The sequence below is a fragment of the Aquila chrysaetos genome, chromosome 5 (genome assembly GCF_900496995.4).
Source record: "Aquila chrysaetos chrysaetos chromosome 5, bAquChr1.4, whole genome shotgun sequence".
Taxonomy (NCBI): domain Eukaryota; kingdom Metazoa; phylum Chordata; class Aves; order Accipitriformes; family Accipitridae; genus Aquila; species Aquila chrysaetos.
In genome coordinates, this window is record NC_044008.1 from 12276901 (window position 1) to 12348989 (window position 72089).

Genomic DNA, 72089 nt, shown 5'->3' on the forward strand with positions numbered 1-72089 from the left:
CTAAGAACACAGAAGTCCCCTAAGGAGTTAAGTAGTCAAAGACCAATGGCTCCAGGACAGAATACTGCTTGACAGTGAGGCAAAGAAATGCTTTAGCAGCAGCCTTTAGTCAAAATCACATCAGGGAAGGAACAAATACCTTGCAAGGAAGCTGCATGCCTTCATTCAGAAATTTAAAGTGTTCTGCTGTCCAGTTAAACTCCTGCAGTCCTGTTTCATTGACGGCCTTTCCTCAGTATGCTACCTGAATTTTTCCACAATGAACACAGTATTCTGATTTTTATCTATCTTTCCCTGGTCTAATAACATCATGACTTAAAAGGAAGTCGTCCATTAATGATGGATGACCAGAAAAAGCATGGAGGCAGAAAGAGTTTTTGGTATTTCAGCCTATGATAATGTATTTTTCTGCCTTTCAATGTGAATTTTTTTTTTTTAAGTGTATTAAATTGTTTAGTAATCCGCAAACCTCTCAAGTAATAGTTAAGCTTTGGGAATGGAAAATTTTGAAGCTTGTTGAGATGATTCAAACATATTTTTCAGTAAAACACTCATTTTGTATTCTTTCCCCATCCATCCTACCAAGAGGAAAATTAAAAAAAAAAAAAAAAAAAAGCTTTCCACTTTTAAACCCTTTTCACTTATAAATAGCTTTGCAATTCAAGATACACAAGGAGAAATGGAAACTGATGCAGGGAAGAATTGTAAGAATGAATGGACTAAAACCCATGCATTGTACAGAAAGTCTCAGCAGGTTGAATCCATCCAGCTCCACAAAGAAACAGCTAAAGGACGACTAGATCAGTCTTAAGTGAGCTCTAAGTTTTTCCTGTTTGCTGGTCATTCAAAAAATAATTGATAAATTAATTTCAAACTGAATTAGACATTGTAAACTATTATAAATAGGATGGTATCTGGAAAAAAGGTCTACAACGATGATTTTGTTACCATTCAAAGGCAAAGAGGAGGGACATGGCTCACACAACATAATACAGCTGGCTAGGGTACTCCTTCAGGATCCAGGCAAACGAGTTCAGCATCTGCTTTGGTTCAGAGCAAGGATCTGAGTAAAGGTCTAACTCTGAGATCTTCTATTAAGCTTATTTATTTTGTACAAGATACACACATTTGTTGCAAAAGAATGAATTATTAGGATTGGTAACTGCGATACATACAGATTCTAGCCCTTGGAGAAATGAGAAGTCAGTATTATGTAAAGTGAAATCAATTTAACAGGACAATGTGAAAATAACCATTTCGGAGTACTTACTAGCCCATTCATCAGGGTACTTTTCTCAGATTTGAGCAGGGCAAATGTATTTCCAGAATCAGACTGAGTTCGAACCTTAGCATCCCAGTTGCCAGCTGAATAAATAGCCTTGCAACTGGAATATGGAAAATACTATTAGTGCCATCATCCTCTCAGTTCTGCATATAGTATGACAATGAGAAGTGCTGTCTCCAAAAATCTGGCATAGATCTACTTCATAAATAAGTTTCTGAAATGCTGACATAATGTGATTATGTGTCTAAGTGTTATTGGAAGAATGCGAGCCTTGGTTACCCAATATGCAATTTTAATTTTGCAAATTATTTCCTTAGTGATCATGTCTTCCCTACTTCTTAGATCCACAAGTTTCATTGTGTTTTAAATAAACTGAACTATGTTGCAGCTGATAGGCGATCACTTGACAAACTGTTTTAACTCATTTGAGATGCCGAACATTAAAGTGAGGCAAATTATCCCATTTCTAACAGAACTGCTCATCGCTTTCTTAAGTCCTTTTGAAAGTGATGAAACAGCTAACTCCTTTTAAAGCTTTCACTTAAAGTCAGTTTATGTAAATAACCCTCCTACAGCAGTCATCACAGTTTGGCCTCAAAGGACCTTAACACTTATATGACCCTAAACTACCACAGTACATCATTGATACTACTATAGTATTTCTTTCCTCATCGTCAAGGATGTAAACTGTCAATGTACTGGATTAAAACACTAGAGCTATCAGGAAGCGCTATCAGTTCTTTGCCGCAGTTCCATGGAAGATAAAAATGCTTCATTCTTTCTCTCTTACAGCCTATGGAAGCACTGTATTTCAGCACTGGTCTCAGGAAGGCTCACACAGAGTGCTTTAAGTGCTCTATTAATCTTCCTTTCACAGATTTACTGGGGAAAAAAAAATGAAGTGAAATGAATCTCTGCACTTTAATATTTAAAAGACTATAAAACTCATTTAACAGCCTTGGGATTTATCTTTTAGAAGATCTTTGAGACTCTACAACACTAAAAATTCTGGTTTCGAAGAAAAAACTCATTCAAGACTAGCAAACTTACTCTGCAGCTATATTAGCATTTTATTTTTTCTGGCACAGCTTTTAACTAGAGAGAGAGAGATCTTCAAGGGCTGAGAATCTGGATAGAACAAGATTTTTCAAGATTAAGTGTACAATATACTTTCTTCTAGCAGCACCCAAATACATCATCTCTTCTTGTAAAATTGTATTAAACCCTAAGAGCATACAAATACAAACTTAATAGACATTAGAAGAGCAGCCAGCTCCCTCCCCCTCCATCTCTATTCACTGCTCTGGTCTCTCCTCTCCAGGAGAGTCAGCGTGCCTATTTCTTTTTGACGAGTAGCTCACAACCCCTGTCCTCAATATTTGTAAGATCAGGCTGCCTGGGCCTTTAATATGCAAACATCTAACAGCCTCACCTGGGAAAGGGGTAAGGAGCTGAGCAACTGCACGTACCTCACTATCTCCTGAGAATTAGAGCTCCAGACAACAAAAACATACAAGAACATACCAAAAACCAGCTTTATGCCAAATCACTCTCCCAAAGTTGCTTTCTTCAAATGTTGGACACAGCTGTGAAGTTCATCATGGAGTATCTTCTTTAAAGCTTTCCAGAGCATCAGTGTCTCATATGCCTGACTGACTACAAACATCTTGAAAATGTTCTTTTTGACTCAGTAGATGATATACTTTATGACTTTCTTCCATGCCTTAAATAGAGTCAGAAGGCCAAAGACTGAGAATTTTATAAAGAATTAAGTTATAAGTAGAAAAAACAAGGCAAACTAATGACATTTAAGCCAAACCAACATAACTTGGCTGTGAAAGATACTATAAGCAACTTCAGAATTTGATCAAATGTATTCATCTCCATGTGCAGTATCTAACAAATTAGACCTTTTTTTATAATAACATTTCTAGAAGTATGAAGGATTAAAACCATATTTTCATTAAAGATTAAAAATAGTAGAAAGATTGTTATTAGAAACTGGATGTGAAGAACTATCCTTGCTGACTTACAGGTATCTTAAGACATAATACACAGGACCAAAATCACATCCTGAACACATGTTCAAGTATGTTTGGTACAATAAAGTCACTGAATATAATTTGGATATGCCTTTTCTGGTTGTTGTTGTTGTTCAGTTTTATATTCTAAATTATGCAGTTGGTAACTTCTGATTTTTATTTATTGTAATATATCCACCAATAATTGTTATTAAAGAAATAAAAGTTTTGGCAATTTACACCAGGTGAAAGTTAATACTATTCTCATTGGAAAATTATCTTTGTTTTAATGAGAAAGTTCTCAATGAAAGTTAGACAAAGTATTTTAAGTTTGTGATTAATGGAATCAAAACAAATAGCTGCATCTGTTTTAATCTACCAAAAAAATCCTGGCACACAGGATAAGTATTAGACTTTTTCCATCAAAACTATGTAACATTCTCAGGATGACTTAGTTTCATAGGATTTTTAGAATAGATTTAATGGGGGTTTTTTATCACTTCGTAAGAGTATCACTACATTGGAACAGAGGAAAAGTGAGAATTTGTGACTATACCTCAGCATATTTTTTTCAGAGTAAGACATTATGGTTCCTGAGGTAAATTATTACACCTTTGAGTTTACTTGCAAAACTGATGGATTATTCATTTGTTTTAGTTTAGATAACTGCTATTTTATACTGACAAATGGCCAAACCCTTCTGGAAGTATCTTGGTGTCTATTTGAAATGTGTCTCCCACAGCCATGTGCATTCTGCTTTTGTAGAAACAAGGACACTTACTTGTAAGAGGTATTTGAGATGTGCTCTGTGTCATACTGTAAGGACTTCCGATCAGACTGTGTATCACTCTGGAATTATAAGCTACATAACTGAAAAGCTTTACCTGCTCAAGTTCCTAGTTTCCCAGACTTTTCTTCATGCGTTTCAATATAAACACATGCAGTTTTAAGTACACTTATTTATTCTCTAATCAGTCTGCATATTCTTACATTACTGTAATAGTAATAATCTTACATTACATACAGACATCTGTATGTTCTTTATCTGCAAAAGAAATTAAAGATCAGCATATTCCACAGGATTCACGGTACCTGTTCCTTAGAGGTCTACACAATAGCACAACCTGTGAGTGGGAAAGCACAGTGACACCACCTCTTCCCAAACTTTTCTATTAGTGGAAGGACAGAAAAGGAGGGAGAATAAAGAAGTTAGCCAGAAACAGCTAGTTCTGTGAAGCAGCAGTGACTTCCACTGACAACATATTTGGTCTTAAACATCTTTTGTTCCATTGCAGTTAAAACCAGTCAAATTTCAGATAGCACATTCTGATCAGTACATTGTTGCATATATATATCTTTCTTCTGTAACAGCTGCTCTGAAATTCCTTTCAGAATTGAGGCATTACACTACAGAAATATAGTTCTACTATAGAACTGTATTTCTATACTGTGGGCTAAACTCCCTTCTTAAAATCCAGGAAGCAGCATGACCAAAAATGGTATAGGATTACACTATTCCATATGGATCTCAACCCATTGACTGCACTTTAAAAAATAATCTGAATTATGCCTTAGTTCAAGCAAGTTATTACTAAAATAAAACTGCTCAGCGACCCTGATCTCTGCTGTGTCAGGCAACAGTCATAAAGCCTTCCCACTACCACAAAAAAGAAAAACACATGCTCAGCAAACCAACCAGAAACACCTTGTCTGGAACCATAACCAACTGAAAAGCACTGCTCCTAAATATGCTATGGATAAAAAGCTTGATAAATGCATTTTAACTCAGCCATTTTTAAATACAGCATATTTTAATTACTTGGAAATATAACTGATTGAAATTCTGCTCCTAGCTTCCTCTATGTCAAGGCAGCAAAAACTCCAGGCACCGATATAGCTAATGAGTGGTAATTAAGTTACTCTTTCATCAGTCTCATCTTCCTCATTCAAATGCACTCTCTCACAGGCTATGAATTATTCGAAGATGAGCTGCTTTCAGCCTCTTGTTGCACCTTCTACACTTTTTTCAAAATGAAATAGTCAAGGATTTGAAGTTTACAACCTTGGCATTACTCTTTGACCCACAGCCTCTTAGTTATTAATATGAAGTACAACTTCAGGAGACATCCACATAGTAGGATAACCAGTATCTTGGTAGGGTTTCCTTTTTGCTTGATTTGGAACAGAAACTTATCCTTTCATTTTCCCCAATTCCAAATGCATACTAACCATCATGCTGTTCAACATGCTGCAGAAAGATCTCTTTTGCTCCCTAAGGTTTTATGTAGAATTTAAATCATGAAGCTGCTAATTGTGTACATAGAAACAGAAATTGCAATCCAGAAAATGCTATGCTGTTCCCATGCTATGATGCTGGGCCCTGTTTTAGTTACTAAGAAGTTACTACGTTTAACATCAAACTTCCTCCAAATTCAATAGGTAGCATCATGAAGCCAAATACCAAATTTGCCAAACCACACTTCCTCAGTTAAGCCCCTTAAAAATAACTACATGTTTAAAGATGGCTGCATTTTCCTGAGAGACTTCAACCACAGACAACATGCTCACAAGACCACAGGGGCTGGAGAAGCCTCCATAAGGTTATTATTCCCTATATATACTAAATATTCTATATTTTTAAAAATCTGAAGCAATATCTACGCTAGTAGAGGGAGCTTCCTTGCGTAAGGCTAGAAAAAGCAGTTTGCCTGGATACTTTGCATGAAGAAATTAGAGGAATGGAGAACTGGAAAAGAAACAGAGGCTCAGATTGCTGAGGGACAAGACCGTCTTTCTCAGACAGTGGCAGGCCTGCAGGATTTCCTCCATTTTCTGCAGCGCTCCGACTGAGAAGCAGCCTCCTGACAGAACAGAGATGGAGTGGAGCCTTATTACAACTGCAGTGAAAACTGTGTGGATCCCACCACTATTGCACATAAATCCTCTTGTAGCTTTTTCTAGAGCAGTGGCCTAGGCTGACAACTTTCATCTCAAAACAAAGATTGATCAACCAGTACAGAGCATCTATAAGGAAACACACCTGCTGTCCACTCATCAAGTCAGAAAAGACAAACTTATTTGCCTCGACTAGCAAGCAAAGTTATGTAAATACTTCAAAAAAACCCAGTGTTGAAATTCCAAAAATTCTCCAATTGAAGGTGTTGGGAACAATGGTAAAGGAAGAATATTTAGGAATTAATCAATAATCAATTTATGCTAATTTTCATTTTACTGTTTCTTGCATAAAGTTTTTTAATTTACTCTTGACTTCGTATCTTCTCATTTTTACTACCTAGTTATCTCCACAGGATGGATGCAAAAAGATTTCCATCAGCACATTTAATGAAAAACATGTCTTTCAAGCAAGGCACAAAATTTAGATTTATTTATGTAATTTGATTGATCCCAATTTTTGTTTTACATTAAGTACAAAACCCAACTTGAACATAGGTGTAAATACAATTTCCACAAGGTAGTTCAATGAGATTTAAAATCAGTTATGTATCCAGAACCGTAAAGCACAATTAAAAGCAGCCCAGGATATACAGATTGCTTACCATAACTGCTGAAAGAGCTCATAATGTATGAATATATTTAACAACCTCCAGTAATAAGTTATCTCCTTTCTAACTTTTCATTTGAAACACATTTAGCAATTCTGTACCTAACACAGGAAGCATTAAAGAATAAGAAGTACAGATAAGTTTTAGTCAAGCTATCTGAGGCCTAAATGAAACACATACACAATCAAAAAATTAAATAACAGAACAATGACTTAAATATTTTGGTTGAACTTTTCTAAGAACATAAATGCTAAGATAATATAGAAAAAAAGCAACAGGTTCAAAGACTTATTTACTTCTCAAAGAACTTATGGTGTACTGTAGCTGCCTGAAATATTTTAACAATTATAGAAAATCATATTTCCAAGTTTGGTACGTTTGTATTTTCTAGATGACGTACATTTAAGACAACCATCCATGAACTTATTTACAAATAGAAGCTTATTTATTTTAAAATCTGTATAAAAAAAATCAGTTTTGGCACTACCCATAAGGCAATGGATGATATGTACCTAAGATAGCAAATCACATAATGAAAGCATAACCAGAAGAAAATCATATTCTTTAACTTATTATTTAAAGAAACTGTGATACTTTAATTATAATTAGAGGAAATTAAAGAATCAGCATTTGCAAGTCACTAAAGCACCCTATCCAAAATACTGAAGATTCTTTTTATTTCTAACAGGAAATTACTTTAATCTGTGAAGCCACTGTGCCATGTCTTGTGGGAGAACCTGATATTTCTATGGTTATTAAATTATCAAACTAGTTTTATTATCAGAAAATAGCAAAAAGTTTAAGGAGAACATGATTTTACTTCTTAAGTAAGCAGAGAAAATACTACTCTGAAGTCCAGCCTTTCTTAACGAGCTACAAAAAAAACCCCAAAGGTGATTTTGCCATTCACTCCGAGTAAAGACCACAGTTTCAAACTTTTTTTTTATTGATATGAATGGTTTTAACAACTTCCTTTTTGCATTTCCATCAGCTTCAATAATAGTTGAACCTTAAAATTCGATTTCTCAGTGTTGCCACATTTGCACTGCAAAGACTGCAAGCCCAGATTTCATAAACTGTGGATTTCATTTAAATTTAAAAAATAATCTTTGCATTTATCTTAAATTTATAAAAAGATTGTTTTTCAAAACTTAAGGCAAAAAACAAGTTTTATTGGTTATGTTTCTTTTAAGTCTGAGCAGGTGTACGAGGCTGTTTAAATATCAAAAAAGCTAATGCCATATACAGTATTACCAACAAAAGAAAAAGGCAGCATGCACCCTTAAGATGAAAAGGAAATTTAATTTTACAGGATGTTTAAATAATCCAAAGGCAAAAAGTGTCTGTCTCCTCTAAGAGTATCTTCATAAAACATGGAAATTTTAGAGGACATTGAGTTACTAAAATATTCCGTTCAACGTTTATACAAATACATTACTACAATTATAAGTTTACATACAATCAACTGACATCTCAGTGTTAACTAATTACTTAAATTTACAAGACAAACATAAATAAAGCTGTTAAAACAGGCAAGTACAGTACTGATCTATCATTCAGCACAATGTATTTTGTATTTCTTTCACCTTGAAAAGAACCAGATTAGAATTGTGCGAAGTCGTTCTCCAAACCTAGAAATAAAATAAAAGAGAATTAAGTATATCCATGTAGGTCTTACACAGCATGGGCATATTCCACATGCCTAAGTCCTGTTTTCAAGCATGTAATTTACCATTTAACAACCTTTTGTCTGTTCTCAGAAGAGGCCACAGTCTTTAAGGTTATTTTTAATAATGACATCAGTTACAGCATCAAAAACAAACTGCACATTTTTTGTGTCTGTGGCACATGTGAAGTGAGTGTAGATTTCTTTCGTGTCTTTTCTCTTGTTCAGATCTTCAAACTGACATTGAATGTAAGCAGCTGCTTCTTCATAAGTGTTTGATCCTAGAAGGAGAAAATTGCTCAGTAAGGTTTCAAACTGAGAAAGAACAAGATGCATACTATATCTTTGAAGGAAGTGGTTCTTTGGAAATAGTTAACCTAAACGTGAAGAGGAGTAATTCCACAGCCATTGCTTTAAGATACCATAAATAAATCTTGAAGGAAACTTTTTGGACACATTTTTAAGAATAAAAGCTAAGGACTCAATTCAATTCCAGCTGCAGGAAGAGTCTTGCCATTTACTTCAAGTGAAAGATGGAGTAAGTCATTAATGACCCACCACTGTTCCCTAGATTTTGTTTCCTTCATGCAAGTTACTTGCTTTCAATTTTTATGTTTTAAAAAGTTTGGGGTTTTCCCAAACTCAGAGACATTTGGCATACATGTTTCTCCTAAGCTTTTTACCTCCAACGTGCTATTTTCTGTACAATGAAGTTGTACAGTGAAAATGATACCTAAAAAAGCTAAGACTTGTTAAATGAAATCATCCTCTTTCGCTATGTATTTTCTGAGTAAGCCACCTACTTCTAACATGTAGGTACACTCCCAGTTCAAATAAACTCTCATGTATCCTCAGGGATTCCTGCTAGTGAAAAAAATTACACCTAAGTACAAAAACAGGAGGACGTCAGAAAAAAGAATGGGCTGAATAAATTAGGCTGAAAGGAGTTGCAGCAGTGACATGTAAATGCTATCAGTGGACCAGCATTATTTCACCTGGTTAGAAAGATGAATCTGACTTAGCACTATTTTATTTGTGATCCATAAACACCCCCCCCCCATCTTAAACTTTCTTTAATTTAAATATTTTAGATACCTAAACTCCTCGTGATTTGCACATCAAAAATGAGGTAATTTAACCAAAAATTACTTGACACCTGCAACCCCCTCCAATACCTGCATATTCAGGGTAGCAAATAGTGAGAGGACTCCTTTTGATTTTTTCTTCAAAAAGATCTTTCTTGTTCAGGAAGAGAATAATAGAAGTGTCTGTGAACCATTTATTGTTGCAGATACTGTCAAACAATTTCATGCTTTCATGCATCCGATTCTGTAATTGGAAAAAACACCTTGTATTTTAGCAGACTTTAGTAAAATCAGGATACATATTTTTGATATAGTTACAAGTTAACCAGATAAGTTACAAAACTAAGTTTCTAGCATACAGAATCACATTTTACCACAGGGAAATACAGAGAAGCCAAGACCACCACAAAGAACACTTTCATGAGTAGGGTTTAAGCAACTACTTTTTCTTTTTTTTTCCTCCCTTATTTCCAGGTTTAAGCTGTTTAATATTTTGGAAATTTTTGGTGGTTTGACATTTTGCAGTACAGATATTCTATAAGAGTTGCTGAGTTACCTGAATTTATCTTATACTGATTAGATCTTCTGGAAATTGAAAATTAAATTTTGCATCTAGCTAAGAATCCAGCATAAGAACGAAAAAAAAAAAGTACATAGAACTAGAGAATCAAGGGAGCAGGTTTTTTTCCCTCTTGCCCTAATTTTTAACTCGGTATAAAAATTATCCAACATGTAAGTACTTTGGCCAAGCTCCAGTCATTTAAGTAGCAGGATGTTAGCTATGACCTTCTTTGACTACATTTGACTTGACAGGTTTTTTTTAATTTCTCTTTCCTCCCCAAACTGTATTTTATAAGAAGTTGCAGAACATGAGGAAGAGCACAGAAGTTTGTTAATGAGTCTCACACAATAGATAAGCCTCCTTTTAGACCACTCAGTAAAAAGCATGCACTCTGTGCATACTGATATGGGAAGGAGTCACACCATGAAAGAGGAGAAAGGAGTGGAGGGTGTTGGAAAGGAGAAGGAAGAAAAAACTTTCTGCAACTAAGGAAAGAAATCAGAGAAACACATTTAGAAAGAAACAAAAACTGAAGACTGAGGAAGGAAAGGAAAACATGTGGTAAAGTAGAAACAGATAAGTCAAGCAATTTCTTATTATACACTTCTAACATACATTTTAGTCTCTTTATGGACATTACTGACAATCTAGCCTCATTAATTTACATGTCCTTTAAAACATGAAAGAGTGTAGCTGAAAAGAATACTTGTCTCATAGTATTCCTTCTGAGAATATGACAAAATACTTTGAAACCTGAAAGCATGAATTCTGTCACCATTTCTCTGAGACCTTTTACACAAAACCCATAAATCTTATAAAGCAGTAATAGTCTAAAAGATGTATTTATAGCTTTCTTTTCAAAGTTATTTAGTTTCTATCCAACAACTATTCCCTTCTTCAGCATTAAGGTACTTGCCATTTCCTCATCTTCAGCCAAGACCAAGTCATAATCACTTAATGCCACACAAAAAATAATTGCTGTAACACCCTCAAAACAATGAATCCACTTCTTCCGCTCTGATCTTTGGCCTCCAACATCAAACATTCTGCAAAAAAGAAGTGCAAAGCAGAGAATGAACTTTGGAATTTCTAGCTTTCTGAATGTTAACCAATAAAATCTGAAAGTATCAGCTGTGTAAGTCTGATCAAAAAATTTTCAAAAAGGCATTAAAATCTGCAACATTTATTACTATTTAATGTCTCAGTATATGAAAAAACCCCCCAATTTTAATAAAGCCTGAAAAGCTTTCCTATACATTTTACAAAAACTAATTATTTACAATACTATATTTCATTAACAAAGTTAACTGTAATCTATAAAAAATAAAAATAGTTAGCTTTACTACATGTAAACTAGATGAAAGCGTTATTCAACCTTTAGCCCAAATGAATAAAAAGTCTAAAATAATTAAAAGTATTGATCAACAGTGTAAGATTCCTTAAGAGCAGAGTGGTATCTGTTTTAATATTTGGAAATAATGCAATACTATGGAAGTTGGATACAAGTAACACTGACTATTAGTGTTGTTTTAGTATTCTGAATATAAATATATACAATCTAACTTCCACTTTTTCAAATTTAATCTGGAATCTCCAAATCCTGGAGGGTTTCAGCTCCTCTCTCTATTAAACCAAACTGCAACTTGATCTATTTTTCAATTGTCCCTGTTTAAATGGGATATTTTTTTTAAGAGATGCTAAAGTTATTTTCAAAATTCTCTTAAAAGACAAAATAAGCATTACATAATAAGAAACAATTTTCCTCTCCAATAAATGCATTTTTTGAAAATGCAGTTAAGTGGGAAAACTGAGCTATAAAGATGAGTCTTGTTTCTTTGGAATTCTTAGCTTAGCAGAAATAGAGCAATAGGAAAAGACCACATTCCAGAGCTTAACAGCAGATGATCAGCAAATTAGCATGATATGAATGAGTTTGCTTTTCTCTGCTATCTAAATGCTTTAAATGGCCATTTACTATTATGGGCTACAGCCACTCTGAAAGACAGAACTTTCATTAGACTTCATTAGGAACTTCAAGTATTTTGCAAGCCAAATAAATAGCATCCCGATACAATGAACAGTAAATCATGGTGTGGGGGGACAGGACCAACACCAAAAAAAATAAAAACCAGACAGAGTGGTATCCTGAAATTGACACATACATCATAGGATCTTCTCAGAGATAACACAGACTTTTTTTCTACCTGTCTCTTTCCTATCACAGAAAAAGAATACTGTTGTCTCAAATTTTTGCCACGACTTATGGCTTCAGAACAATGCACATGTGTCACATATTACTTCCCTCACTATGTTAGTCAATATTCTATCATGCACAAATTTAGTTTTTCCTCCTACTTACAAGCAAATGCAATTATTCCTTTTAAAAGAGGCCTGACTTGTCTTCAGGGGTTTTCACAAATAATTTTAAATTTTTCTATATTGTCACAAAAAAAGAGCTAGAATTCTGCAGGTATATAAATGTTCAAATGGGAGGAGGAAGAGAGAAGAGAAAGAACAGAGGACAGACCAGTTCTTACATCACCATCCTCTTTGCTCTAAGTAGTAGAATGGCCAGCTCTACCATGAAAGCCTTATTTGGGTAAAAATGTCATACAAAATGGAAGAGAAATCCAGACTGGAACAACAATTGTTAAGATGCATAGTTAAAATTCTTGCAAAGGTATTCCAGCATGGCCTAAAATAATTCAGAATTATATTGGTAATAAGGCTATCACACTGAGGGCTTTTGATAGACAGTAAGGCATATAGGGTTGAACAACAACAAATCTCATTCTTTACAGACCAGAACAGAAGACAGAAATTAACTCAGAAACTGAACAACAAAATTGCTCCTTTTATTTGTTTGTGGACACCAGCTTCTAAGGAACATGAGAAATTAAATGCTTTATACTGATGGCAGTACTGTAATATCAATCTGCATGGGTCTCACCTAGTTCAATAATATCTTATGACACTGCTCAACGCAAAAATATTATTACTAAGATGGTAACCGAGAGGTACTAGAAAACATGGCATAACTTCCTGTATTAATAAAAAACTGTAGTAAAAACTATTCTTTCAAAGAATAGCAAAAATATGTAAAGAAAATAGGTCTGCACAAGAGGCATTGTATAGTTTTGGCTTGTTCAGACTATGTTGCTAGCAAGTATCCTGGGAAGGGAGGGAAAATGCAGAAGACAGACAACTTCTAGAACGTAGAAGTGTAATTTCCAGTTTGTACTCGCAGATACTGATTTTAGCCAGAAACGTTTGCTTCAGTTCAGAATAGCCTCTCTGCCAGTGGTGTATTTCACCAGTGATGCTTGTCTCTTTTGGAGGTTGTCTTTCTAACTGTGCACCTAAACTCCCAGTTCTTTATGCAAACCATCTTTTTGCACTCATCTTTGAAATTTTTATATACTAAAATCTAGTACTGGATGAAGTTTTGGCATCACAGTTTCACAGTGAACACCTCAACAGCAAGTAATAAGAACCTGATGGATTGTTTTATGTAATGAAGCTTCTTCTCCATATGGTATCAGTACAGAGAAATATAGGCATACAGAAAAAAAAACCAAACCAAAACAAAAAACCCCCAACTATTTGGCACACAAAATTCTTAAAAAAAAGATAAGGCTGCAAGTATCTTTAAGAAAAATCAGCCATTCTGAACAAAGTGGTCTTAAAGTTCACAAGCTTTCCATCTGCCCTGTTAGAAGTCATACTGAGACCTGTTAGGTCACAGTCCCAAAAGACTGAAACACTCATAAAAGCTGCTTAATCTGCAGATAAATTTTAAAAAGTTTTGTAAGAATGATTTACAGATTCAACTTTCCAATATGGGAGAGTAACCTGGTTTTGGCTGGGATGGAGTTCATTTTCTCTCTAGTGTCTGGTATAGTGTTATGTCTTGGATTTAGTATGAGAAGAATGTTGATAACACACTAATGTTTTCAGTTGTTGCTCAGTAGTGTTTATACTAAGTCAAGGATTTTTCAGCTTCTCATGCCCAGCCAGCAAGAAGGCTGGAGGGGCACGAGAAGTTGGGAGGGGACACAGCCAGGACAGCTCACCCAAACTGGCCAAAGGGGTATTCCATACCATGTGACGTCATGCCCAGTATGTAAACTGGGGGGAACTGGCGGGGGGGTGGGGCGGGTTGCTGCTCTGGAACTAGCTGGGCATCAGTCAGCGAGTGGTGAGCAATTGCATTGTGCATCACTTGTTTTGTATATTCCAATCCTTTTGTCATTATTATTGTCATTTTATTATTGTTATTATTATCATTACTAGTTTCTTCCTTTCTGTTCTATTAAACTGTTCTTATCTCAACCCGTTTTACCTTTTTCCTTCCGATTCTCTCCCCCATCCCACTGGGCGGGAAGGGGGAAGTGAGTGAATGGCTGCATGGTGCTTAGTTGCTGGCTGGGGTTAAACCATGACAGAGGGTGTGCACACAGGGTTGTGTGCAAGTCCATCTTTTAAGCACTTGCCTCAGGTGCTAAAATTCATAGCACCATCCATGGTTTGTTACTCAAAAGAACCGTATTTTGTTTATGAAAGGTAAGTCAGAGTCTACAATGAACTAAAAAGAAATACAAGGCAATGCTGAAAGAATTGAAGTTTGTAACAGCTGAATCTACCCCCCTTATCTAAAGAATGAAGGAATTAGAGAAATGCTTTAATGACTTTCCATTATTTTAAGAAAACAGACTTCTCCAATGTGATTACAAGGTGACTATGCCACATTAAGACAACTTACTTCATTGAACTAAATGTAAAGCATTAAAGACACTTCTCCAGTCACCACTCTACTAAGCTGTGTTACTTAGATATATTAAATGGGTAGCTTTCTGAATAGTTTATCTGCAATTGTGCAAATTTAAGGACTTATGCAGGGTCCTTTCATTAGCACAATATGTTTCTGAAAGCTAGTGTTGCCAGATGTGCTATGTTCTGCTTCTTTCAGACTATTTAAACAAAGAACGTGATTCTAGTACCCATACAAAATGTGATACGGGCCAAAAGGACACCGGATATTTATTATGATTGCTTTCACTTCTTTTTTAAGGTTACACAAGTTGTTCATTTCAGTCCCCAGTCTTGTGAAAGACTCTGAATTTGACAAATATTTTTTTGAAGCAGGATGTTTACAAAAGTATGATACATATATGGGAAGTCTCACATATTACATACTTATTAAAATGGACCTGGATTTTTTATTATCCCCCTTTCCTGTTTTCTCTGGGCTGTAATATTGCAGAGGGGCAGGTAGATTAAAAAAACCTACCGATTTAATGTTACTGTACTATATGACTAGGTAGACTGCACTTGAAAGGATTCAATTACAGTTATTTTTAGAAATCTTCAAGTGATCTGAGTTAATAAATTCTTATTAAAAAAAACCACAGTAAAAATAAGTAGAGAAGGGAACAAATTAGAAGAAAAACAAAGACCCTTCACTTTCTGATCAAAAACTGTCAGAAACATCATAATCTCTAAAGAGGTCTTCTACTTGGGTATACTATTGTGCAAGTGACAATGCTCATTGCCCATTTAATGTTGTACGATGGAATAATACCATCTTAAAAACATTTTAAAGATTATTCCTGTTAGAATTTAAAAATGAAAAAAGGATTCCTTAAAAATGTTCCTTACCTTCAGGATATCACCCTATATAAATGCAAGTCAGCTACCTACTCCTACTTAGTTCTCAAATAATTAGTGATGGCTGTACCCATAGGAAGATATTTTCTACTTGTATACCTTAATTAATACCTTAAATTTTAGTCGTTACTTCTGTCAATTATATAATTTTTAATTTTTTTTATTTTTGTTTTATAATTTTGTACTAAGACCTGAATTTCCATAAGAATTTGTTAAATTATCAGAACATTTCTACAAAATAAGGGTTTTTTTGAAGACGAAAGTAGTAAATCATCAGACTCAACTTCTGAAACAGTCTATAGAAACAGGATGAAGAGGACTTGCTATTTGCATTTTAGATTGAATCAATAATCAAAGCTATGCTAAGCACTTTATAGAGAAGGCTGAAATAAGGCTCAACCTCAAAGAATCTAAACACAAACTGCAAAACAGGAAAGATAATGAAAAAAATTGAAGTACCGAATATTGCACAGCTAGTCATGTTTATGTAGCCTCATCTTGGTATAATCAAGCCTTTTATGCCTTTAGTTCATCATAAAAGTTCTTTTCAACATTATGTAAGAATGTACTTCTTCAAGCCCTTCCAATAACTCATTAAGCCTATCTCCTAAGGAACCTAAAACTTAAACACCTGTTGTACAGGTGTTTAAATATACAACATTAGAGCTAAATACTTCCAAAGGCCTGTCAAAGTTACACACTTTACAGAAGTGTAATCATATGGTCCTTGTAACAGTACTAATAATCAGTACAGACTGGAAGTAGCTACCTGCATACAAATTCATTGAGAGTGTAGAAGAATTTAAACGCATCTACAATAGGGAACTGAACAAGAAACATTAGAAAGGGAGTGAGAAAATGGATAGCTCCTCAGAATACTGAAGACCTCTCTTGAGGCTTGGTAAGGACTATTCTCCTTAGGTTTGCAAGAGATTCATTCCCATTTACCAGCTATTATTTTATGGATGAATACGAATTTTGTATACTTAAATCCTAAAACAAGGAAATGAAATATATTTCCACAGTACAGATGGCCATGAAGCATCCATATTACAGTACTTGCTATGCATTTATATGAAAAAAAAGTATTTTCCATGAAGATACTAAACAAATATATTGTATAGACATGCTGACAACAATCTCTGCACAATCTAAATGCAGATGCAATGTGAGTTTTACTGAGTTTTCTTCTCATTCTTCCTGATCAGTAGGAGGTAGAATATTATTACTTTTATACTATCCTATGCTTTTATCATGAATGTCTTCGGACATAAAATGTTCAGCGTATTAACATTATCTCGTAAATCCTGCACCACAGGAAATGTAAGTCACATTCTTTCATCACTAAATAAAGCGTGAATAAATGTCGTACCTTAAAGTACAACACATACTTGAATTCAGTTCTTCACGAAAATTGATTTACTCTTTCATACAATACCAGCAAACATTTATAAGACTCCAGCTCTCCAACTGAATTTAAAGGGAAGAATCTGATAGAAGAACAACTATTTAACATGGCAGAAAATGGAATATTTTGAGATTTAACTTACATATAAAATATCTTTACAAAAAGCTTCCGATAAAACCAAAGCATTTATTACTTAATATCTGCATATTTATTCTGAGTTATTACAGGAGTTCCAACAACTCCCACATCCCTTCAGAAAACTAAGCCAAGCATGAGGAATTTTTTTCAGGAAAAGGGGGGGGGGAGCAAATCAAAGTTGTCATTAGACAAATTTGTTAAATTACATCATTGAAAGTTGATCTTCTAGAACTTTACGGAAACCATAACAGACAGATGCACACACAGCATGATTTACATACTTAAAATGAAGATCTTTGAAAGTAAAGTGAGTTTCCACTATTCCTGTAGTTTTCACTCTAGTCCTGAGAACGTCCTGTTGCGTTGGAATGTAGCTGGTTTGTGCTATCCTGTCCAAGTCATTCAAGTAACTGAAGGTAAAAATAAATACTGCTTTCAGTTATTCATAAAACAGTAGCAAGATAATCACAAAGATTTACAAAAGTAGTTCTAGGTCCATTCTTTATATTGTGCTTGATTTATTTTATAAAATAGCTTTCTCTGAGAAGACAAAAAGCAAGACACATTATTCCCCTCAATTTTCCAAGTTTTTTTTGAAATAAGCTTTATAGAGACACAAAGGTATTTCATCCTAGAAGAAAGAAAACTTATGCAATTGACTCCACTACAAAGAATTCTTCTTTTGAAATCCCAAAATGCAAACATGGTTCCACGTACACCAATGTTATTAGCACTAACTAGAAGAACACCTTCATCTTTGTAACCTACTGAACTACAAGTTACTTTGAACTATAACCAAAGCCCCAAATTACCCTGGATTTGATAATAGGTATGAAAAGAAGAACTCAGTGTTGCAGTCAGAATTAATAAGTTTAAGAAAATGCTTGATACATAACAATTAACTTTCTATTGAGAATTTCTAATTGCACACATATTTTACAATAGTATAATTTCATTGCCAGAATTCTTGCAATGCAGGCCAAGAAGCCCAGCATTTCTAAAAACCATACAAATCTTATTTGTGCTTTTCCCATAGTAAATAGGGAAGGCATTATGTTCTTTTTTCAGTGTAACCAGAAGTTAGCAATTTTAAGGATACAATTGTATGGCTAGAAGAACAGTTTTCTTATGAAACTGGAGGCAGAGGTATCTAAAAGAACAAAATAGAACAGAGGAGGCTACCAGAGGAAAGCAAGTGATCCTCCAAATTAAGTGCTCCATTTTGAAGAAAGTTTATACAAGTGCTGTCTCTTAAGTCAAGAGATTGTCACCATGAGCTCAACTTGTTGCCATCTACCCTCAGTACCCTTAGAACAACTTCAGCAAATATGTATCAAAAGAACACTGATACTTCCAGCATGATTGTTACAATTTGATCACATTTCTATTCATTCAGCATGCCTATAATTACATTACTCCAGCTGTCCTCTTCTCACAGTTAGCTTACCCGCATGTTGTTTATTTGTGTACAGCTACTCTGAAGTACCACCTCATTTTAATGAAAGTGAGAAACACCTTCAAACACTACCAATTAATTCAGAATGACAAAGCTTTAAAATATTGCCCTATAAGGCCAGTATCACTGCTATGCCATTCTTTACCATGTTACCTCTCCCATGATGGACTCTTCCTTGACTGACTTCCATTACTTCCTGCCACCACATCTTATTTCTCACACCCTTGATTCCTTACTATTTTATTTTTTTAATGAAGTACCCTAGCATAGAAGGCACATCCTGATTGTTACCTTTGCTCAACACATTTCTAACAGAGACCGTTAATTAAGAAAGAAAATGCAGCAATGCTGAATCATAGGAGAAACTCTATTATGAACATGAAAGTAGTATCCTTAGTAATACAGATCCACATCACATAATCAAGTTTCCTAGACATGTTCAGATACTGAACAGGTACTTGAGTCATGTTTTTTTAATAAAAATGCTATTAAAGCACCTTAAAGCATTTTTTGTCTTCTTCAAGAGGAAGAAACAACTGGTCACAACATGACTCCAACTCATAATTATACCACACCTATTCCTTTCCAACCTTGAACCTAGAGCTGGAGTATTTTGACCCAAGGAGACAATATCTTTGTCCAGATACTTCTAAATTTTCCCTCTACATAGGAGCAGAATTCCTCAAAAGATGAGACTTCCCTTATATTCTTTTAGCTACTACTTACAAGACAATCTTGTTTGTCACACAGTACTTACTAGGCAGCAGAGTCATTAAGTTGGTATTCTCTAGATCTGTTGAAACAAGCTTGAACCCCACTGTCTTTCCACAGTCTCTTGATAACTCCAGCAAGCTCTGCAGTCATAAATCCTTCTTCTGCTGCTCCAGCTAACACAAAGAGTTGACGAGCATCATCCTTTAGGATGTAAACAGAAAGTGGAGACACAAACATTGAGAAATACAACAGAGGTATTAGCACCTAAGAACTATATTCAGCACATAAGTTACTTTCTTAACCTGGTAAACACAAACGTAACCAAACAAAAAAATGTGAAGAAAAACAATTGGGTTTAGTGTTCTGCACAGGACATTAATTCCCACATTTTTCAACAGAAAAAGACCAGTAAACCAAATTTCTCATTAGCTGATGAAGCTTCTTCTGGTCTGTTTATAACTTGAACTAAGCTTCTAAACAGAAGCAGTAACATATTTTGTGCTCAAGTCTCAAGTTAACCTTATTTGGTTATCAAAAACCACAAAATGAATAGAATGGTTACAATGCATACTAGAACCTTCAGAAATGCAGATGTATATTGATTGACTGAAGAAAAACACATTAATCACTTAAGCTTCAAAAAGCAATTTTGTTTGAAAGTGACAAATGATCATTTCTTCCCAAATCATGCATCAGGAAATAGAAAAATACTTTCCAGATAAATCAGTTACAAATATCCATTACCTTAATTATTCTACAGAGACCAAGTTTTCTTGGTAATGCGATATCAAGCAAACATTAAGATTTTTAAGAGAGCAAATGCTAGATTTTAAGACTATATATAATGACTGCCTTTGAGAGTGAGCCTAATGGAGTACAGGATGTCAGTCCACCAGTCTCCTTTAACAGAATTTGACCAGCTGGCTATCTTCATCCAATTTTGACTGAGGAAAGAAACCTAAAAATGTTAGACCTGTAAGGCACTGGAAAAAGCAGAGAGCAGCTGGGTAGAGGAAAGAGATCCACATTAGCACTCTCCTGTGGGTAGCTGCTTGACCTTGGTTATTAGCTATATGTGATCTAATGCCAAGGTATGTCAGCGAGAAAAATCAGCATACTTGTGGCTTGTAACTACTACCCACAGTGTGTACTGTTTATCCAATAATTAAAAGAAAGAGAACAGATGATACTGGACAGGAGGAAGGAGAAAAGAGAGACTTAGGCATATCAGCTGGGAACTGAAAGTATTTCAAGAAAGAGAAGGATTAAAAAAAGGAACATATAAAGTTATTCTCACAAAACAGTACGTGAAGATACAGAGCCAAATCTGTAGAAAAATCCAGATCTGTCACCTTTGCTGTTCAAACAATAAGCTGTGAAAAAAAACCATGGATGGTCAGGATAAGCACAGAAAGTAGTCATTGTTCTAAAGATATTGTCCTCTGTAGACTTAAATAATCAAAGATTATGACAGCTAACAGGGAAATTCTTTACAGATGGATTGAGTAATACTGATATTCACAGCTTGAAAACAAAAAGCGTGCAAGTTCAGTCAACTCAAGGCAAGCTTGAAGAGATTTATATATATCTATATGTATACATATGTAGTTATACATATGAACAACAGGTATCTGATATATAGCTCAAAAAGACTTTTGTAAGCTAGAGTAGTGACAATCTAAAAATGAACTTTTATCAAACAAATTAACAGAATGCTGACTACTGTACACGCGCAGGGCAGTGTGGACAACTAATAAAAATTCAATGGATTGCACTAATAATTACATAAAAAAAACAGAGCAGTAAAGATCAAAGGGTTGAATAGTCAGATCTCACAGACTGTAGTTTAAGCTATATGCCTGCATAAAAGAAATCTGAATGACAATTCTGGTCTTGAATATTGTTTGTGTATGCAAATGCCAAGGACCTACAACTCATAAAAGCAGCAGATCTTGAAGAAGAGCCAAGGCACATGGTGTAAACAGCTTAGAAACTGACTGTCAATTCTGTCATGAATGATTACACCATTTTATACCTAACATAGTCTGACTTTCAAACATACAAAATTTACTCTGTTTCGAATAGCTCTAATCTCTACATGGTCTAAAATGAGGGGGAGAGGGAAGGGGAAGTGGAACAAGAGAATCAATTTCAGCTTTTTAAAAGCCTAAACGTTCAAATTAAAAGTGGTCTCTGTTTCCCCCATACTTCCTTTTCTAAGGATAGCAAGTACTACAGACACCCCAAGTGAGGTAGTATGCAATGATCGAGTCCTATTTTCATTATTAACCAATGCTAGATACTTTCCTTTACTTATACTGGAATGGGGCAGCTTCCTCTCTAGGTGTCACTATTTTTATATCAGATTTCATAAGTGAGATAATGTAAAGAAACTAATTTAACCATCTCTCTAGCTAATTACAGTAAATCTCACATTTAGAAAGTGGTCCATAGTCCTTTAAAGCACATTCACTAAATGTCTCTCGAAACACAGTTTCTACTTTAGTACTGAAACATCCTGTAGGACAAAGGAAGATACACCAATCTTGAGACTGACCATTACTGAGGCTGCTGGTATAATCTGTGCTCCCTTGATTCAAGAGCTTTAAAAAAGAAAACATTCAACTCACTGCTTTACCATTAGTCTTATGACAGATATAAGAGTATATGACTTTCCAAACAAACTTATCCCATTTAGAGTAAAACCCTCAGAAATTACCCTCAGAAATGAAAAGAGCCTGAATGCAACAGTTTTCATCAGGAGTTACAATTTTGAGCTTTTTTTTTTCCTGAAAAATGACAAAATTACAATGAAATAGAATAAAATTTAAAAGGCTATACTGTAATAAGCGAGGAGCAACCATACTTTTTTTTTTTTTTAAGTGAGACTGATGTATAACACAAGCTCTGAACTCCTTTCTTCATTTCTGATTTCACAATTGGCAAAAATCTAGTACTGACATTCCATGGCAGTGTTGCTCTGAAAAAAGAATTTGGACCATCAAGACCTGCCTAAGTGCAAAGGGATGGACAGCTGTATTAAGATGACCCCTGGCAAAAGTTTGCCTCATCATTTATATAGCTCTCTGAAGTCAAGAAACTCAGACGACTTCAAATTGATATCATATATAAAATAGCCCTCAAAATCTTCTTGTTAGTCATTTTATCTGCTAACACCTAAATTTACTCCTCCTCCGTTTTCTCTTACTATGTATTTAGTAACATGAGTCTACCATCTGCCTCTTTCCAACATTAACTGCCAGACTCCAGAGAGGACTCCACTGCACAAATACTGAACTAACATGCGGTAAGATACTGTTGCTGCCCTGGAAAACTTTGGTCTTAAGGGAAGACAACAGCAAACATGAGAACAAATGTAGAGAGGAATAATCAATGGAAACAAAGCTTTTACTAGTTATGTTTACAATTGAAGAGGTTTCAGGTAGAATTAACATATGTACATAAAATAACGATTATCAAAGAGCAAAATGAAAATCAACTAATAATTCTCAACTGCCAATCAGATTTAGACTTCAGATACACCTTTATGACCCACTTTACATGATCTTATGAATGTTTGTCTTCCTTATGACAACCATACATAATGCATTTCACAAGGTCACTGAAGGTATACTCTCTAATATTTATAAATTGCTTTTTAAGCAATCAGTAAGATCTTAAACACAAGACTGTGTCATGAAAGAAGAATTTACATACCGTTTCTTATTTTTCAAGACCCTCCTCTCCTGCCAAACTGTAATTCAACCTTAACATGACAGAAAGAACTTAACCGTAACAAAATATCCCCCTGACTACCTTACAAACTTATTTCAATACATGAACAGCAAAAAAAATTTCCTCCATCTTTCCTGCAAGACAGACATAATGCGGGCTAGTTCCTGCTTCAGAAACTGTACTCATGAGCATTCCATACTCTGACATTGATTTCTATGGAAAGAAAATAAAAGCACACATCCTGAACTAAGTTTCAATCCTATTCAGACTAACAACTTTGGTGATCAATTTCAGCACTGCAACTGAAAACAAAGCAAAACCACTTAAACTAAGCATTTTAGGGAGAGATTCAGGGAATCTAACCTCCTGACCAGATGCGGATGTAATCAGGGTCACCACAGGTAAGAGTATAAGGTTAGGACTGGAGAAACAACAAGCCAAAAGAATCAATTCTGCAGACCAGCTTCAATAGGTGGAATGGCAAATAGACCCATCAGGGGTTTGTATGCGAGACATTAGATGAAATGAGATGGAAAAGGTGTGGAAAAGCTTAGAAAAAGGTTTCCTATTTCTTGGGAAAAATCCTTAATCTATGTGGTATCATGAAAAAATGGGATACCAGTAACAGGGCTATAGCCATGTCTCTGTTTTGAGTAAAATAAAGTCCTCCACACTGGAAATCAGTATGAAACAGGATCAAGCTCAGAGGCTGGAAATGTTTTAGGCACCGCTGTGCCTATGACCTAATAGAGAAGTGCAGACAGTAGCTAGATGCCTACCTATTTAAGCTGTGTTTTTTAAGGAACACAAAGATGCCTAACTTAAATGACTTACAGATCATAACAGCCCACAAGTCCATACAAATAAAAAGACATGACTGCATAGTTTAATGCTTTTCAAAAACTCCCTAAGACTCAGATGTTTGGTACTCCAAATTTAGATAGAATTTGGAGAACTGTATCTAAATCAAATAGTTGTTATGAATCAACCCAGCGCTGATTGCTCTGTAGGTCACTTTGCCATGTAACAACCAGTGCCATTTAGTTTTCAATCAACCTTTTTATCCTACAAAGATTTTTGGATATCAAGAGGGTTTTTTCAGGAAATAACAACAGACAAAAATTGAAAATGAATGGATATTTCAGCTGTATATCTGTGTGTGCACTTCAATACTCACAGCCCTGGTTGGATCACCAAAGTCTATTTTCAACCTCCCCATTGCTCTAATGATAGCAATAATGGACTGAATGGTGTTACTGTAGACAACAGCTTTGTACTGTTTACATTCTTCTTCTGAATAACCAGCTTCATGGATAATCCTACAGAAGGAAAAAAAAAATAAATTCTCTATTCAAAGAAACAAAGAATTTCTCTATCGTAGTATTAGACCATACTTACTTCATTTGTTTGACAATTGTGCTTTTCCCTGATTCACCAGCTCCTGAAAAATAAATGTGTGAATATTCATTAGAGTAGACTTTTATTAATCTTCAAAACTACATTTAGTTTCTACACTTCAAATACCTAACCAATATAAAAACCTTCAATAGTTAAAAGTACATTTGTTACAAACTGATTTTTAGTATCAAAATACAAGTGTCTCGAGCTGGAATTTTCAAAATCAAGACATTTTAAGAACAAATCATTCAGCTCTAAAAAGTCGTTGCCTTTTTTTTTACAGAAGTGAGCATAATCTTTACACAGTCTGCTGGTGTTTCTAATGCAAAGAGATGATCAGTTGTTCAACTTCAAAGGGGTCTTAAGTTCAATTCCTCTAACTGCCCTTTAATCAACATCTAACCTAAAACCTCCTTTATAAGTTCTTCACACCATATTAATGGTCTTCAGTGTTGCAAATGAACATCTTCAAACTCTTCAAGGTTCTAGCCCTTGTAACAATTTTTTGGCCCTTGCAAGAATAAACTAACACTAACATAGTCAGACTACTTCTTGTTGGATTGCATGAAGTTTGCAAGACATGCTGATACCATTCTCAGTGCTCAACAAATTAAAAAAAAAAAAAAACCCCAAAAAACCACACAACATTAAAATACAAAGCTTACAAAACCAATTCGTATGTCTGTCAGCAAGACGGGGAAAAAAAATTACAGTTTTTGCTGTCTCAACAACCTTAATTTACTTCACCTCCACTTTCTTTAGTCTGCTTATTTCTCTGAAAAAATTATGGAACTCTTCGAGTTGTGACCTAACCCCTTTAAACAGCACACTCCCAGTTTGTCTCTGACTTGTGCTGAATTATCACTCTTACAATTCCTCTTTCTCAATATGGTTTTGCAGAAGTGAGTATAACCTTCACACAGTCTACAGGTGTTTCTAATGCAAATAGATCGATCACCAGTTGTCCAATTCCAATACAACCAAAGAAAACTCTCTTCTTTAGAGGTCACTGTGACCACAGGAAGCCACTGATAAAGACTGTATTTATTAATCTTCAAAAAAGGGCAAGAAGGGGGATCCGAGCCATTATGAGACAGTCAGCCTCACTCTGATCCTCAGACTAACTATATAGCAAATACTCCTGGGAGTCATTTCCAGGCACATGAATGAAAGGAAGGTGACTGGGAATTGCCATCACGGATTTACAAAGTGCAAACTGTGCCTAAATTGATAGCTTTTCACGAGGAAACAGCTGGTTTTGGGCATGAAGGACACCAATGGATCTCATTTACTTTGACTCTAATAAGGCTTCCAATGCCACCTCCCATAGCATCCTTGTACCAAACTGGATAAATATCAACTGCAGGATGTCTGAAAATCTACCTAGACAACCAGACTTAAAGGCTTGTGGTCAACAGTTTAAAATCTAACTGGAAGCCAGTTAGAAGAGGCAATCTTCAGCAGATGATACTGGGCTAATACAGTTTAACATCTTCATCAATGACCTGAAAGCCAGGATGGAATGCACCCACATCACGTCTGCAGACGACATCAGCCTAGGAGGCCAGGAAGTGGTCATGGTGCTGGAGAACAGAGGTGCTATTCAGAGGGTCCTCAACAAGCTGGAGGACTGAGCTGACAGGAATCTCATGACAGTGAACAGAGACAAGTCTGAAGCCCTGCAAGCAGCACAGAATAACCCACGCAACACAGACTTGGGACTAATGGGTTCGGGAACAACCTTGCGGAAAGCAACTGTGGGAATCAACAACCTGAAGAGTCAGTAGCAGGCCCCTGTGGCAATAAAGGTCAACCACATACCAGGCTGCTGCACTGGGTCTGGCTGGGATGGAAATAACTTTCTTCACAGCAGCCCATATGGTGCTGTGCTTTGGATTTGTGGCTAAACCAGTGTTAATAACATGCTAGCATTTCTGCTAGTGCTGAAAAGTGCATGCACAGCATCAAGCCTTATCCTTTTTCACCCTGACCCCACCCCTTGCAAGTAGGCTGGGGGTGGACAAGACACTGATAAGGGACATAGCCAGGACAACTGACCCAAGTTGACCAAAGGGACATTCCATACCACATGATGCCATGTTCAGCAGTAAAAGCTCATGGAAGGAAGAAGGAAAGGTGAACATTTGTGGTTAAGTTGCTTGTCTTAACCTTTGTTTGTCATAATCTTGGGAAGGATGGTTATGGTGAAGGGCCTAAAGAACAAGTTTTATGAGGAGCAGCTGAGGGAACTGGGTTTGTTTACCTGGAGAAAAGGAGGCTGAGGGGAGACCTTATCACTCTCTACAACTACCTGAAAAGAGGTTGTAGCAAGGTGGGTGTCAGTCTCTTCTCCCAGGTAACAAGCAATAGGACAAGAGGAAACGTCCTCAAGTTGCACCAGGGGAGGTTTAGATTGGATATAAGGAAAAAATTGTTGACTGAAAAGTGTTGTCAAGCATTGGAACAGGCTGCCCAGGGAAGTGGTTGAGTTATCATCCCTGGAGGTATTTAAAAGATGTGTACATGTGGCACTTGGGGACATGGTTTGATGGTGGACTTGGCAGTGTTAGGTTAACAGTTGGACTCAATGATCTTAAGGGCCTTTTCCAACCTAAATGATTCTGTAATTCTTCCCACACAATGATTATGTATGCTGAGGCCCTGCTTTCCAGGAAGTGGCCAAACATCTGCCTCCCAATGGAAAGCAGGTAATTAATTCTTCTTTTTGCTTTGCTTGTGTGTCATTATGTTGATCCACAAGTCTTCTCACCTTCCTTCTATTTTCTCTTTATCCCGAGGGAGAGGAGAGTGATCAAGCAGCTGTGTGAGTGTTTGGGTTGACCCCAGCCAAGAGCTACTATGGCTGCACTGGCAAAACTGCAGTCAACAAGTCAAAAGAACCTGTTATTCCCCAGCAGTCAGCACTCATGATGCTGTATCCAAGTACTGCATTCTGTTTCCACCCTCAGCACCCAACAACTGAGATACTGATAAATGAGGAGGAAAAAAAAAAAAAAAAAAAAAAAAGAGGGTCACTTGGTTGATTAGGGGGCTGGTGTACATGGCATAAAAAGAAAAGCTACACAGAATTGGGCTTTTTAACCCTGGAAAGTCTACCAGTGCACGGAGGCAGGAGGGTTCGGGAGGGTTGGGGGGGGGGGGGTGGCGGTGAGGTGGGGTGTGTGTCTAATTGCTATCCTCTCCATAAAACCCACTTAAAGACAGCTGAAGAAAGAAGCAAACTTCTCGGAGGTACACAACAAAAAGATGTGAGGCAATCAAGAAGCTGCAGTACAGACAGTTTCAGAGAGATATAAAGGGCGGAAGGGAACCTATCCCCATGGAATAGGTTAAGCACTGGAAACCAATTGCACATAGAGGAAGTACAAACTCAGCCTTGGAAATCTTCAAGATTCAACTGGACAAGGCTCTGAGCAACCTTCTCTATTTTGATGTTAGCCTGACTTTGAGCCAAGGGTTGAGCTAGATGACCTCTAGAGGTTTCTTCCAACTTAAAATATTATTTGATGTTAGTCTAACAGTATATTTCTACACTTTGACTACTGTATAGTGATGCCTTTGGGATATTTCTCCTATTAAACCAAATATGTAGCTTCATGACAGGCTCAAGCCAATTTAAGACTGGCTGCCAAAACTTGTCCCACCTCCTCCCCAGCACTGCTACTGATGTGGCTAGACTTCCCTTCCTCCAACACACAGCAGAATGAGTGTTAACTGCAACAGGAGCTAGTGTCCTGCAGAATTAAGTAGCTAAGGAATAGAGCAGGCCTGTCAACATCAATCTAAGATTGCTTAATGCCACCTTTAGCTAATGTCCAAGTAAAGGACTTATTTTTTATAAACCTTGAAATTTCTTAGAGTACCAATGGTTCTCAGACTCTGAGCTGCCATGGAAGTTCAGCATAAGTATATTAATATGAACAAAAAACAGAGACACCAGTACAAAAGTCATTTGTTATTGTGACACCTGATGCATTTATAAACCAAATTAACACTTAAACTGTAGATATCTAATTATGCACTTAAGCACAAACAGGTGACAAAAGTTTAAAGATTAGCTTTGTTAACAAAATTTCTATAATTTGCTTTGGGTTAATATTTTCATTCAAACAATCTGAAGAAAGTATAAACCCCTGCATTCAACAGCAATTTTGAAGATATTAAGAAATATTACTACAGGATTTAACTTACATGACCTTGTGAAGTGCTCTTTCTGTCAAAAATTCACCACATTTGACTAACCAAGTAGGTCAGTGTCAGGGCTAGTCACAGTATCAAAATTTAATTATTTTGTAATACACTTTCTACTCAGTTTTTCCTGAGTCAGATATGCAAGTTTCTCTATGGTGTTAGAATTCACGTGTATCGAATACCTAGAATTCTCATAAAAGCCTTCTCAGTAACATAACCGTAAACACTCATAATACATATGAAAAAAAATTAAGTCATCATTTATTACAGAGTACCCAATACCAACAGTGAGTTCCTGGAACATGCATTCCTCTCTTCTATTTAATGGAAAATAGAAACAGTTGTATTTGGTTTGGGTTTTTTCTTTAACTGCATGCTAAAATGCCTGCAGCTTGCCTAATAATCTTTGCAAAGTATGTAAGAAAATTACACCTTACTGTCCCATAATGAAGGGAGATTCATTGTTTTTGCACTCCTGAATGCAGAGCTCAGCCAGGTTTTCTGATGGATGCATTTGTAAAATTTCCTCCTTTATCTCAGTGTGAATAAGTTGTCCATACAACAAAATGAGAAGTAACTCTGTTTTAGAAAGTTTTAGACAGGAGCAAGCAGTGTTAAATATTTCATGTGACAGCTGCATATAAAATGTCAGAGCTAGCTATACTGTCACAACCAAACCCTACCCAGATTTAGAGAGACTTGATTGTATGTTCCTCAATCATCTAGTAAAGGATGCTATTTATTGCCTGCTAAAGCGTGATACTTGATTTCAGCTTCACTACTGCCAATAATTTGAACAGTCTTATTGGCTCAGTTACTATTCACATATAGCATAAAAAATATTAATAAAAAGACATGACGGTTCTGCTCAGACTAGAAAAACAGCAGTGTATCAGTTCCGAATTTGAGAGAATCGTGAGCATTTTTTGTCTGCTTAGTTTTAAATGGAAGTCTAAGCTAACTGCTTGGTCATCACTTTGACAAAAGAAAGTTTTAAAAACTGATGAGTATTTTCATCTCCCTTGCACACTTTGTGTCCTTCATGCACTACTCACATAAAAAAAAAAAGAGGGCAATACGTGCTATGAAAATCCAATTTAAAGCACAGAATTTTAAAACTTTTATTCACCTAGTTCAGTAGGAATATAACTTCAACAAAGTCTAATACTCTTATTACACCTGCTTGCCAAAAAGCAGGTAGATCCTTATGCTTCATTATGTAGACTGACAAAGTGTGGTAGCAAAGCATGTCCAACTTAATCAGCACAATTTAACACAGGAAACAGCAGAACCACATTTTCCCCCACAGATTCTACTATAATCTGACGAGTTTTCTGCCTTCAAAGTTTAGTAATCAGGCTCTACCTTCACATGTCAATACTTCCACAGCTAGTATTGGTGCTATCCAAAGCAGTCATTTACCTGGATCCAGCATGAGTTGTGATAGCACTTGGTGAATTTATACCTAGCACATAAACCCAGGCCTATACTAGCCCTATCATACCATCCATGGCACAGTCAATCTGAAGCTCAGCTAAATAAGAGGGACTAAATTTGTATTATAATTTTTCTTTCAAAGCCAACTTTCAACTTTGGAAATAGAGCAAAGAATCAAAGCATCTTCATGCTCAAAAAACCAACCAAAAAGACATTTAACAGATCAACCTCACATATAGTACTCAGAAGGAACAGAGTAGGGCTAGTAAAGCTCAAATAAATTTAAGAAACAGCTAAAGCAATATTTTATTCTCCAAGCTGCTATTTGGCCAGTTACACAAGAACTTACTGAAAAATAGTAAGACAGACTCATTTGGACTCAATGATCTTAAGGGTCTTTTCCAACTTAAATTATTCTATGATTCTATGACTCACTACTATGAAATTGTAGCAAACATCATTTTAGACAGATTTAATATTCTTTCACTTTCCAAATGGAGCAGGTCTGTATTCAAAAAGAATTAAGTATTTTATAATTTGATTAAAAATAACAGGTCAGCAAAAATGTTACTTCAAACTACTCATAGTGTCTCATGATTTATTATCCCACACACTGCCTACATAGCAAGCATTCCAGAACTACAAATTTCTGGAACAAATGTTTTATGCACCCAAGCACAGAAACTGCTATTTGTAAGTGCTGAGATCTTAATAGTAACATTCCTAACTTGTGAAGCATTTACTAATTGTTTACTGAAGAAACTAATCAAATACCAAAATAAAGAGCAATGCAAACTTCCAAGTTCACAGTATCCCTTTTTGGAGGAAACCAACTGTCAAGTACAACAATTCCTAACAGCACAAATATACTCCTTGCAACACTAACAGAAAAAATTGTAGATTTTTTTTTTTTTTTTTTTTTTGCGGGGGGGAGGGGGAAGACCAACACCTAGATTAAGACAAGAATTAGATAAAAACTGAAGAGTAGAACAGGGCTGGTTTTGAAGCACCAACTAAGTTGGACAAAGGAACAGAACGCACAAACAAGTAGAATAGTCTTGTACGTTGCCAGAAGAAAGTTCAAGTATGGACAAGAGTAATTAATATAAAACTTTCAATAGATGCTTGTCAGCTTTTCAGACTGTAAAACAGGAGACTTGCACCAGATTAACTTAAACATAGACACATATGTGAAATTTAAAATAAAACACATTGACTCAAATCGTTGGATTCACCTACTGTAAAGTCCACTCCCCACAACTCTCCTATCCAGTGTTCTGTCAGATGTTAGTATTTCACAGTAGAAGGGGCAAGATGAATGGTGCCTGTTCCTCAGCTGTCACTAGTCACAGCACAAACTAAATACCCAGTGATTTCTACTGTTTCTGCTATGGGGCCAGTAATCTCTTAAAAAAGCACATGGCAAGCAGAGAGCTTGGAAGTATAATCTCTCAAATTTATCCCCTCATGACACATAACCAGACATGAGACTTAAATCAGAATTCAAGCTGCTAATCATTGTTACTATATTCAAAATACATCAATGCTAACACAAGAAACACACAGTGGAAACTTGTTGCTACACATCTGCTAGACAGGTTGACCGCTAAATTAAACATTCTCTCACACCAGCACCCACACCACTCTACCTCCCTGCAAAATTTTTTTTTTTTGTCTTGTGTTCCCACTCCCCCTTTTTGAAACCACCCAGCAGTTACACTTCTTATCTACCACCATCTTGTATTCTTCTAATTCTGGGACAGCTGCTGCCACTGACAGAGTTTATGTTCCTTTTCCCCTTCCCAACTGTTTTCATATAGTCAACTGAAGGTTGGCAGTACTCATTACTTAAAGGGGCATTAGTCTTTGAATTTCCATAGCTACTGGTATTTGAATGTGCCAGGAAACTTTGAATGAGTTAAGAAAGAAGCTGTGTGAATAATATCTGGAAGAAAATATTTCAGTAACTTAGCCATGTAGTAATAGAGTGTGAATCCCAGATTACATCACTGGTTGAAACCACAGGAGTGACAGATTCTAAAATTGTGACACTGACTCAGATAAAAGATCTGATATAATCTCAAGGTTTCAGTAGCTGCATGCTGGCTTACTTCTACAGAAGAAATACCATTTAAACCTGTAAGCCACTGTCACTTTTGTAAATTCCGTAACAAATCAAGAATTAATTACAACTAATTATTTCTTTCCTAGGTCTTCAGTATTGCTCTTAGTAGATGTTTGAAATCAATAGTATACAACAAAATAGTAAATATATTATATATAAAGCATTATTTAAGAAAACTTAAATATAAAACATCATCTCAAGAAATGCATATTAACTCACATTAGCATCCAATGTGTCTATTCAGGTCTAGACCTCCAATAGGCTGCTTTAAATTTCTTAGATACCTAGGCTATTACTATAGTAAACACATAAGCAAGTGATAAAGACTGTATTAATTAGTTTGGTATTGAAACAACAAAGAAAAAAGTATGGTTTTATATTCAGTATAACCTCTGGAACTCAATGAATTCTAAAAAAATAAAGCTTATGGTGAAATGAGCACACACTCCATTTTGCAAACCTTAAGGTAACTTTTATTCACATCTTTTTAAGGTTTTATGAAATCTTCTTGCTTAGAATTTGATGCATGTGACAAGCTGACACCTTAGCAGAAATTTTTTTTGGTGCAATTTTATGTACAACACGAATGCATGCAGCTTTTGAATACAAATTATATCTAGCTCTTCAAAAATGTTCTTATATTTATATTCCTCAACTGTTTCAAATTACTGGCTGTACAGCTACTGCTATATAGTAGGAACCCTTTTATCATTATATGCATCACTTCTAGCATAACCATATTGTGGACTCATTGTCTCACTATAAAGGAGAACACCAATACAATCCAAAGTGTCATATTTGAGAAAGATGATGTATCTGTGGAGAATATACAAGAGATGTCTTAAAAAACAATATCATTGCCTTCTAGAGGGACAATGCCATTGCACTTTAAAATCTCTGAAGCATTTTCTTCAATTAAGATATAGGCACAGCTTCCTTTGTGTGAGGTGCCAAACCCAGCAGGACTGTGACAAGCTGAGACTCAAAGGTTTGGAAATAAACCTCTTTCTTATGCCAGAAATTAAATAAGGGAATGAATGCACATTTAGAGATGAAAACCACATAGTAATCACGCTTGCTGCCTGGCAACTATATGCCACATCACCAGTGGCTAAAAAAGTTTGTGGCTCCAGGTCTAACATGTCAATGCTGACAGCAGCTTGGTAAGATTATCAGTTGACTACTTAAATGTATCAAAGGCCAGCCCCCATACTACTATCCTCTAAAAGACTTGGGAATTTCCTCAAAATCCAAAGTCCAGAAACTTGTTAGTGTTTCTAATGGAACTTCACTAATAGCAAATAACTGATCTTCTCTTCAAAATCAAGATAAGATTTAAATTTGTTACTTAAAAAAAATCAAAGTGGTTATCTTCTTCCATACGTAGTAGCATGCTCAGAAACAATCACTACATAATTTGAAATCATGGTATGAAAAAACATGATTAAAGACCTTCTAGAGCATGAGTTTGAGTGGATATTGTATATGACCACACTACATGAGATAAACACTGAGTGCTCCAACAGAAAGAACCACCTCCTTTGCTTTTACAAAGTTTACCAAGAAAGTTACTGTCAATTTCTGCCAACAGAGTACAGTATGCCTCATCCAGACCTCCACATATAGATCTAATAAACCTTTAGAAAACCAGAGTGCCCTGACATTTTTCTTGACAGTGTGGTTGGCCTTCATGGCCTTTTACTGTTCACTGAGCTATAAATACGGTGTGGAAACATGGTAGGTTCAGTGACTGAGATACCAGAGAGAATTTCTGCTACTCAGCAGACTATCATTAATCACAATCAAAGACACTTTACAAAAGATCCCCCACTGCAACAGAGGCATACTTTATGCAGGTTATTCTGGTGGAGAGATACAGCAAAAGAACTTGGAATTCACAGCACATTTTCATCTCAGGCTCCAGTGCAATTCAGAACAACACTACTGTTTTATTATCTCCAATTGTGACAGATCTGACTGTCCCTGCTACCTCATATTACCATGTAACTGTACAAAGAGTTGGGAAAATCAGAAAGCAAAGTGTGTGCATTCCTATCAAAATAGGAAAAATCTCTCATGTAAATCTCAACTGATTTTATTCAAAGCTCTACTTGTCATGTAACACCAAGGTATTATTATAAATGGGTACTGTCAAAGTTTAGTATAACTGCATTTGCCCTGGTATAAAAGTTAGCCCATTATTGTAAAAGAAGTGCAATAAACTTCAGTTCACATAAATGCTCAGTCTTCATCCACACCTAAGTGTTTTTTAATCTTGTCGCTCAGGGACTAAGATCCACAAAAATAAGGAGAATAAGCATATTGACAGTTGACCTAAATTCACTACAAAAAGGTCTCCACCTCCACCAAAAAATTGTAAGGACTTACACAGTGACACAGATTAAAATGTTAAATGGAAAGATTTAGCTATCCAGACTGATCTTTTTCAGAAGCAAACGTTTTCAGAACACTTACTTGTATTTGAACCAGGAAAGAAAATTCATGTGTATACTCAACCATATTCTTTCGTTACACGCACATGCATTTTCCACACAAAGCTACCTAAAGGTAGATTATTATTTGTAGTTAACAGTACTAAAACAAAAATCTGACTTTTTTTTTGTTGATTAAACACTTTGTATTTAACTGGTCTCAAATTAAACTGAGAAAGCTTTGAAGCATATAAAAATTTCAACCCATTCAAACAGGCAGTTGTACCCAATAGGCCCAGAAGGAAGGACTAAGATAGATACCTACGTAAATAGCAGCTTGTTAGGCCTCAAACAAGTATGTTGTCAAAGCCTGATCCAATCTAGCCCCAAAAGGTCCTATGTTCCAGAACAGCAGACAGAGAAAATAACCTAGTCTCTCATCTAGGAATTAAATGAGAACCATTGCTAGCAAACACTGAGGCACTAAAGCATATTAGAAAGAATCCCTGTCAATGTCTTTAAGAGCTTTAGAAAGCATATAATGGTTTTGCTAAGAGTTTACCGGATTTATTAAGGATCAGTAACTGAATCTGCATACAGCTGTGAAATCCACTTTCAAAACGCTTCAAGAAATATTTAATGCATCAAGAATACAGACAACACTTAAATGAGACTTAGCAGCTTATTTTCAGTCCACCCTTGTACAGTATATCACTGGTAGATTCTGAAATCAACGAGCACTCAAAGTAACATTTAATTAAATAAAATCTATAAATATTCAAGACAATTGTCTTGTTTACTCCCAATTTTGTTATTGCCAGACATTTATCTCCAGTCATAGCAAGTTTTAGAATTGGATTCCAATACTACATTCCCACTGTTTAATATTAGTACAACTTTACTGTTTTAACTGAAGACTAATGTCTCCATTCTCCTCTCTACTGTTTGGACACTGAGCTGGCAGTTATGCTTCTTGTCCACTACCATCCTGCGTTCTTCATAAACTGCTAGGCAGAAGAGGATTCTTCCTAGTCAAGCCTACGACCTGTAAGTTAGGATAGCATAAGGAAACATAGGTCAGAAAGACACTCCTTGGACTTGGAACGAAGATGAACTCATACCTCCATTTTCCAATAAAGTGCCATAATCAACACACTCCTTGAGAAAGACTGGCACCATCTCCTATTCCAGCAATGAAGTTTTAAAATAAGTGGGTTTTGAATAGAGTTTAACATGTCTACCAACTGGACCTTGCAGCTGAACACAATTTCACCTTATTCCTAATCCAATTTGACAGTAAACTGAGACACAGAAATGCAGAAATTGAAAGAATCCTATTCTGTACCCATTTTCCCCTCCACCCACTGCTATGCATTTCCAGTACTCCATTTGCATAAAGTGTGTATCTCTGCTCCTCATCATGCTTTTATTCAGGTCCTCACCAGACCATTATGAAATACCAGTCAAATTGACCACTCTACCAGCAAACTAAATCCAAACAGGACAGCCAATTTGCTATTATTAAACCAGCACAAAACTGAATTAAGCATTTAAAAGTGCCAGGGAGAGGGCAAAACCACTCAGCCAGATGCTGCAAGAGCACTCTCCTTTTTAGCAACACAGAGCTTCTAGAATGGCTCAACTGCTTATTAGACAACATGCACTGCTTATTTCCAGCATTCCAATATGGATTTAGAAAGTAGGCAAGAACATCTTGAGTTTTACTGAAAACTATCACCCCCTCTCCCCCCCCGATTCAGAACCTCCTTACAATCATGATGGGTAACAACTTATAATATAAGCCAAACAACTACAACAGCTTCATCCATGTAAAAAGCCAACATGTAGTTGTATGCAAGAAATTATTTTACCAACTTTGCAAAGGGAAGATAGTATACAGGCAGCCATTTGATTTCAATAGTATTTTCATTTCAAGAAACAGACCATATTAAATTCTAGAAGATATTAAGAACTATAAACCTGCTTCACAGCTTCAACAGGAATTTTCATTACAGTACATTGATTTCCTCTTTAAAAGCAATCTGTTTAGAGCAATGATTGTAAAGATTTCTGTCCATTCTGGTTGCCTAGATACTGTTATATTTCACTAAAGATTTAATCAGGTACCTTTTCTAAGTATATTATGCACTTCAAATGCAATACCACATTTCTAAGAAGCATATATGAAAAAGTAATGAGGTACAGTTTATTTCATAAATTGAAGTACTGTATATTCAAATGCTGTTGATTTCTTTAAATAAGTAGCTTTACAAAAAGTATTTTCTAATTTCAATATCAATTTATATAGGTACATATAATATTGCAGTTTACATGCATCTCTGAATATAAATACATAGCGTCCATATAAACATATGGATATATGTCAACACCACTACTTAATTTATTAAGTTGATACTTAAACATACATGAAATTGTGTTATTCAGAGCTTCAATGACCTTTCAATTACCAAAGGCAGGAAAGCAATTTATTTGCCTATCATACATTTAAAAACAAATCTCTTATTTAAAGAATTGGTTCTTAAATGCTCTATGTCAATTACCCCCATCAGTTGAGATCCTGAAAGAATGGTATGAAGAGAAATTTTAAAAAATTACACAGAAATATGGTTTTCAAGGAAGGGGCTAGCCATCAATTAAACCAAAATGAAACAAAGTCAAAATTTTACCTGAACAGATAACATACTTTCAAATCAAGGAATAATGCATATGGGTATCTGTGACACCAGGTGATTTTTAGGCCATTTTGCTGTGACAGCATAAACAGATACATGATACTTTACCTACTGTTACTTATTCAAACCATAGATAATTCCAGAGATTTTGAAGCTGGCTCCACAGCTTTGCAAATTCCAAGGGCAAAGCCACGACGAGGGGAAACACCTACCAAATCCCCAACTCTTACCACTTCTTACAGCTACACCATGAAAGGGTTATGAACAGTTACAAACATGGGTAATTAGTCTATGACATCATATCATTCCTTCATTTCCCACTGTGATTCTCATTAAGAAATCTTAGTTTGTCTTGTCAACTCCTACTTAATAGACAAGGAAAACAAAATATGTTTAGCATTAAGAAGAGATAAGTTCAAATCTTTTATTGCAAAAGCATACATTCCCAGTATATAAAAGCATCTCAGCAAAAAGTTTATTTTTGTCTTAATCATCTAATAAATTTCAGTGTCTTAATTATCCTTCTGCTCAGAAAAGTCACTAAGTTGTGCTACTTCAAAAACTCTGCATTTTTCTGAATAGTGCACTTAAAACTTCTTGCTCTCACAAGTTCAAAGTTCTGATTTTTCCAACTGCTCTCTATGTACCTTACCAACTTAAATATTGTTTGGATACAGAATCTCTCAGGTGAAGCCAACTAAGTTCCATTTACAGGATAACAAACCAGTAATTTACATACACAAAGCCTGAGGTAACAGTAGGACACTGAGCAAATGAGGGCAATAAATAGAACAGCTGACCTCAGTAAAACTGGACAATGACTAAGACTCAACCTCAGAATAGCAAGTTTTCATCAATACAGTTTCTCCTATACATATCTTGGAAAAAAACTTTTAATAGCTAATTATCAAGTCAGTTCAGATCTTTATTTCAGCGTTTCCATGGCAGAAAAACTTCACACTTAACAGAACATCTTAAATATCTCTTTTTCTTCTTCCAATTTTCTACCTTGACATTTGCCAGATAGCGATTACAGGAAACGCTGCAGACATCCATCAAGCTCAGCAGCAAAACTGACTTCAGAATTTCATGCCCTCTGAAGCCAGACTCATGGCTTGGTTTCAAAATATTTAGCCATACTTTAGGATGTGCCAACTACTCAATTCTTCCTCCTCAGAGGACCAAAACAACTAAAGGGTAAAATGTGGCAGCAAAAGAACAATCCACTTTGCAATATGATTATATAAATCAGCACAGCCTAACTATAGCACAAAGCCCAAGTTCAAGTTGTGCCAACGCAACTATGCAAGGAGCTATATTGCAAACTTTAGTTCTGAAGTGAATTAAAAACAACTTCACAAAAGGAGGTTAGCTTAAATGCATGATCATTTCAGTAATATAATCTATAAGACTGAAGTAAACTGTCATATCAGCACAATGATGATACAATACTGTGCTGCCACAAAAAGTAGCAAGAAACTGATTAAGTCAGTGTATTACAGAACTTATGTGTAGTCCTGAGGCACCACTGATGCTGGGAGTGAATGACTTACCAAAAAAGTACCTTATCAGAGCTTTTTTGGTCTCTAATTCAGGAGGGGGGAAAAAAAAAACAAACCAAAACAAAGCAGCATTACATTGTTTTTAAAACACAACTTCAACGAAAATTTTTTTTTAAGCTTAAAATGTTTTCTAACTCTTAAAATATAAAAAAAAAACCCTTAATGCCTGATGCCAAAGATAAGTTAAAGTAATTTTTATATAACCATAACTACACTTTGTAATCTAGAGACAAAAAAGCAAAGTCACTATTACTGGTATCATGACACGGTACAAAATGTTTTAGAATGGGCTAAAGAGAAACTGTACTACATGTACTGAAGCAAATTTTCTCCTAAGAATGTTAAAGAATAAAAATCATGATATAAACATAAATGGTGATTTTAGAAAGAAACTTCCAAAATGAAGGTTTAAAATAATAACACAACAGATGACCTGAAATCACTAAAGATAACTTGTATTGTAGTGAAGAAGTCTACACACACATTAAAGACCAATATTATGATGTAAATTATTACACCAACATTCAAATATAAAGATACAAGCATAAGAGAGCCCAAACTGCAATTATACAATCACAACCATAACTGAATGGCTGTGTTTTCTATACATCCACGAGCCTCCTTTCACAAAAGCAAGGGGGATTATTACACTATGGGAATCTAGCAATTTTGACTTTGTTCTTTTAAAGTATTGTTATATTTAGTACAGAGGCTTGAGGATTTAATTTACTTAACTATACAGTCGGATATAAAAGTCCACATAAATAACATCCTGATTGCCGAAGTCCAGCTTAAAATGCAAGAGAGCTCCTAGTTCAGAACTCCTGCTAAATCTAAGCAGACAGGCAGAAAGTCAGGGCTGGTGGTGGGAAGGGAGCAGAGGCAGACAGACAAGACCAACAAGCAAAAAAAACCCAACCAAACCAACCCAAACATTAAACGCTTCTTTTAGGTATCACAAAACAGCTTTTAAATAAGAGGTGAGCTTTGTAAATATCTATATAGTTGTCTCTAAAGGTGATACAGGAAATAGTTTGTCAGAAATGTTTTAGACTAGGCTGGCATAACTTACAAAGATGAGGTCAACATCTCTGAAACATGCAATACTAGTTTGTGAGAATAAGGCTTTTTTGACAGCTCCCATAAGTTCAGGCTTCTAAAGTCGTTTTTATTTGCAAATGTGGAGAAAGACACTACTCTGGAGGAAAGGCAAGAGAAGTAATGGTACAAACAGCATATATATATATATATATGGTTTTTTTTAGTCCAATGTGCAGTCAGGTCTGGAGGAAGTCAGGTATTTCCAAGGACTGCAAGGATCATGCTGCTGAACAGATGAATATGCAGTGGGAGTCAGTTGACTGAGCAGACAGAAAGATGCAGGTCTGTAACAAAAGAAAAGCAAGGAGAAACAGATGCCCGAGATGTGAAGATTTAGAAGAACAACTGAATAGAATTGTTCTAGTTACTGCCAGGACAGTTCCTGCCAGAACAGGAAGAACTGCAATGAAAAAGATTAAGAGCAGTACTCTGTCTTAAATTAAAAAGCAGGTATCTTCAAGATCGCGACATGCCAGTGTTCCAGTACGAATCACAAGGATCTATTCAGGAATAGAAAAGTAGTTCTGTTGGTCATGAGTATAAAGGTGTCCATTGAACTTAAATCCACAAACGTGATTATCTAGAAAAAAGACAGATAATTACAGTTGTCAAATATATGGTCTGCGGCCTCCTGGATCCCAGGATCCACTCCTAAGGGATGTTTAGGACCTATCTATTGCCTTTTTCATTCAAGACACTAAGAACTTGAACACTGAATTTGCTATATTAGGTGAAGAATGTGATAATCCACAAGACAAAGTGCTAATAATCCTATAAATTCATGCTGCCGGTTTGAATGTATTCATAAAACCTGATGAGTTAACCTCATACCAGAAGGTTTTCTACTAAATGAGGTACTGCCTGTTCTCCTGCAGTTGGCATAAATTCAGTCTTATGTGCTTTAGCTAATTCAACAGAAATGTACTTGCAAACCCACACCTGATCTGGATCACATGTATATTAATGCAGCACACAGATCAGTCACACAGAACAACCATCTCCTAAGATGAGTAGAATTACATTCATTCTGCAAGCATTACTGGAATTTTTATTTGTTGAACACTAAAAGTTAAGATGAAGAACCATGGAAGAGAAAAACAGCTTGGGTCTACTACTTTCTCTACTTGGAAGCCAGCCAAAATATACATTGCTTTTCAGAAATCTCGCTCACACTAAGTATATGAGCTTATCTATAAGAAACAACAATAAAAATACAAAAAAACCAAAATATTACTTCAAACAATTAGGAAACAGAAGTTTGGGAACTATCAACTTGATATGAATATTTAAGTGCTTAAGGAAAAACACTTTTTTATGTTGAATTTTTAGTGTGGACAATATACTAGACTGCACTTATATTTTTTGTTGAGTTCCCATGAAATTTAAGTATTTGTCACACATTGAAAATAATTTTAAATTAGAGAAGCTCATTTATTTAATGATTTTAAAAAAGTAAAAGCAGCAAATTCCATGTATAAATGAGCATTTTCCATTTGGCTTACAAACTATATGCTCAAATTCAGCTTACTTCTACTAATGAGGATGGCGCTCAGAAATTTTCCAGAAAAGGTTCTCCTGCTGTTGGGATAGCACATTGAAGTGCATAGAATTACAAGGTTAAAATATTGTTATACATGGCTAATGTTCAGAATCCCATATTTTTATTCCAAATGACCTGCAGTCAAATTTGTACAAAATGATGCACCAGTTTACAGGTATGATAAAAGAATTTAGATAATCCAGGCCAATAGCATTTTGCACAGCTTAAATATGCCTGCTTCTTCTTAGAGAGAGAACAACAAAATATAAAAATAACTGATCAGTGATATTGTTCACAAAGTCATTGTTTAGGTACAGCAATGTCACATCTATCTCTTTTAATTAAATCACTGCAATTTCCTGTTTTAGAAAAACCTTTAGAAAAGCATATAATGGAATAAATTAAATTTAAAGGCTAGAAATAGACTGATTTTATAAACACATCTTCCCTCAGTTGAGCATTCTAACTCAAGATTCAGCAGGATTCTCTAATCACCACACAAAAATATAGTTTTTACAGATGCTGGAATAAGTCTGTCTTATTGGGTCAACAGGTATACAGCTACATGCTCTTTTTCTACATAAGCAAGGTATTTTAGATGCTTCTCATACATTGTATTTTCCTGGCAACAGACCACAATTTGTACTTTTCCTTTTATTTCAGTATCTTTTTAACAGAACAACCCCATAAATAGATGTAGGAGTACAACCGAGTAGATGATAAACTATGACATATGGGCTGAACAAGCAATTGGGAAAGTGAGCAGTGAGAAGAAAGTGACTCTAGTGGAAGTAACTTTAAATAGTTTTGCCATCAGATAAAGTATTCACATAACATTTAAGACAATCTGACACAGTTGCAAGGAAAAGTAACAGAAAAACTTTCATTCCAAGACATGTGAAATAAACAAATGCATCCATGGGTGTAGACACAAAACCTCATTCCGAGTTCAGTAAACACTTCGGTAATTTTTGTTTAAATAATGATTCAAAACTGGTCCTAAAAGAAGTTGTTAGCCAGCTAGTTTTCACACCGCTCTTTAACAGGGGAGGGGGAAGTACTAAACCAACTGAGCTACTGCTTAGAACGCTATGAGAAAACACATTTGAACATTTGTTCCATATCCTACGGTTTCATGAGATTCCAGCAGAAAAATGTACTTTCCTCAAAAGCTTTTCTGTATTAGAAACACAGTATTTATAAAATTTAAAAATAAAAGCTCATAACATAGGACTTTATACATAAGAGCATTAAACAACTGAAAATAGCAACAAAATTCATTCTCAAGTTCAATACATCTTTCTATAGATGTGGACTTTATCCATATCCACAGAATATGATGAAAGATATGAAGATGGCTACCAAACTACACGTACTAAAAGTTCCATACAAACCAGCAAAATACTGAAAAAATCATTTTAAATGCCTTGCCAGAAAACATATAAAGCATTACTTTGCCACATTTGAAAAAGACAATAACATCTTCTGCAGTATTGCTACTGATCACATACAGGAAAACCTTTCCATGCAACAATCTGAGGATTCCAAAGGCATACAGGACTAGGCACAGTACCAATCAAAAGCCTAACACTTTCTGGAAAACAAATCAAAAGGAAAAGCTTTAATTGTTTCTCTCACAAGAAAAATTTTAAATCTATAAACACATTTTAGGACATTTGCTTTTCCCATACTAGGTTTATTTCATCTCTTCATCTACACATGCAAGTGCTTCAGTTTCCTGTACACCTCTGGAGCTATTTTAGAATTTAGCAACAGAAAGAAGTTATTTAAGAGGTCTACTACAATGTTTGTACTGAATAGAGCACTGCAGATGAGCAGTGTAGCAAAACCAATGTCTAGGGGAGTAACAAATTGGTCGGTCATTTAAAAAGTTTGCCTGAAACTATAGCTCTGGGAGGGGAAGGGCAGCACGAGGAAAGCTGCAACTCAACAGCTTTTTAACTCCAGATTCGAAGGATCCAGTCTGGTTTTAGCTAGGTGGCATACACTGCAAAACTCCTTCTCCCTACAACATTAATACAATGCAGATCTTGCGGCATTCAGCTGTCCACAAGTTGTACAGTAGTTTTAGTCCTGCACAAAGGTATTTCTAATTAAAACCCTCGCTTCCTTTTTTCTTGTATAGTAATTTTTAAAAATAATCTTACTTATCTTTACACAAAAGCATATCACTTAAAATATACAAAAAAGCTAGCTTCAAGTACTTGCGAGCAAACCTCCAGAACACGATAGCATACTATGTGAGTCACTATATTATACATTTAGAACCTCCATCAAGGTTGTACTTCCCGCTGTAAGATTTCAGCGACATAAGCAACTTCCACAAAAATGAAACAATGCAGAAAGTTAAATGGTACTTTGCCTTGTGTTCCTTCGATGCTTTCTGCACTTTATTCTTATAGCAACAGTTTAGGAGATGTTCAGGTCTACAAGAAACATTAAGAGCAAACATCCTGCAACCTAACATCTCCTTCCTCTGGGCAGAGGTACACAGAATCCACGTCAAAAGTTCGAGATCTCATCCCCTTCGTAGGGAAGTTAGGGTCCACCCTAAACAAAGGCCCCGGGACAAACTACGCCGCGCCGTTTCCCCAGAACAACCCTGCCTCTAACCGCGAAAGAAGCCGAGGCGCTCACCTGTGTTAACAGGCTGCCGCGCCTCCCCTCACCCCGAAAACTTTTGAGGGGCCACGAGCACATACCCCACCACGGCAGAGCGGCGTTCCCTCTGCCACGTTACCTGAGGAAAAGCATCCCACCGCCCAACCACCCTCCCCGCCCGAGGCGCGGGGCCCTCTCTCCTCAGCCGTCCCCGGGTGCCGCATGAGCTGCGAGCCGACTCGGCGGGCACCCGCCCCGCCCTCACTGCACAGAGGCCCTTACCTCAGGGCTGGGAGGCGAGGGGGCACCTCGCCTCAGGGAAGCTCTCGCCTCAGGGAAGCTCTTCCCTCAGGGCTTCTGGAGGGCGGGAGGGGGGGGGAATTACTTCAGGGGGACCCTTACCTCACGCGAGCCCTTACCTAGGAGGAGCAGCTTGACCTCCCTGGCCGCCTTCTCGCCATCCTCTCGCAGGTTCCTGTCGATCATCTTGCTCCTCTCCACCGCTGCCTTGTCCTCGGCGCTCAGCGTGCAGCCCATTTTGGGAAGGGGGCTGTTGTACCGCGCCGGCAGAAGAGAAGCAAGGGAGCGGCGGGGTTTCGCGCCCGGGGCCGCCGGAGAGGCGCTGAGGAGGGAGGGGGAGCGAGTGCCTCCCCGCTCTCTTTCTCCTTCCCCCCCCTCCCTCACCTGAAACGCAACGGCGGCGTAGGCACCACACGCCGAGTTTACCTCACACGCAAGCAAGCGGAGAGGAAGAGAACGGGGCGGGGGCGGCGAGGGGAGGCTTGCCCGAAGCCGTCCCCAGGGGAACGCGGAGAGGGAAGAAGGCAGAGGGCCGCCGACGGAGGCCACGCACCGGGGGCCGCTGCCGCCGGCCGAGAGGCTGCTGCTCCCGCCGCCGCGGCCCTGGCGCTCCCGCTCCCGCGGCGCCGCCCCCCCTCCCCCGTCGTCCCCCCCCGGAGGCGCTCTGTCGCGCGCCCCGCCCACACGGCGGCGCGGAGGGGGGGGAGGAGAGGGGGGGCGAGCGCGTGCACCACTGCGCGTGCGCACGGCATCGGCGGGCCGTTGGGGAGGGGGGGGAGCGCGAGGGAACCAAAGCGTGAATGAGGTTAAAAGCGGGCGCGGGAAGGAGGGGGGGGGGGGGGCGCGGGCGCAGCTTCCCTCGGCTCGCGCTGAGTCTGTGTGACGCCACCGCGCGCGGGGGCGCGAGCCCCGGACACCTGCCAGTGGCGGAGGGGAAACCGACCGTTGAGGGCTCGAATTTAAACGGGTTTGTGCGGGAGGTTCCACTCCTCGGTGGGGCGGGGGAGCGCCGGGCAGGGCTGTACCAACGCCCGCAGGGGGCGGCCCCACAGGGCGAGGGCGCCTGAGGCGTGGCGGGGAGCGGGTGCCGGCGGAGGGGACCGCTCTCCTCAGTCACGGCCCCGCCCGGGGGCCGCCTCGGTCGCCGTCGGATACCGGCGTCCCCGCCTGCCTTGTGCTCTGTTCCCGCCGGTTCGCTGCCGAGATCTGTCAAAGGGCCTGCGGGTCCAGCCCCCGCCGGCGCTGGGAGCTTGTGGGCTGCGGGGCGATCGTCCCCTCATGAGGGGGAGGCCGGGAGGGGCCCCGGGGCAGCAGCAGCGGGGCTTCCGACTCTCGAGACTCGCCAGTCAGCAGCGGTTTTCCCCCACGAAAAGAAAGCCGAACGAAACGAGCCCACCCCACGGCTCAAAAGTACTCGGTCAACTTTCTTTTCACGTGGCTGGCGTACTTTCTCAGAGCTCAAGCGCGGGGCTGTCTGCGTATCCGCATCCTCTCCGTGGGTTGTTTTGTTGCTTGTTTTGGTCTCTAAAACAAAACCCCTAAGAAAACTACGTGCAATGTATCCAGCTCTTTCCCCACCATGCACGCATCGAGCTGTTTGGATTACAAAAGAGAGTTCCTGTTACCTTATAATAGGATCACAGGAAAACTCGGGTTGGAAGGGACCTCAGGAGACAGCCGGTCCAACCTCCTGCTCAAAGCAGGGTCAGCTGAGTTTCTGCGTGACTCCGTGTCCGCACCGCTCCCCCCCACAACTTGTAAGCGGAGTCAGGACAGCCTGCACGTGAGATGAAACTTGGTGAATCTCAGGAAAAGTTTCAGTCAAAACATTTCATAAGATGCAAGAGTCTACAAGGCAAATCTGTTAAATTAAGGTTCATCTTCCCTGGTGAGACCTTAGGATTTTTTGTTTCTATAGGCTCTTGAGAATTTCTGCCCCCAGAATGAGCTCGAAAAGAGCACAATTTTACAGTACAGGAGGTGTTTTAGCATTAGAGTACAAAGACTTCGTCAGACTCAGCTATTACTATATTTGGTAAGTTAAAAGATTTTTCCTGCAATACTTAATCTTGATGGAGAAGTGTATCAGATGTTCAATTTTTATTGGATGTGTTGGATTTTCTTCTTTACAGGCATCTTTGAATGCTGACACTGAATAAACCATAAGTAATGATGTAAAATGAAGTAGGTAATGCTCAATTAAACTGCGACATAAATAATTTTAACATTTTCTGATTGATAAGCATGTACTCAACCCTAGCAAAGTATGGTATAAATCCTTTCTTAAAGAAACCCCGAACAACATTAACTCTTAAGACTTCATAAGACCTCTGAGTCATTTTATTTGGCCATGTCCATTGTGCTACTGCTATGGAGAATGGCTGGGCAGCTGAGAGGTGTGACTTGCTTCTCTGCCACCAGCCATTTGCCCTCCTGAGCGGTTCATGTACGCAGTCCATTTTGTGTCTTCTCGTGCAAACTTCCACATTGGTCCCATGGGATAAGAGTTTTTACAAAACAGTTCACCTCACGTATGGGAACCTAGTCTTGTTTTAGGGTTCCTGGCGTCTCCTGTGACAAAGTGGCAGAGGTATTGATATAGACTGCTGCTCAGGAAAGAATGGAGTGAGGGGAGAGGAGGATTAATAAGCTTAGGGGTAATTTTCTGGTTTGGAAATAAAGGATAAAGAATGATTTCTGAAATAAACAACACGTGGTTTGGATATTGGCAAATGAAAGTGTGCGGATTAAGGGATAAGAAAGTAGTAAGCACTGATTATGGTAGATGGAAATATGTGATAATGAGAGAGGTAGATGTTATAAGGATAGAGATACTACAAATAGGACACCCCAGCTTTGCATGGATTTTGTTTCATTTTATCATGTGCCCAGCACACACATTTTTATGCTTTTGACTAAAAGTGTCTCCGCCAGTTCTGTCTGCCCTCTTGCCTTTTTAACATTGTCACTACAGCCATAGGTATAAAGGGTGAAATAGGCCCAAGTTCCTTTTCCTTTTATCACCCTGTAGCAGGAAAACAGAATTGTATAGTGTCTGCTTTTTTTACACATTTAGCTAGTCCTAAATATGTTATGCTTTACAACAAATAATGTCTTACATAATGTAAAGTTGTAGAACAGTAGAGGCCTGAATCTATATCTGGGGCTAGTATAGATCTGTACATGATGTCTTAAAGTATTTTCTTATAATCTAAAATATTCTACTGCATAGTAAAAGAAACTATAGTTAAATAGTTAAATATAGTCTGTATTTGGTCAGTACACCATCTATCAGTTTTATTCCAAAATGTCAGGAATGTGTTTGCTCTAATGCATTGATTAGAGTTGCTTCACAGCAGTATAGTTATATGAGAGAGTATATTTCATCCCTATAGTTAGAATTACACAGCTTTTCCCTTTATCTGACAAGTTGGGAGATTGCTTAGAAGCTGTGTGTGTGTTTTGTGGCCTCGTTCCTGAGAGAGGATTATTTCAAGAGATTTTGTTGTTTTGCTTGCTTTAACAACAAATAGCTGTTGTTTGGTATGACCTCCTTTCGAGTCCCCATCACCTGCTCTTGGGCTCATTTTTCTGTAAGATTATCTTTAGCTGCTACTGCATGGGCTTAATAGATATTCTTGTGTGTGGTATGGAATATACAGTGTTTTGTGGGGATAATGATTAGCCTTCAGCCTTCTGTTTTGCTGTTTTTCAGATTTTAATTTAAATTATCTGATTCAGCCACCTTATTTGCTCTCATCTTTAACCAGACACAGTACGCAAAATTATATATGAGAAATTGAATACAACTGTTATGAAAGAAATAGAGGAAAGTGGGCAAGAATTTGAATTTCTATCTCTGGAAAACTGAATAAACCAAGGTAAATCTGAATAAAGCATGTAACTATGTGCATAATTATAACTCAATGGCTAAACCAAAATAAAATGTTATCAAATTTATTTACTTTCTTTTTGTGCTAAGAAAACAAAATGTTCCCAAGATTCAGTGCAAGGTATCTTCTTCCATACTACTGCTTCAGTTTTAAGGTATGTATATTGCAGTTTTGCCTTTAGCCAGCTTCTTGACTTTTTTTACAGTTCTAGTAACCCCCATTTTTTTCCAGATTAACTAGGCAGCTCCCATGTGATGCTGTGGTTCCATGTGGCACCATATCTAAATCATTAGCAATGGTAAGAAGCTGTATTACACTATTTGAAATTTAAACAGATGAAAAAACGGTAAACAGTCATCAAAGCAAATACTAATCTACTGTATGAATTAAATGTCAAATGCCCCTCTGCCCCATTGCTGAGTCTCCTGGCAGAATACATGCAGTTCACCTTCAAGGACCTTCTGCATAAATGAAGCTGATTCTCCTCTGGCGTTAGTGTGATTAATTAATAGCGGATACTTTAGATGTTAATTAGCTATGATAACGTTCCTGTTCAGCGATGTCACTAATAACAGGGCAGACTTCAGGTGTCACATGCAACACCTTTGTGAAGGGCCTTTCTGACTAAGAGATTTTGTATGCTTAGTTCAAAATGAGATTTTTCTTGGAACCACAAAACAAGTTCAGTTTTAAAATTTCCTAACACCGTAGCTGAACAATACTGAATTGATTAAGCTGTAACTTGGTAGCATACTAACACCTATAGTGCTTGTTAATATGGATGCAAGTAATTATTGTCAGTGCCTTGGGAGATTCCAAGGTGTATATTGTGCGAGGATGGTGCTGTTGGGAGGGAGGAGGGGCGTATGCCATGTAGGGCAGTGAGTACTCTGCACGACCTAGTACTCACTGCTGCCCTGAAATACACAGTGAGGATTCTGTTAATTTTAATGAAGGCTGTGCTAATTACACTAATGGGGGAGGAGAATCAGCTTTGTGTATGCACACAGTGTAATCCAGAGGTCCTGGAAGGTGGACTGTCTATATTTTGCTAGGAGAAGGCTCAGCAATGGGGCAGAGGGGAGTTTGACATTTAATTCGTATTATGTTAACTTTTCCAGAAGATCAGGTTTCCAACAAGTTGTGAGTCTGTAAGTTGATAATTTCGTTGTTCAAAACACTGTAGATAAGTCTTCTACTAGAATATGATAGACCCAGGAGCAAATGTTCAGCAAGGCAGACTTCTTTTTGTGCAGTCTGCATGTTTTTGGAAGATTATCTTCTTAGATTTAATTCGGAATAGTTATGGCAAAAGAAGCTGCAAAATCTGCTGTCCATTCTAACCCTGAGTTGCAAAGGAACTAATCATGATATGGACTTCATAGTATAAATATACAAAAGACAAACTCATTGAAAAATTGAGCATGTTATTAATAAAGACTATATTAATTTGTAGAGAGAGACACACACACAGATACACATTTGTTTCCATAGTGCTAAGAGGCCAGCACAAAATAGTGTAGAACTTCAGAACATAATGCCTTTAGTATACCCATAGCAGAAATGAATTGTACATAAAATAAACCGCAAAAAAATCAGGTAAACATGTAATATTATGAAATACATGCCTCTTTGGGGTGTGGTCCAGGCAGTTATATTATTCTTTGTTTCTTTGTAGGTATGGATAAATTTAAATTCTTTCACAGTAAGCGTGAAACAGCACTGTGAACCACTAAGTGTTGTGTTTGTAAATGTCATTGCATGTGAGTAAAAATTAGATACATAAATATGTATATTCATGTGCAGTTGTCACATCAGCAAAAACTGTAGAGTGGATATCATTCTATTTGTGTAAAGCTTTAGTAAATCTTATTTGTAGTGACTGTTTCAATTTTGAATTGTAGGACGTAAACATGAGTGTATATGCAAACATATCCATCAGTGTAATGTTTACTCTTAACGATGCTAGGTCATCATAAATCAGTGTCTTTTTAAATGAATTTAAGATAAACATCTTTATTCAAGATCCGTAAAAGTATAGTGAGTGAAACAACTACTTAAGATGTTATACTGAAAAAGATATTCAGGAAAACTACTGCAGGAATGTTCCATTTTTCTCTCACATAAGCACAGAATAACTATAAGAAAATATAACAACTTTTTGACTGTCATATGTAGTGTCTTCACATGTACTCTGAAAGGCAGCTCTTATGGGTAGGTACCTTGAAAAGTCTGTTTTCTTTTACTGCATAGTGAATAGAATAGATTCTATAATGTATTAATACAAGGTTTTAACTGCTAGTTATAAATATACTACAAATCCAGCAACCATTTTGCTGACAAAGCATATCAGCAAACCAAAGAATAGGACTGATTACTTACAGAGATTCAGAGACTTTTTCAATAATTACAAATTTAAAATAAATTGCAGGTAAAGTCTGTTGATTGAATGGAGTAGATTATGACCATGTTATCCAATAAATATTATTTGTTTTCTTGCAAATGAAAGGTATATGATATTTACATGTAAATGAAAAATATTTTTTTAATAAGTGGTCCTTTTTATTTCTGCAAACATTTATGTGTGGGTTATGGTAGTAGTCTTCCCATTTCAGAATGTTGAATAACTGTGAGTACTGATCAATAAATACCAAGTAAAATAACTTTGAAATATATATCAAAGTGGGTTTGTCCTTCTCTTCCCCAGACATGACTACATAAAGTCTAATACTAGAACTTGGGATTCTATTACTATGGCTCTATGGGATTCTTTTGATTGCAAAAGATGGAGAAGAAACAAAGTTGTAAAATTGTGTCCTTTCAGTGATTATTACAGCAGCAACATGAAGCAGGTCTGAAAGAAGGCCTTTGCCATGGTTTTATGTTTACATGTATGCTGAATCTTCAAAATGTCCTGTTCGTTCTCAGTCATACAAGGTCCCAGATTCAATCCAGAGTTATACTTACCTCTGTGCTTGCATTTACTTTTAGCTTGTAATTAGCTTTGAATTCTGCTGCTTCTGAAGAAGGGCTTGTGTGCCCTAAAGCTTGTCTTTTTTTCCTTAGCTACACCAGTTGATATAAATAAACCAACAAGCCTTAGTTTTAAGCAGTTTACTAGAAGCAACAAAGTTCATGGTTCAAACCCTGGGTACACTGAAGTCAATGGAAATGTTACCATTACTATTACTTTACTGTTTCTGTACTTCAGTATAGCCAGAATTTCTCTTTTGGAACTGCTCAAGTGCTGCAAGTTATACACGTGTTTAAGTAAATGCATTCCCGATCTACAGCCAGAGTGCTCAGCAGCTTTCAGAATTCTTACATAGTTACACAGATTATGCTGACAATTACTGTGTTGCAAAAACATTGTTTTTATAGGGTAAATGAAGTCATTATAACTTTTTGTCTAAAATCTGATCCTAAATGATTTGGGAGGAAAGATATACTCATAGTTTAGGCCTTGAAATCGTAACATCTAAGTTAATTTCCATCTCCATTCAAAATGTTGTGTTTCTGTGGACTGAGTAATTTTCTCATTTAAGTTTCTCCTTAAATTGCCTAAAAAAAGCAGAACACTTCCTGTCATCACAGAGATGTGGATAAATATGCAGAATATTCTCTAATGCAGTGGCAAGATGGGTTGTATTTTGTTGGTTTATATGAAATGAATAATTACTCAGACCAAAACAGATATTAGCCTCATTACAGGAAATAGCGGTTTCTAATGCTTCTTCCTTTATCTTCCGAACAGGAACAAGTAAACCCAGCACATAGTTGGTTATATTTCAGTGCTCCCTTGTTTGCCTTGGCATTTGCTTCACTTCTATATAAATTAGTCCAAGTTGCCTGGGTGATGTTATCCATTCTATTGTTTGTTTACATGTTCAATGTCCTTAAAGCTTGTAGTAATAATGGGCTGCTACTTTTTTTCAAGTAGACTAGTTCACTTTTCTCAATATCTGTGCAGAATACAGAAAATCAATAGTTACAAAGTTATTAATTTTTAATTTTCATTGTGAATTGAATACCATTATGGTGTTTAGCTGAATAATACATTATGTCTAATGGTGCCTAGTACTATAAATTACATTTTGAATATAATCTTCCCTTTGAAAGCTAAGAAGTTTTGCCTTGGAGTATCCTGTTGATCTGTTTAAATCTCACCAAAAAAAAAAAAAAATCACATGTACCAGAGAAGAATTCTGATGGAAGATTTTTTGTCCTTGAATAAAGTTTGTAGAATCAATTGTGTTAACAGAATAAAATCAAGTAACACAAATGTTTTTTATAAAAATACAGTGTTGAAACAGGCATAAAATCTATTTGTAAAATAACAAGAAAATATTTTCAGTAATATTTTGTCTTAAAAATGTTATGGCTAGCAATAGAAATAATATATATTAGCTAAATACTGTCGAGATTACTAATACCAAATCCCAGATCCACTGTAAAGAACGAAGAATGCTGTCATCAATATCCATAAGACTTGGTTGTAACTTTGGTTTACACAGTATTGAAGAAAGCAGTAAAAGAATCTATAAACAAAAACCTTGCTTAACAAAATAATTTCTTCTCCTCTCCAGTATGCAAAAATAATTCTTCCTTGTCCATCACAAGATCATCTGACTGAATAATCTGGCAAACTATTCTATGCAGTTTATTCTGTCGAGTTTTGGCTGGTATATCTAGGCTTTTATTCCCAAGAAAGTAGAAGTTGCTTTCAGCTTCTCTCATGAGAGGTATTTGGAAGATCCAGATATTTCCCTAACTGAAGCAGAACTATAAAACTGAGTTGTGAGCCTTTGCTGCAAGAATTTGAGGAACCCAGATTAAGAAAACTATGTATTGATAAAACTGTCTAAGGGAACAAAAACAGGAAATGTTTTTAGATGAGAAAGAGCTATCAGGAATTTAAACAGGAAAGACTCAGTGCTGTTTGTTGCTGCAGAATGCTAACGCTCTGTGCAGAATGACCACTGCCCTAATGATTAGAGCTTTAACAGAAACTCAGTCCAAGGTCAGGCAATCCAGGTCAGCAGTGCAAAGCGGTCCACAAGGTACTTCACTGGTTAAAAAAAGATGAAAATGGAATTAGAGACAAGGGAGTCAGATGCCCAACTATCCCCTAAATTAGTAGGACCAAGTTGCAAACAAGAATTATGATCAGAAAAAGATCTAGGGCACTCTGAAGAAAGCAAAGTATTACAGCTAGGGTCAGAGAAGTCAGATGTAAGCTGTGAAGTCCAGACAAGCAGTGAGCTCCAGCTGGAGCAGAGCGATACTGTATAGATACAGTAATCAGGAGCTGATCATGAGCGGAGGTACAAGCAGGTACGGTGCCTGGCACACAGAATGGGTTTCTGTCCATTATCTGCAGGACAGAAAGCCTTGGAAAAAAGGAAGATGTGGCAGTGGTTTAAATGCCATCATGATAGTGTGCTTTATGGTCTGACTAAAGAGCTGCTGCACTTCCCGCGGGTGTGGCAAGGCAGGTAGGCTACGGACAGGCACTTGTTGGGCGGACAGGGTCCCAGTGCTGCTTATCGCTGGAATACTCAGAGGCTTGCAGGGCTCCCTGCTCACTGAAATTGGTCAGTTGAGAAATCATTACGATTCTTAGCAGCACCTCTGCTGATGGATAAGTATTATTACATCACTGAATAGCTGCAGTTCACAAGTTTCAATTCCTGAGGCTCACAGAGTCCCTCTGTCTCCCATGGGTGGGCTGGGCTGGGCTGGAGCCTGAGGCTCTGGTCTCAGAGTCGACCTGCAAGCAATGGGCGGTTTTCCCCCAGAACGGTGTCTTAGACTGAAAACAGATAGGTAGTGAGCAAAACAGTTTGGAATGCACAAACTGCATTTTTCACAAAAACAAAGCAACCAACGAAAAAACCAAACCACAAAAAACCCTGAAGACCTTATAACATTCTCATAAGTTCTAAACTGACCCATTTGGTAGGTTTCCTTCATCTTAAATAAGCCTTCTCTCTCACTGATCTATGCTTCCTTTGCATATTAGAGCAAAGTAAGAGTAAGTCCCATCACAACCCTTGTTTTTTGCTAGGCAAAGTTGGCATGAGTTTGGGCTATATTGTGCTTTTTCTTTTCCAGAGATATTCTGAAGTATGTTCAATTCATGTATAAACAGTAGGTTTCTGCAATGAGCTTCTGCTCCTACAAACCCAGATCTGTTGTTATTATATTATCTATTAAAAAGTAGCAATGAGATGATACATATAGAAATATTATAAAAAAATAATATGATACTAATATTGAAATAGTGCGCCAAGATATCCCCTGCTGCAGTAGGCTGGTCAGCCTGAGTCAAAATAACAGAAAACAGATATACAATTCACTTCCTTACAAATTAAAAGGTAGTAATAAAATCAATTCCAATCAATAGTTTACTGAATTTTATTTTCTAAAAATAAATATTTTTAATTTTTTGAGGAAAACCTGTAAGGTCTTTGATTAAGTATTCCATGACATTCAGATTGAAAATGCAGCAATATGCTTTATCCATGATTTAGACCGTAGAGAGATTTGAGAGGAGTGAGCTGGAAGATTTTTAAAATATATATAAAATTTTGTATCATTATATAGATATGTATTTTTGTCATTTGTGACATTTATGTAAATATTATGTCCAGATTTTCATCGATGGATGAGATTTGTAGAAGGGCCTGTAGAAAACAGGACTCATTTCTGTTCTATTCAACACTGTGCTTGATAACTTTGAATTAATTATCATACCATATCTGATAAAGCTTGCATATGACACACGCCAACAAAACATTAAGTAATGATGAGGCTAAGGCAGTTATACAGAGTGACCCAGAATGATGGTGATGCTGGACCCTGGGGGGAAAAAAGATGTTTATACAGCTAAACAAAGAATAAGTGTATGAAGAGGTAAAATTGCCTCTTCTTGAAGTTCTAATGAGACCAATATTGAAATACTACTTACAGAGTTAGTGTGGATGCAGCAAAAAAAGGAAGTTGAAAATCTTTGGTCAATGTATAAATCATCATAAAAATGCCCAGGGAGAATTCTCTAATGAAAAGGATGAGGAGCGTGAGCAGCAACAGAAGGAGCTGGCTGCACTATGTCTCACAGCGGCTTGGACCATCTCTTCAGAAGGTATGGACACCTGTGTTTCACCAAGACGAAGGCGTGGGTTCAGAGCGGTTGCCTCATGCCAGGCAATGCACTGAGGAGACCGTTGAAACTTTTTTTCTTAAATGACAAGTACATAATTTAAGGGTCAGCGACAGATGGAAAACCAAACTAGATAATCTATACTTCCTTAATGTCAGCATACCTATGACAAAATAATTTAGGAATGAACTGTAGCAAATTCTTCTAATTACACATTACAAACTGCCTCAGTGTGATCTTGTGAAGGATCCCACAAGTGAAGCTGATTCTCAAAACAGCATGATTGTCCCTTAGTTAAACTAAAGATGTGCGACTTGCCACAGATAGCTGTGATACAGAATTCTGTAATTGGAATAAAAGGAACCTTTTAATTCATTACAAAATGTGGTAGAGATACCTGGCAACTTTCGTGTTCCTTTGAACTCCTTTTTAGCTCATTGCCAGCCTAATGGCTGCTTGGCCTTACAGTTATAGTTCAAAGCCTGATTTATGTTACTGATTAAAAATCACCTAAAAGCCGTTGGAAAAGAGAAGTATGGGCACATAAGTATGCAGTACAGGTCTACCTGCCAGGTTTACTAAAGTTTCAGATCTTAGTGACTGGCAGAAAAGAGAAGCTGGTGTTGGCATTGAAAAATCACCTTTGCAGTTATATTATTGTGCTGAGTAGTCCGACTCTTCAGTCTCTCATCTGATATCTAAACAGGATACTTTATGTAATTGATAAATATGACAATGAGAACTGGGGAGAGAACAGATAGTGCTTTCCAGTTATGACATTGTGGGCGAACATGTGATGCAAATATGTGACTTGACCGTGGAGATTACAGACACAAAGGACACTCTGACCAGCACTGATAGTGAGTTGATTTTACACGGAATGCCCACACTGTGCAGCAGTCAGGAGCATGGCAATTTCTGAGCTACCAGGGCCATGCAAGAAAAACACTTGGCATTACTGTGCTTCAAGGAGAGCTTATAAGGTCAGGAGTACTGCATTACCTTGCCTAAACCGCAGAATTGGCTCCCCAGCTCCTCTGGCTCCTCAGCACGGTTTGAAAGTGTCTGTGTGACCCAGACACCCTCTACTAGTGTCTGCAGTACAAAACAGTAATGAACGTTCATAGCTTGCTATGCTCTATTTGAGGCCATAATAAGATAGCAAACCAGCCAGATTTCAGGGATGAGGAACCATAAAGGTATCATAGAAACATGGCAGTTTTCTCAGGAATAGGTGTTGCAGTACTGACTTGGCCACACTAGCCTATTCTATCCAAATATAAATGTTATTTTTCATACCAAGCTTTTTCATTTTAACTTCTCCTTTATATATGTATATATATTGTTTATTCACAAGCATGTTACAGCTTCTAGTGGGTTGAAGCAGGCAGTGGGGTATCTCTCTATTCATATGTTTCTGCTCTTTAATAGGATCTATTCAGAGCAAGACAAAAGCCTGATTGAATGCTGGGAGAAATTTTGTATCATAGAGTCATTTAAATGTGAACTAGGACATTCTCTGGACAATTACATAAAAATGGCAAGTGACCCACTGTACAATAGTTTCTTTCAAAATGATTCAAGGCCAAGACAGGCTTTTGACAATTACATAATGCAGATGGGTCATGATTGGCCAACACAGAAATGCTCGGCATTGTGCAAAATGAGAATCACATTTAACGAAGTTGAAACCAAAAAAAAGACAGACAAAATAAACTTTCATTTTCAGTATGCTGATCCATTTTCTAATTAATAGTATTCAAATTTAGAAATATTTATTTGTAGTCGGAAAGCTAAATACTAATAGGAAGATTGAAAAAGGCTGAAATAAGAAATCTGGGTAGTCTTCAAACTTGGACACACCTGTTTGCAAAAACATCAGTAATGTATTGTAAGTGGTTTATGAAACTACAGATTCCTGATCATATATGGTATTGATCTATATGGAATACATATATTTTTATTTAGGAATATTTTACTATGCCTCTAAAATAGCTGTAGACAAATTTACTTACAAAACTGAATTCCAGAATTTACAAATCCAAATAATTTAGCTCACTGCTAGCATCCTGCCACCTCTGCTTTCCTTCCTGCTTTTTCCACTGCAAAAAATGTTGCTTAGTACTTTGTGTTAATGCTTACTTGTTCTTTCTTCTGCCTAAACAGTAATTCACAGAAAAATATAAAAAATATATCTGAAAAAATACACTTGCATCGATAATCACCACATTGCAGCAGTGTGAATTTTGTCTTCTCTCAATGGTAATAAGGTCTTAAACTACATGGAATTGTGGCATGTCAGTGTACTTAATTTATACAGTAAAAGCCAAAGGCTTTACAAACAGATATATGTATCTATATATATAAAAAAATAAAGTACACTAAGAAGCCATATATATATGATTTTATATATATAAATCTGCTGCAGGGGAGCTATAGCACAAGCTTCTTTGCTATCTCTACTATTATTTTTTCACTGTAGCCTGAAGAGAAATCTGTTGATACTAAGGATAATTTATGGTCTTCCTTTGCATTCTCTCATTCACTTGCAGGATGAGACCAAGAATGTTAATTACTGACACACAGAAATTGTAATATCATTTCAAATTAATTATCCTTTTGTGGTATCCGTTCTTTCAGAATAGCTGGCCCCAATATTCCCCAGTAAATATTCCAAAATACTCTAATGGACAATCATGTAAAAACAAATCAATGAGGAAACTTTTTTGTAAGTGAGGCTAGTAAGTGGTTTGTTTATAGAAACTGGTGTTGCAAATATTAGTATCTTGATTTTGTGTGACTAAAGACGATATTTTATTATTCACTCTGATTTTTTTTTCCTCCTTAAACCTTCTTATATCCACAAAAATACTTTATAGTAGTGAAGAAGTGAATTATAAGTTGCATTAAAAACAAGATTTCCATATCTGCCCTTAGGTTGCTTTTAATATGTGTAAACTGAATTACAGTGGTGAATTTTATCAAGAAGCAGGTTTTTTATGCTAAATCATAAAAAAAGGCCTCTATTACTTGTCATGCAGTCTTTTCTGCTTCGAGGCTAGCTAGTTTTGGTAACTACTTTTTGTCAAGATGTATGCTGTCAATCTGTGGAGCTAGTATACAAAAGGCTGAATCTGAGAAAAGTGAAAATTAAATTTGATTTAAAACAATACTGAACATTGAACAAGTGTTGTTTAATAAGAAATGTTTTTATAACTTAAGTTGTCAATCAGTGCCTGTTACCAACATGATTGTCCTGAATTTGATACTAATTAATCTCTTGAGGCTGTTTTTTGTCAGAGCTTTTTTTCCAAATCCTAGTTAGGTAGGGAATTATCCCAAAATACTTCCATCTCTTAATGCAGTAAACATGTAAAAATTTAAGCTTTAATTCTTCCATGGAGCCTTCCTTACTATTAAACCTATTAAATAACACCAAAGATAAACCATAATTTGATCTTCTTGTTAAAAGTGGCTTGTTTCCAAACCCTCTTTCTGCTCTTCCAACCTAATTTCCTCCTCGTGGGCTCTTGTATGGATAGATTGCTGGGGAAACAACATAAGTAAGTAGAGATACATCTTTTTGCAGAACCCTGGTACGTGGTCCTTAACTGAACCAGTGCATCATCTCTGCATACCAGTGTAGAATTATGGAATAACAGGTCCTTGATGGTAGGAAATGTGTTCATTATGAAAGTAGTATTGAATCAGTTCATTGCCAAAAACACATAAAGAAGTGATAAAGCAGTCAAGCACTGGTTGACAACAAATAGGTTGTCAACAAATAGGCTGACAGGTTAATCATTCCTTCTTTAATTTTGTTTAATATACTCATTGATTAATAAGGACCTTGCCAACTATAATATACCAAAATCTCATAAAATTTGGTAAAAATTGCATAAGAATAAACTGAAAGATACAGAGAGGAAAGCAAGGTTTCCTTCAAACTGTAGTACTTTGCAACAGAAAGGATATAAAGATCTTACTTAGACCCTTAACTTGATCCCACTGAATTTATAATGAATATTTAAAGAATAGCAGTGAACTTCAGATAATGCTCTTGCTGCACAGAGTATCTGATGATAGTGGGCTTTATTTACCTCAAGGCAAAGCAAAAGTGCAAGCCTACAAATATTTAATCCTTTTCATTTAGTTTGGGTGAATGAACCTGTGTAGACTTTGAGAAATAAGTATAGTGTTTAATAACACAGTACCCTTTGCTGTGTTTTTCAAAAGTAAGTCTTACAATGCTGGCCAAACTTCACTTTGGGTCATTAGCCTCCATTTAAATTTCCCCTGTGGTTCTTCCTAGCTGGAAAATGTTATACTTCACGGACCTTTTGGGGGGCATAGCTTGCTTTTTCTGTCTATATATATATATAAAATTATATATAATCCTGTCTGCCCCTACTGTCATGTTTCTACGTAATGTTTAATTAAGGCTCCTGCTAGACAGCAAACTATCCAAGGCATAGCCTAAAGCTCACTGTGTTCTAAAGAACCATCCGCACTTAATTCACTCTATAAATAATAATACGAAATAAAAAAGACTTAATGGTGACGTAGATATCATTACTATGTTTCAGCTGCTATCTAGCAATGTTGCAATCAGTGGTAAATGTGTACATTACTCAGCTTAGTTCTTTGTAATAAACTCTAAATATAGTGTGCCAGTTTTGTTGGTACACAAAGACTGAACATGGAAGCAGAAACTTGGATGAAGCAGAAACAACATCCAGTCCCTTGGATGACGTTTTTAACATACACATAAAAAAATGTATTCTTTCTCATAAGTATGGGATTAGTTGTGAATGATTCAAGGAAAAAGATGTATACTAACTGTTGTTGGCTGTGGAGAGAAAGCGATCTTTCTTGATATTAACAATATTGCTTTGTTGTAAAAAAGCCAAAATGATAGAAAAGATACGGCAAAGGTTTGTGGGAGAGAGTCCTATTCACATGTTATCTTGGGAGTTTAACCAAGTGGTTTCCCCCCACATTATGGGAAGAATAATTTGCAAAGATCTCTTAAGACTTGTAGTGTAAATGTAAAATCGCATGAGAAAAGCAACCTGACAAGAAGAACACAGTATTATTGAGTTCATATTGTTAATGATTATAAAATGTGAGCAAAGCCAATGTTAAAATAAGTCAAGTTAAATGAAAATTTGCAAATGGTTGATGAAACATGAATATGGAAAAAATAATGCACAAAGTGATGGTATCCAAAAGTGTCAGAAATGCCATATCCCCTGCTGTTTGTACTCCTGAAAGCATTCAAATGACACCTTGCATCTAAAATCACAATTACCAAGCCTCTTCTTTTGCTTCTGTGCTGAGGAGAAGAGAGGGATTGCTATGGAGACAATATATAGCTAATAGCTGGAGGGTAGGTGGAATAAATTCAACAAATAAACAGTCACAGCTGAAAAGAAGGAATGAGGGATGACAACCAAGTCTGACAAAAAGCTCCTGATTTTATACTGAAACTGAAAAGGATGTAGAAATCAAATACTGTCACTAAAAACTGATAAAGGCATTGAATCAATCAGGGAAAAACATCAGGAAATGATATACTGTTCAAAATGAGAAGCTAACAGACAATCATAGGACCTTTTACTAAACTCTAGAGCTCTTTCTATGGCTTTGAACTGGTCATTTATATTATTGCACTTTCTGAGCATCAGATTACTATGAAATCCCTCTAGGTTTCCAGTCTGGACATTGTGTGAACACTTGCCCTATCTATTTAGCCAGTTGATTTCTTCCTGTGCTCTTAAAAACAGCAAAAAGCTGGGCTGGTATGACGAGCCAACTCCAAGGGATACAATCAAACAATCTTACAAATCACCTGCTGATTTTAAAAAGCAATTGTATGTCTGAGAAAGGTCATTAAATAATGCATAGTATGGCAGGTGACATAGAGTTACATTAATGGAAACACTTAACACTGTTACCATGGTTAGTGTGAAAAACATGCCCAAAAGGGGCCAGTGCTGTTGACTGCCGCTATTGATTCCAGAAAACCTCATTAGCTCTGCTTCTCAACAAGTTATGAAATACTGGAGAAATGCCTGTCATTGTTCTTCTGTCGATTAGAATCAAATATAACAAAAGTATAATCTGTTTTTTGTTACCGTATCTCTGTTCTGTATATAGCTCCTGCCCACAGTATATTATTTGCTATTGAGCAACAGAAATATTTTAATGGTGGGAAAGGAAAATTCTGACTGCAATCATTACCTTCCAGTAGTCTTTCTGTGTACCCGGTCTGGCTTCACATCTTTCATCGCAGAGCCAGATCATAAATACTTTTCCTTTAGAGACTTTTCCCTTTTCAATCAGATGGTTTTTAATGATTAACTTGTGTAGTTTTGTGCTGCCTTTCCTCAAATTCACGACCTGGTTCTGATTCTGCCACGGGCCATGTCTCACGTCCCAGGAAAGGAAGAGGGTCTTTTTGGTAGAGGTGGGGAGGAGGAGGAGGATGGAAAGGCTGAAAGGTTGTTGAGGTTTTTTTGCTAGAGCCTCAAATTCTACATATGTCTTCTGTCCCAGTTGTTCATCCAAACTGTAACTGATCAGCATGACAACTTTGTTAATTTTTGGTGTTATTTGCAAGAAATTAGCTTTGTCCTTTTTATTAGCATACAGCCTGCGTTTTCCAAGTTCGAGATCCTCATTACTCTTCTGTAAAATAACACAAATCTTTTAATAATTTGCAAATACAACTGACAAGCTATGGTTAGAAGATTGTGTTCAGCTCATTTTTCTCCCTGCTGTCGCCTAGTATCCTTCTAATCAAACGTGGCTGGCAGTGAACTGTAGCAGTTGAGAAGCTGACTTACATTAACTTTTGCTCCTCCTATTGCAGATGCAATAACGTACTGCAAAGAAAATATAGTGACTCCTGAGGGCAATAATATGCTGGCATGACTAGATCCAATGAATACTATTCACCAGAGAAATTTGTGAGCTATTCACTTTAATTGCTGTCATAATTGGTGGAAGAGAGCAAGTGAGTGTGCTAGCTTATGAAGAAAGAAATAGGAGGGATCATAACTGAGAAGCCTGGACTCTTACATGTCTTCATTTTAATGCAAAAAGTATCAAGAGAAGCTATATTACTCAAAGTTTCTTTTACAGCATATTGACATGTAGCAGATGTGAACATGCATTGTAGAATTCTGTATATAGAGAAATATAAAGAATCCTCAGATTTTCCCAGGACAATAAAAGGTAGATGTGCACAGTTCAGTGAACCCTGATGTGCAATAGGACTACCACTATTTTCTGACTGCCACATGTCTATCTCAGCCTACACTTTCCATCTCTCTGACCTCTACTCCTAGGCGGCCCACTAGACATTGCAGCAGCACATGGCTAGTGCTGAGTTACTTGACCTGGTCTTGGTACCGCAGGAGTCCAGAGACAGCGCCGTCCAGCTGGCCATGTGTTAACCTTCTCTCCACCTAGGGTGGGTTTACAGTGCATGCTGGCATCTGTGCTGCCACAGTGGTTAAACGTAGATCAGCTACATCCAAACTGTGCTCCCATCACTAATTAAGATTTTTTTTCTTCTCATTTTAGCTATCTAGAAATTAGGTATCTAATCTAAGCAATTTATCTAGTTACCTCCATATAAGCAATAGGATAGATAGAAACTTCTGAAGGACAATTTGTCTCCTATTGTATTCAGCCATTTGGGGATTAGATGAGTCACCCCTTAGATTTATCAGTCCCTCTACACTGATTACAAAAGAAACCTCTATAACTAGCCTAGATTACGCCACTTTTCAGATGATAAAAGCTTCGAGACAGGAATCCCACCTAACCTGAGTGATGGGGAAATTGGTTGAAAAACTACTTCAGTGAGGGAAGCTGAAATACAGGACTGCATAGAAGCTAACAAGTAAAACAATAGAAGTAGTAAAAGAATAGGTCTATATGTCATCGTAGTAAAGTATTGTAAATGAGTTTGCAGTATAGTGAAGCTTTGTTGCAAAATGCCATACTATACCCTAGAAGTGGAGACATTACCCTGTGTAGTGAAATTCTTCTGTTTCCACTGAAAAAACACCCTCAAAATTAACTAATGTCACAGTATTTTGTAGTTTTGTTTATATGCACTGGTAATGTTCTAAAATATTTTAATGGCATCAAGCTATGGATGCCAATGTCTAGGCACAAATAACTCTGTGAGCAAATTATCAACTGTACAAATAAACAGACTTCCACTGGTCTAAGTACAGCAATACTGATTTATGCCAACCGTGATTTTGAAGCTATGTATTTTGATGGAAAGCTTTGAGAAAACTAGTTCCATAATATAAAAAGTGTAAAGAGAAATCTGAAAACAGAAATAATTCACTTCATTTAACTGTCCGAGATGAAACACAGTTGCATCTTTTCTTCCTTTGTGCATTCTTATTTATAGTACACAGTAAACTATCGAATGGAAACAACTGGCATATTGTGTAGCTTCTAACAGTGGCTGACACTAGTTCAAATAGATGATCTTGACAGCATGCCCAAAGAAATGTTTCAGCTTTACAGTCTAGAAAATGTTGTGTTTCTTCTGTGAACTAAATGCTTACATGCATCATATATAGATACAGTTTTTACATTAAGAACATAGTCTTTATTTCGTTGTGGCTGCATTGTTCAAGCTTGTGACCCCGCAGGGAGGAAAAGGAGTTCTCGGAGAAATGAATGGCTTGCTGGTTGAACCTCACTGCTCATCTGAAATAGCATGAAAACTATTAATACAGCTGCAGTGGCTGACTCAATCCCACATTTTCATCTCTAAGAATGGTATTAGCTGCCAGGGCTTAGTGCAGGAGGCATGATTAAATTCTGAGACTTCCCAGATGAGGCTGTGTGAATGCTCTAGGTCTGCACCAGAACTGTGGCAATGTACAGGCTGCAGCTGCAGGGTGGCCAGGGATCAGGCTTTTGGGTTTTGTATGAATGCATGTGAATGCATAGGTCTGTGATTTCAGGGAGTATCAACTCCACAAGCAAACTGTGGAAATAAAATAAATGATGTATCAGGCTGTGGATGTTTTAAAGTTTGTGTCAGATTTGTATGTTTGTACCAAAAGTGTGAGAGGCACCTAGTCCGGAATGCTGCCAACAGTAGAATGGAAAATTCAAGACTGCTGGACTTTCCTTTCTTGTGCATTATACTTAGAAGTGATTGACTTCCTCTATAAATGTAAAATAGTTTGGTCAAATGAATCATTTTTGGCAAGCTCTATAAAAAAACTCATTTGCTCAAAGCAATTCTAATTAGTACAGAAGTGTGTGAATAGATCAAATTCTTCCAATAGTTTTCATCCCAAGTATCTGAGTTAACATTTATTCTTTTGATAATGGTCCCCTTCAGTCACAGGGATGAGGAATCCAAACATGGCATTGTAACAGGCTGCAGCCCAAACACCTTCACAAAAACTATGTGGACAAGGTGTGGCCTAAAAGGTGCGTTGGGTTTACAGTAAACTGACATGATGAGCAAAAGGTTCTGCATGTGACCTTGCTGTTCAGGACAAACTGACAGCTGCCATAGCTTGTGTTTTCTGTCAGTCTTGTAAGAAATGCTGTGCCTGCGATACGTCTAACTATAAATTTGACTTATTTAAAATGAATAAATACTAACTCCTGTTGGAATGCTCACTCCAAAATAACTATGAAATGGTGCAATATCACATATTCTGACATTTCAGTTCTTGAAAGCATTCAACTGTTTAATAAAACACTAAGGAACAATATTTTGTCTTCACATGCAGTGTTACATTAGCTGTATGCATTTGGTTATAAACATGAGTATATCTATTAAAATGATTCATTGTGATAATTCAGACTATGAATCACTTTCAGACACCATGGGAAGTCTGTACTAGCTGATGTGCTGTTAGAAGGGCAACCAAGTTGTCCACTACTGTGCTGAAGTGTGACGCATTATGGCACACACAAAATGCAGTACAGCCTAAGGGGAAGATTATAGGATGCTGTGAACTAGTTATTCCTGGGTCTCAGCTCCACTGCTTACTGTGACTTCAGGATTCTTTCTTATTCTCTCTGACCAGCCCTGTACTAATTGGTTTTCCTCAAAACTGCCTATGGTTGCTGTCAGCCTGACAGCTCCGGTTTTGGCAGCAAGAGTTGGAACCTTGTCACCTCCGAGGCTCCTGTGTCTACTGGCAGCTAAATCATACCTGGGTTCTGTAGACCTGCTCTGACAGATGGCTAAAACTCAGACAACTTCTACAAAAATCACCTAGTGATAACCACGATGCATTATATCAGACAGTGAAGTGCCCAGAGTATTTCACAACCACTGTTCTCTGTTATTAACGTAATTTCAACATAATTCCAGCATAATGCACATATGTTCTGCTGGTGCCAAGAGGTCAGCTGATGTTAGCTCAGATGCTAAATAAGAAAGAAACCTTCATTTTCAGTCTCCAGCCTTTGTAAAGATATGGTCTGACTGGGATTAGAAGAAACAGAAAAATGTCAGGCTAAGTCATAAGGTAGTGAATATTATTTTTAGGAAGGCCAGTATTTTATTTCATTTACATTTATATATTCCAGACTTTTTTTAAAAAATAATCTTTTATTCAGTATGCCCACTCAAGGGAGAACAGACTCTCCATTAGCATGTCCTAATTAAGAGGGTTTTCTACTAGATTACAAATGTGACTTTTTAGCCTAATTATGTACAATAATATTGACTGATTTAGCTCTGCATCTGTCAGTGCAGTCTTTACTGCACCCTCATTCCCTTGATTTTCTGTAATGTGAGTACTCCATAAATAACATCAGTTCCTCTATTCCTGGGACACAGCCTGCCTGGGGCTAGTTAAGTTTTATCAACATTTTGGTTGTTTTCCAGTTTGTTTCTCAGAAACATACTGGCAGAAATATACTGGCAAGTGTGGCAGATATGCTGAAAATAATTTACCTACCATGCCACAATCATGTAAACTCTCCTTGTCTTCTTCAAAATAATTTTGGGTGTATATTGAATATGAACCATGAACTCTGTAACATTGCTTGTATTTCTGCAGAAATGATGTGGATTTATCAAACCAGAAACTGAATGTTACTCATCTGTGTCCTGTCCTCTGGCTTTTCTTCACAAGAAGACCAAACATGGGTCTTGCTTCTCTTCTGTATAAATGTATATTTAAGCTTTGGAATTAAATCCAGAAATATAAGGAAAAAAAAAAAAACAAACCAGAAAAAAATTGTTGAGTGTTACCTTTGGATTCATTAATGTTTTGTACAAAATGGTCTGTGAATGAGGCTTTACCTCAAATTAAAATGGGGACAGTGTATTATACCTGCTGGTCAGTAACAGAACGTACAGCCTCAGTCCAATGTACAGTCCCCAGTCCAAAACAGCAACTATTTTCTATTGTAAATAGAAAGTGAATTTCCCCCTGAAGACTGTAATTATAGAATCAAATATTAATTTAAAAGTTTATTACAAGAGATTCACAATATAAACCAAAGGCACAGATGTCAGCCAACAATATAACTATGATATCTTGGTGAGATTTTGTAAAATTACAATCTTTCAGTAATGGATTTGAATCAGTAGGTACAAAAGAAGTATTTACAGGGTTTTTTTATTTCCATTTTCCAACCAGTTTGCCTTGATTTCATATTCCTGATTTTCACCATTTACACTTGTCCATCCATTAATGACCTAATTTCATGACTTCATGAACTACATGTGGGATGTGACCCTGGGTGTGTGTACATAGGGCCGATAGGAAGTCACTGGGTAGGCTGCAGTGCAGAGCTGAGGGTGTTTCTTGTGGGATGTCCATTGGGACCACAACGTATTTAAAGCATACTCTTCATTTTTTTTTCCTTGTTTCAGCACACTGTGTTGATTTGACAGCGTACGGCAGAATGGAAATCATTTAGACAAGATGTCAGAGGGTTTTTTTAATGTCTGAGACTGAAGTTGCCTTTGGGACTGGGCCTGGATAGTACCAGCTGCCGCATGCCTGTCATCTCACCGACAGGCAGGGAACGTCCCGCAGACTGGAGCAAACTCAAATCTTGCTGTTTTCTTTAAATATTAACTTCTTGGGGAATGAAAAAAGGTTCAGAGGCAAAGAAAGCTGTGCTTGGCCTCTTTTTGATTTGCGACAGTTTTAGTACAGTTTTCCCTTTGCGGGTCATTCTGCAGTCTATAGGTCTCTTAAATCCTGGTATTTCTTTAGAAAGCCAGGTGCTCTGCAGCTAAGGCAGGTTTATAAGGGCAAATTTAGTTTGTGGAACAGATAAAGGAGTGATTCAAGACCAATACAGACTGAGAAGAAGAAAACAGACAGATGTGAAGTGGGCACGCTGTAAAGGACTAGGTGGGAGCATATTAGTGTTGGCTGGACAACAGGCTGCAGAGAAAAAGTTATTCCATTGTCACAGCAACTAAAAGCCAAGAAGAAAGAGTAATAAGCAGCGGTAAGTCCTGTGGCCTTAACAGTATTCAAGGATGTCCCACAATGCCTTTTTTCATTTGAGCTTCAGATTAGATATTAACTACAGTTGTTTTATCACTCTCCTGCACTGCAGCGTTTGCACTGTTTGCACATTACAGGCCTGTTTCTGTAGGGTGCTGGATGCTTCAGAGCCTGTGGAGGTGAGGCTGCTCAGCAGCTCAAAGCACCGCATCCCACCCCAGTTTGTAGAGGAAATCTGCATTATCTGTCTGGTAGTACCAAAACGTTTTGTATTTTGTTTCACTGCATCTTTAAAATGTTACCTAGGCTCTACCTATGAACATAATCTGACTCTTCTCTCCATCTCACCTGTTTCATACTTGCATACTTCTACTGAGGTTAAAGTGGTTCCTATTTTATGCTGGGGAAGATGAGACAAAATGTAAGAAAGTTGTGTAGTCTGCAAGCCTATGGCTGTGAGTGATTAGCTGTCTCATCAAACTTGTTATGTCAGATGGAAATAAAGCTGGAGATAGAGCATGCAGATGAGCAGATATTGGCTACTGATTTCTGCCAAAGACTAGCTACGCAGTAAGAGAAATCCTATCAGTAACAGTGTGAAGTAAGGCTACAGACCGACGGTGTTTTTCCAGCAAATGGAAACACTGCAACATTACAATGCACTATTTATTTCTAACCATCCCTGTTTTGGCAAGCAGGGTTTCTGAAAAGAGCGTCAGTGAACCTGGATCCTGGTGGTATTACATCGGAAACACCATTTTGCCACCTAGTGGTGGACTCTGGTTTTGTGGTTCATATGTTTTTACTTCTCAGACTTGCTGTGCTGTGAACTGTATATTGTTCAGGCAGACAATTCTTCCTAGAAAGTATATAGTAATTTTCTAGAGAAGTAGCTACGTGTTCAGTGTAAACTGAAAGTTAGTTGGGAAGAACTAGCCAACTCATTTATTTTAAGTATTGCCCGGTTTGGAAAGTTTCTGAATGTTCAAGATTTGTCTTATTTTGTTAAAGATCAAAATAATTAGTCTTTTAACCCTGTTGAAGGTTTTAATTACACAGCATTTTCCAAAATTTTACTCTGTTATGATTTTCAGAGTAGATAGAGGACTTCACGCTGTCATATAGCAAAACAGAATCCCCTACCACACATAGCTTTTTGAGACTCATTGGGCTGCAGGAACAAGGCTGTAGGTGCTTTGGTGCATTGATGCATTGCATCTAATTTTGAGGGAGGTAGGGAGCTGCTATACAGCCCAGTGATAAACCCTTCTGAAATAACAGCATCTCTAAAAGAAGGCCTTGCAAAACCATGCAGTAAGTGTGGGATTTTGTGCATGGAGACACTCCCATCTGGGATATATTTAGTTATAACAAAGCTGTCTTTTGTTTAGCATCTCAGAAACAGCTGTGTTTTGTCCATAAGCCAAAGAATGAAACCAAGAAAAAAATGAAGGTGTATTATTTTAGTCTACATAGCTTTATTTTGATGTTTTCTGCTTGTGGGGTTGCATAGAAGGAACACATTTCCCGAGTGGTTTGCCAAACATTTTTTTCATTTAAACCTCTGAAATATATGCCAAAACTCCAGTGACCTTTCCTCTTACTATAATGGCTCTTGTCTTACTGGAGAGGGCTAGCTAAGTATTGCTGGTGAAATTATACCTTCCCAAGTACAGTATGGTGCTGGCTAAAAAAAGAACCATATGGGAAGGAAAACCATTCAAGACCTAAGATGTTAAGATTCAAGACACAAATTATGTGCACTTCTTCCCAAGAAAATGGCCTGTTTCTAGGTTTTCTCAGTGACTGGCGCCACTGTGTGAACTGATGAGAAGTCAGAAAGTATTATGTAAAGACCGTAGCAGTGACAGTCTCAACCTGTGCAATGTTGCATTAAGTCAGTTGGGGAGTGGCTAAGGGCACCCTTAGCAAAGGTGAACTCAGGTGTGTTGGGGCCATCTGGTGAGCGAGGACAGTCTGGTGAGCGAGGACGGAACTACACACAAACATTCGGTCCTCATTTCTGTTTGCCTGGTTATTAATTCACAGCATGGCATCATTGTGCATATTCCTTTAAAGACAGACTGACTAGGGTTTCCAAATGAAAGCAAACGAATTATCAACTCCCATAAAAATCCATCTAAAGTGGCAAAGCTTTCTCCAAAAGACTAAGATAAAATTCAGAGGGCAAGAGGACATAGTCCAGAATTGGATGTGAATTGACACAGGCTACACTAAATTTTATCAACTTCCCGAATACATTTTGAAGTAAAATATCAAAAAGATCCTCAGAAAACTATTTAACTCATGCTGACAGATACGAATCCTGAAGAGAATTTATTGTTCAACTTTTCCTATGTCTCCTCTCTCCCAAAGATTAAAGAATTGCGTTTATAAATAAAGTTGAAGTTAGACCCGGCTTTATTCATAGCAGACCTCATACAAAAATACTTATTCATTTCATTGATGTTTTAACTTTGGTAAGATTAATGCAGATTTGTAGAAGTTCCCAGTAAGGATTTTCACTCTATGTTTCTTCAAATGAATTATTTCATGACACCTGTAAACTGTTAAACAACGGTTTCTTCTTTGTACATATGTCAAAACATATAACTGATTGACCAGTGAGTTTTACCGTGGATTTGAGTCAGGTTGTCATGGTGCAGAAAACTGAAACCATGACCCTTATTTCCATCAGCTTCACCTCTTTGGTAAACACATGGTATTTGGCTGACTGAACTGAGATATATCTGAGCCGACTTTAATGATCCATCTGTGCAAGTTGTTTTTCAACAGATTTTAGGATCATAGGATAATTCAGGTGGGAAGAGACCTCAGGAAGTCTCTAGTTTAACCTCCTACTCCAAGCAGGGTCAGCTATGGGGTCACACCATGACGCTCAGGGCTTTGTCCAGTCAGGTCTTGAAACCCTCCCAGAATGGACAGTGAAACAACCTCTTCGTGCAACCTCTGCTACTGCTTGATGGTCCTTCCCAACACTTTGACTGAGCACAGACACCAGGGAGACCTTGTCAGTGAAGACTGAGGCAGAGGAAGCACTGAGTACTTCAGCCTTACCCATGTCTGCTGTCACTAAATCACTTTCCCATTCATCAATGGTCCCACATTTGCCTTGTTCGGCCTTGTACTATTAATGTAGCAGAAGGACCTCTTCCTTGTTCCCCTTGATGTCCCTTGCAAGTCTCAATTCCAGCTGAGCTTTGGCTTTCCCAGCACCATCCCTGCATCACTGGGCTATGTTTCTTCCACCTCTGTAGGCTGCCTTTTTGCACTGAAGCTCAATCACAAGTTCCCACGTCAGCCAAGCCAGTTTCCTGATGTGTCTACTTGTTTTCTTGAGTATTGGGGTGGAGAATGATGTCCTTAAAGACCTGCCAGTTCCCTGAGCTCCTTTACCCTTCAGAAATGCCTCCCATGGGATCCCACCTGATAGTTCCCTAGCTAAGCCAAAGTCTGTTTTCCTGATGTCCAGGATCCGTGTGCTGCTGCTTGTCTTTCCTCACTCTCCACAGGATCTTGAACTGCATGATTTCATGTTCACTACTAACAAGGCTGCCAATGATTATCCAGACAGGTCTGGGTAAAGCCCAACGAGTTCCTCCCGTGACTGTCTCCAGCTGTGTATCATCCCTGGTTGTCCCATCCAGTACCTGTATTGAGAGGTTACCCCTGAGAACCATCAAAAATCTTACTGACTGGTTGTGTCCCATGTTGCCCACGCAGCAGATGTTGGGGGGTTCAAGTCCCCCATGAGAACCAGGGTCTGTGATTGGAAACATCCTTGAGTTGTTTAAAGAAGTTGCTGTCCA

The 72089-nt window shown here is 37.2% G+C and overlaps 1 protein-coding gene and 1 long non-coding RNA gene across 6 annotated transcripts; one reads left to right on the plus strand and one right to left on the minus strand.

The window, feature by feature from the left end:
* Positions 1 to 6662: 6662 nt before the first annotated feature.
* On the minus strand, positions 6663 to 45300 carry GNAI1 (G protein subunit alpha i1). Of its 3 annotated transcripts, none has more exons than XM_030014332.2 (9): positions 44842 to 45300; positions 24699 to 24741; positions 24478 to 24619; positions 19609 to 19766; positions 17677 to 17805; positions 11099 to 11228; positions 9711 to 9864; positions 8613 to 8816; positions 6663 to 8500 (listed from the first exon to the last, which is right to left on the minus strand). In XM_030014332.2, exons 1-8 carry the CDS (start codon positions 44957 to 44959, stop codon positions 8626 to 8628), a joined length of 1065 nt encoding a protein of 354 aa, XP_029870192.1. In that variant the 5' UTR covers positions 44960 to 45300; the 3' UTR covers positions 6663 to 8500; positions 8613 to 8625. The 3 variants fall into 3 exon arrangements, with proteins under 3 accessions (XP_029870192.1, XP_029870191.1, XP_040979580.1); XM_030014331.2 differs by having other exon boundaries at positions 8602 to 8816; XM_041123646.1 differs by having other exon boundaries at positions 6663 to 8816.
* A 4-nt stretch (positions 45301 to 45304) lies between these two features.
* Positions 45305 to 51290, plus strand: LOC115341408. 3 transcript variants are annotated; one of them, XR_003923389.2, is made up of 6 exons: positions 45305 to 45689; positions 46641 to 46757; positions 48438 to 48603; positions 48705 to 48769; positions 48847 to 48913; positions 50294 to 51290. It is a non-coding gene; the product is annotated as an uncharacterized LOC115341408 (long non-coding RNA). The 3 variants fall into 3 exon arrangements; XR_003923388.1 differs by having other exon boundaries at positions 45310 to 46757; XR_003923390.1 differs by lacking the exon at positions 46641 to 46757 and having other exon boundaries at positions 45310 to 45689.
* Positions 51291 to 72089: the final 20799 nt, after the last annotated feature.

Excerpts from the sequence above, each read along its gene's own strand:
- GNAI1 (XM_030014332.2), bottom strand. The coding sequence starts at position 44,959 with ATGGGCTGCACGCTGAGCGCCGAGGACAAGGCAGCGGTGGAGAGGAGC. Across the intron at positions 24,620-24,698 it reads ACAATTGTCAAACAAATGAA|GATTATCCATGAAGCTGGTT; the intron begins GTAAGTATGGTC and ends TTCCTTCTGTAG. Across the intron at positions 19,767-24,477 it reads TTGGTGATCCAACCAGGGCT|GATGATGCTCGTCAACTCTT; the intron begins GTGAGTATTGAA and ends TACATCCTAAAG.